General features: G+C 51.6%; 1 long non-coding RNA gene across 2 annotated transcripts; it reads left to right on the forward strand.

Annotated features, from left to right (window-relative positions):
* Positions 1 to 33,813: 33,813 nt before the first annotated feature.
* LOC144300933 (uncharacterized) lies at positions 33,814 to 55,988 on the forward strand. Of its 2 annotated transcripts, none has more exons than XR_013367672.1 (4): positions 33,814 to 34,118; positions 34,879 to 35,067; positions 54,251 to 55,379; positions 55,497 to 55,988. It is a non-coding gene; the product is annotated as an uncharacterized LOC144300933 (long non-coding RNA). The 2 variants fall into 2 exon arrangements; XR_013367673.1 differs by having other exon boundaries at positions 33,814 to 33,969.
* The last annotated feature ends 15,136 nt before the right edge of the window (positions 55,989 to 71,124 follow it).

Genomic DNA, 71,124 nt, shown 5'->3' on the forward strand with positions numbered 1-71,124 from the left:
GTCCATTACAGGGACACAAGATGGAAGAGCCTGGATCCTTCAATCACCACATGGAGGACAGCTGCTAGCTGGGAGGAATGTCTGCTCCTCAATGGAGTGTGGATGGGGCATAGTGTGGATTGTGCTTGAGCTACAATACATTCTGGCTTTCTTTGTTACCACAACCTAGCCTGCCCTCCCCTAAATTGGCCAAACTGGCCATGATCATGCTGTAGGTCAGTGGGAATCACCTGGGGTGATGGTGAGATCGCCAGGTCCTCCTCCCAGGGTCTGACTCGCTTGGTCTGTGGATGGAGGTGGATTTATTTATTTATTTATTTATTTATTTATTTATTTATTTATTTATTTTATAACAATTTTGTTGATTCTAGTTCAGGAGTACTGCTATCCGTCATCTTTTTCTTTAAAAGCAAGTGAAGACCGAATAGATTATGTTGGAATGAGACCATATACAGCCAGTAATTCAAAGTTCAGGTTTGGATACATCATTAAAATGGGACCTTTAAAACTGGAATTTATTTGCTTTTATACATTTTATACATCGCAATGCTCCTTTTCCTTGTAGAGAACATTTCTAAAGTTTTTTTCTGGAAATAGTATTACTAATGTAATGGGAACTAAAAAAACAAAACAGTCCAGAGAGGTTCGGAATGAACGGAAATTACCTCTGCTACATTCCCTCTCATCCCCAGTGCAGTCTTCCACGGGCAATCACTCTCAGCTTTTTGTTAATGTTATGTTTGCTTCATAGCTACCAACTGCATGTACTTAGTTTGTTTCCGGATCTAGCAACTTTCAATGCTGCTTATAAAATAATTGTTATGAAAGACGACTATTTGGCTAAATTTTCTCCCACCCCTCTTCTGTTTCCAAACTAGTTAATTCACTGTTTTAAGCTTTTCAACTGATGTATTTTTGAAAAACTAAACAGCTAATCAGCTTTTTTCTTTTTCCAATGAAAACATTTCTGGAGAACCCACTTGCCCTTCCCTCCACCACCCACCTGTTCCTGCACCTCTCTGTCCTCCCAATTCTCAATCCTGACAGCTGTCCTTCCTTTTATGTTATCAAGGTTATAGCTTTTACATTCTGATATGGATTCAGTTAGTCTTCAGTGAATTTTGTCTAAAAGTGGATTCCAAGATTTCAAAACCAATGAATACCATTTACATTGCTATGATTCTGGAAATAATGTTCACTGCAGAAATAAGTGCTCCGATAAAATTATATCTGCTTTCCTGAATGTCCAATTGGCCCTGAGTAGCTATGTAAAATAAAATGTTCCTGCCACTAAATTAAAATTGATTCTCCCCTTTTACCTTTGATAAATTCTCAACTTCCATCCAAGCTCTCTATTATATCATCTTACTCATAATTTGTGTGTGTTTCACAGAGACTTCCTCCCAAAGTTTTCTGTTCTTCGGCTCTAAACTATACTCTTCAATATCTAAACACATTGTGAAGCTGTCATTTTTGAATTTTACTTTATGCTATTCCGGGTCAAACTGTTGCTTTCTAGCCTCTCTACTTGGTTTATTTCTCTGTTACATCCTTAAATAACTCCTCAGAAATTTGCTTGGGAACTAAGCCTTTCATATTCTTACCTGTCTCTTATTCTGCCTTCATATTTGAGTGATAGTTTGACTGGGTATAGAATTGAATTGAAGGTTGAAAGTAGAACTTCAGAACTTGGAAGTCATTCTTCCATTAATTTCTAGCAAGCAATGTTGCTGTCGAGAAGTGTGGTATAAATAAGGTTCCTTGTCCTTTCTCAGCAACCTGTGTTGTTTTTTTCTCTGAGAGCCATTGATATCTTTAAAAAAGAAAGTGTCTAATTTCATGATGATGGTTTCTGTAAGTTATAAAAATGATTGTGCTTGACACACTTTTAATATTATGATGTGATTTCTTCAGTTTTGGAGAGCTGTCTTTCGTTATTGTTCCTTTCCTTTGTTTTCTACGTTCTTTCTTCTTGCAACTGTTATTAGTTGGAAATTAAACTAATTTTATATTATTCCTCTCTTTTGACTTATCATATTCTCTGTCAAATTTTTCTTTTTCTTGGCAAAAGATTCTCAATTTTACATTCCAGTCTGTTGCTTTAAAAATTAGTAAGTATATTATTTTTATTAACTTCCCAGAAATCCTTCTTGTCCTGTTTTCATTCTACCCTGTCCTTGCCTTGTGAATACAAGACCTTCTATCCCTCAGAGAATATTGATTAATATCTACATCTAATTTCTCTTATTTTACTGAAAATATGTATGTTTCTCTACAATCATGGTTTCTGTTTATCTTTTTTTTTTCTTAATTCTTTGTATTGCATTACAAGATTTCCTCTGGCTATTGTCTTTATTATATTGAATTGCAGAATTATCCATCTAGAAATTCTGGGTTGGCCCAGCATATTTTAGAGCAGGATGTAGCAAAGTTGACCAGGAGCTCATTGTTTGTTGACAGGCAAGCTCATTTTATATTAATTTGGTGAGAGGTCAGATATTGACAGGAAGAACACATGCCAGAATTGTAAGGGCTTATTTGGGGCCACTGATATCTGCACAATTGCCTAATTCTCTCCAGAATGTTCATTTCATTCTTTAGAGACACATCCTCAGGTGTTGGTAGATAGATGCCCGGCTGCTGGTTCTTCCACTCTTGGGGTAGGTGTTTGTCTGAAAATTAATCCTTTTGTTTTTCAGTCCCCAGGCCCCTCCATGCCTTTTACCATCCATGTTGTCTCAGTGCTTTGCTGGTACATCGATCCTTTTGCAGCTGATTTACTCTTTGTGCATTTTCTGAGCTTTGGCTTTTCTTCTGCTTTCCCAGTCACCACGTGATCTGCTTTTTGTCTTTCAGAAATTTCTTGAAATTTCTTATTTTCTGATGGCCTCCCTAAATGGCCTTTCATTTTTGGACATTAATAAACATTTTTAGTACCCTCTTAGGTAGGAAGAAAAATGCACATGCTGCCATTTTGAATTGAAAGCTCCCAGTTTTTCCTCTTTATTTTCTTTTTGTTTATGCAACATTTTCAGTGTTGTTGATTTCCAATTATTAATGAAAGCAAATCTAGACACACCATCATAAAACTGTGTGTTTATTGGGGAAGAATCTAGCTGGCAAGCTAAATTGGAGACCTAACACAATAAATCTCCCAAATGATAAATGCTAGTGTCGGATTTGAGCAAGAGTTTGAGCTGGGAACCTGGAGGTCAGTGCTTATGTGCAGAACACCGGTAGGGGGCAGAGGACGGATCCTGCTCTTTGTGGCTTATAGTCATCTCAATCTGAGAATTAGTACTTTTCTGGGAGATACATGGGTTCAGTATGTAGTGTCACATTGTGATTTAGATTATGACAAAGAATACAATTTCTGATGAATTTGTGTCTGAGGCCTTCAGGCCCAGCCCGTTCCCTGCCTGATACTTGTCATGTAGGGTATGGGGAAAAAGATGTCCTCATCTTTCACTAAGAAGGTTTGAGCTAGTCCAGGTAACAAACCTCTGTCATTTGTCCTGTGTCCTGAATCTGCTGTCCCTGACTGAAGCCTCATGCTCTTCTTATTTCTCATCCCTTCACATTCTAAAGTCATTATATCTGGTGTCTATAATCCTGGGAAGCCACCAACTGTGAATTGACCCAGTTGAACAGCCCAGAGAGAGGGTGGGAGTCTCTTAAGAATTTTCAAGTTTTCACTTAAGATTGGAAACTTTTGTTTCCTCCTGTTTTGATCATACACAAGGTAAACAGAGATGTATCTACACCCAATGGGAAGGAAGATGGTCCCTGCTTTTGACGAGCTGATTGTGTCAGGAGGCCTGATGCTCACCATTTCATGTTGGGTCATGTCAGCCCTTCAGCTGTCAGCTTCACACCTCCCTTCCTACATCTCCTCTGAGATCAAACCTTGTTGTGTGAATCACCATGGAGGTTCAGTTGATTAGTAGAAATGCAATATGCAGAACGGGTTTGTCATTGGGAGTCAATGAATGGCTTCAGGTGCCTCTCTGCATTCTGTCATATATGCTATGTCAGGTGATTGATAACTGGGCACATTGTCAAGATGCTGAGTATAATTTATTTCTTGCCATGATGGCAACACTGGGTGAAGAGTCTTTTTTTTTTGTAAGAGTCTTTTGTCATTTGAGGGATATGGCTTTGTTTTTTTGTTTGTTTGTTTGTTTGTTTTTTGGAATCTTATTGGGATAATAGTTTTATTTGTAAGATAATGAAAATCTCAGAGATAGGCACATCCTGAACTGTGAGGGTTGGATGGGAGGGTGTAGGATATCCACTCAGTGGATAAATATTTGATAACGGGTTAAAATTCTTTCAAAAGTTGTACATCCTTGTCATCTTTGAATTACATAATGAAAACAAATATGTACAAAATTTCATGCCTTACATTATTTGATAACTCAATTTGCTGGTTCAGCAAGAAAAAAATATAGAGACTTTATGCTAGTGGAATTAATTATGCCTAAGACAATCAATACTAGCCATGAGGAATGATTAAGCCTAGACTCACACTAAAAGACTCCCACTCTTTGAGTTACCTAGGAAAAATAGTGTGAAATTTGTTTTTAACACTGATAGTGTGTTTGTGTCTCAAAATACCATAGAATAATGAGTCCAAAAAAAAAAAAAAAAAAAAAAGAATAATGAGTCCACAAGTCCCTAAAGATTTTAAAATAAAAATAAATACATCCAAAGAAATATAAATGAAAATATCTGGAAATAAGTTGAAATCAGATCAGATGCCAACCAAATGGAATCCTAAGGACTGTTAGTTTTGGAAAATATGTTTATGGCAATAATTTCATGTTTCTAATGTAACTATTAACCAAGTCAACTGTGTGGAGCTGCGAGCCATTCCTAGAAGCGACTGGAGAATCTGGACAAAATTAAACCAAAGGCAGAGGACATTGGAAAGACAATGTCTCTACAGGTGGTGGAATGGAGGACAGGAGTGGCTGGGAATTGTGGTCACACATGCCTTGTGGAGTCGAGTTGGTATGGCAGCTTGGGTTGGGATCAGGCCATCTGCCTCATCATTTCTCTTCGGCATGAAATTCAGACAAAATGAGATAAGGCCCATAAGGAGGTAGGAGGCAGAGGTCTAAGGAAATGTGCTGTGAAATCAGATGTGGACAGCATCTGACGATGTGGACAGCACAACGTCGTTGCGGATCACAAAACTCACCCTAGGACCTTATGAGACTGGCCTTCACTCCTCTGTGATGTTAGGTTGAAAGGGAAATTAGCTACTCAAGAATGTGGCCCCTTTTGAGGGTCCTAATGGAGGGGCTGGACTTGAACATTGACCTCTAGTAGGGGAAAGTGGCTTTTGAACAAGAAATCTAACATCCCCTCGTTGGTCCCCTCTGTCACCTTTGTCCCTGACTCCAGTGGTATTGTTTCCAGTTGTCCTTGAGAGGGTGGGATGCAGTGCCATGCCACAGCAAGTCAGCCAGGAGAAACCCTATTGAAGAGAATAAAAGGGCCCCAGAGAAGTGAAAACTACTCCTGCCCATGGGACTCTCAGTGGAGAAGTGCCTGCCTCTGCTTGTAGGGAAGCATTTCCTTAGAGAAGAAAGAACTAAGCGCTTGTTAACAAACTAACACTACTTGACCCAGAGTTGGGGTGGGGTGGGGCGGGGGACAAAGAACCTCGAAACTAAAGGGCCTGTAGCCTGATATTAACATTAACTTAAAAGTGGCAGCCTCTGAAATTCAGTCTGCAGAGAAGCCTGTTGTCTAGTGATAAGAACAGACCATCATTTGATGGCCAACATGTATCTTCCCCATTGGGTTATTCATACTGGGCTCAAATTCTGTTAGGTGCTCCATCTCTCTGGCATGGCCATCAGCCAAATCCACTGTGCAGGGACCCGAGTTCACCCTGCCAGACCTGGTATTGCTCTTAAGCCAGAGATGCCTTCCTGCATTGGCTGCTAGATGCACGCATTTTTGCCCTTCATCCTCTTTTGGTTGTGATCCATTATCTACACCCGTCTTTATTCCCAATGACCTTGCCTCATTCCCTGTGATGCAGTAGACACCACCACTCTTTCCTGAGAATTGATTAGTATCTGAAATTTTAAAATATGACAGAAGGAGAAGAACTCTTCTGCACAAGCACACTAGACAACATATTAGCCTTGAAAGAATGAATTCGAGACATCTCAGTGGTGAGGACCTACATTGCTTGTCTAACTGCAACTTCCTATATATCCGAGACCTCTGGCAGCTGACAGTTGGGTCACTGCTCCCGTTAGTTCTGAACACTCGAGGCTAATACTGGTTGAGTTTTGCTCCATGGTGGGGTACGGCTTTGACCACCAAAGGTTCACAAATACAATTGAGGGTTAAGATGAGGAATATGAGTAGCACAATAGGCTGAATTGCAATGAAAGCGCTTGGCAGCCTGTCAAATGATGTGTGGGGCGAGGCACGATCTGGTGGCTCAGAGTTGGTGCTGTATTTTCAACAGAGGGCCCTTTTGTGTGCACTATGTGTGTTTTTGTGAAGACCCTCAAAACATATTGTGTTTCTAAGACTTAGACATGCCTCTGAATTGGAGTCTTGTTATTTGTGCTAAAGGGAAAGATCATTAGATGAATAGAAGCTCCCAAACCACTCTCAAGACTTTTTCATATATGACCTCATCTGATCATGGTGTCTTGCAGCAGATTTTGGTAAATTAGAATAAACTAGGATACACATCTGACTGAACGGATACTGAGTGCCTTCTGTGTGCCCAGTGCTGAGCTACGAGAGCAAATGAAAGAGAGCCTGCAATTCTCCGGAGGGTGAGTTGTTGGGGGAGATCCACGTGCAAGCCTGTATGGGGCGCTCCACGAAGCAGAGATGGGGTCAGGACTGCAGACCGGCTTCTCGTCGGAGAGCTATTTCCAAATCATCATAAATATCTTTGCTATGGAATAATATTTCAAACTAATAATTCAGAAGAACAAAGCCTTCTCAATTCCTTGTCTCTTACATATTCACATTTGAATAGTAAAAAAGTATTCAACAAAATTTTTACATAATTCTGCATTTTTATTTCATATGCCTGGCAGCACTTCTTTCTTTTAGCCATAATATTAAATCCCGTCCTTTTGGGGGAAATGCTCCCCATATGTCTTCCCTCCATCCCCCAACCTACCGCACTCATTCTATCTTTTGCTTTGAAGATGGGAATTGCCGTCTCCTTCCTGGACCACGGGGGTTGGTCTGGTTGCAGATTCACGGATGCCCGTGCTTGGAGTTGTGTCGTTGCTTCTAGATCGTTGATCTTCTCCCATTAGACTCCTTCAGAGTAAGCTCCTTCAGAGCAGAGACCTTCTCTGTCTTCTTCCTGCCCCGTCCCTTCTGCCTGGAATATGTCTGCTGTGTTGGGGGCGCTCAACCAACATTTGTTCGGGATACATGGGTGAGTTGACTTGCTGACTGAGTGAACGAATGGACATGTGGCCCAAAGTGGGAACCTCCCTAGGACTTTTCTGGTAGCCTCAGGATGAGAGGTCTGTCTTTGTATTCATTCTCAAGTTGCAGGGGGAATAGCACAGAACTTGTGGTGGCCGCACCCCCACATCCAAATGAGTTGGAGGGAAGAAGATGGCATGGGAGGAGAGAAGCTGTTCGGGGAGGTTGGCTGGTCTCTGCCTCCAGCTGCCCCCAGGTTCAGCAATAGCTCCTTTCTCACCAGTAACATGAGCCAGAAAGTTCCCCTTTTGGATAAATAGGCTTTTGTCACATGCAACCAAGGAAACCTGATAACCCAACCCATCGAGTCAGCAACTAAAAGAGTCTGCTTAAAGTGACACATACTCAGATTTTTCTTTTTATCTCTACTGTGAAGATAATATCCTTCTTTCTCTAAGGCTATTTATAAAAGACCAAATCACATCCTGTGGATGAAAATGCTCTGCAAACTCCAGTCATTTTATGCGTGTGGGTTACTGCTGTTTGCTCTGATACCTTAGAAACGTCGCTTAAGTTGAATCTGAACATAACTTCTCGTCTGTGAAACGAGCAGTCTTCTCTGGATGCTCTCCTGGCCTCAACCATTCCTTTCCACTGCTCCATGGTCTTGGGATCAGAGATGTATGGTGGCCTCCGTCCAGCCTTCCTTCTGACACGGGAATCATCATCTCATTAATTCTCTTCCTGCCTAAAAAAGCAATCTTCCTTGCCTCTCGCTTCCTCCCCCTCACCTCCACACTTTGCTTTTCTCCTTAGGACCCAGCTTCCTCGCGTTCCTTGCCCAGCTCCGGCTTCTTCCTTGCCCTGCCACACTGGAGTTTCCACCTCCGAAGCATCACCAGAACCCCAAAGATCTGCCAGTGGTCTGCTGACCATGACTGCCTGTGCACCTGAGTGTGTGTGCGTGTGCCTGAGTGTGCCTGAGTGGGGGGTGGCTGTGAGCCCATGGCCCTCGCTGCTGCCGGCTGCGTCATACCCGTTCTTGGAAGCCGAGCTGGGTTCCTGCAGCCCCCCACCCCATCCACCCCACCTACGGGCTTCCCCCCTGCAGCCTGCCACCTTGCCCTGGCTTGGGCACGCGCCTTCCCAGCCGGCTCTGCGTGGGCCCAGGTACGCCTGACGATTACGTGCTGTGTTCTACGCCTAGAACCATGTTTCTGAGGAGCAGTTCAAAACCAAAGGCTCTTTCCGTGTCTGTCCTGTCCTGTCCTGAGGTCTGGAAGACGTCCTGCATGTCCGGAAAGCCTAAGCGCTGGCAGCTGAGGTGTACAGTGAAACGTTTCCTTCTTCCCATCAAAATCTGAGAAATAGCCGGCCGGGCTGATCCCCTTCCCACGAGACCCACGCGAGGGCCTCGATGTTAATTGCCTGTAACCTGCCGTAGTCCCTCATTTTTTCCCTTTCTACGATAACTAATATGTAAACTATGATTGCACTTGGACGTTACTTTCACTTAGATTCTATTATTGAGGCCCGGCACGTGAGAGGGCCATAACCCGCTTCATTAGCAGACCACTCACGCCGGGTGTCGGACGGAGGTGCTTGTCCGTGTGAGTCACACCGGCAAATGTGACATATTGCTCGGCCGACGTTGACACGTGAGGATGAGAACAATGGTGAGCGTATAATTAAACAGAAAATCCAACCCTGGTGCAATGGAGAAAGTAGAAGTTCTGGACGATCATAATAGTAATCTTCCGATGTATGAAGCCCCCCGGCCCCATGGACCTGATACCATAGCGTGGGGGTTTGTGAAGGTACATGGCGCTGGGGGCGCACCTCCCTCCCATCGTTCCCAAGGGGTGTCTCTGCACATCCCCTTCGGCGCATCGCTGCCCTCCTCCCTGTGGACTCCAGTGGCAGCATTGCAAGGCCAAGGGTCACGCTGGACGTGGCTCATAAGGGTCAGGTGTGCTCAGAGCTCCCACCAGGGCACCGACAAGCCTTGGCAAGGAGCTGGCTTTCCTTGTTCTCCTATCACGTTTTGTACAGAGACGTCCCCCGAGCCGTGCCTGGCCCTGCGGAAATGGACAGACGGGACACGAACCCTGACGTGCCCTGTGCTGAGCACCCAGGGGCCCGGGGCCTGAGAATCCTGGTACCACAGATCCACAAACGGGTGCCGGAGGCTCTGTCTTCACCATGCAGAGGTCTGACCTTGAAGGAATGTGGAGGCCAAGCCTCCCCGGAGGGTCCCCAACCGAGCCCCAGCAGGCTCCTGGGTTGGGGGACAAGCCTGGGGGGCCCCTCCCACTTTGGCAGTGCTTTCGGCTGCTGCCCCCCCCCCCAGCCCGTGCTGGCATTCACCTCTTGGGCCTCATGTCCTCGAGCTGGGGGCCTATGGGGACACAGAGAGTGACCCTGCTGTCCTCATCTTGTGCGTGGGGGGCGTCTACCTGCTTCGGGTCTCCTGCGGAAGCTGGGGGGCTGTTGGGGGGATGTGGAGCTCACGGCCCGCGTCTGGCCCAGCCAGGGTCCGGGTATGGGGGGGCCCTCCCTCTTCTCTGACGTGGGCTCCTGCAACATGAGCTCCAACCCCGGGCCGCTGCAGCGTGGCCACCTTCCCCACCTTCCCCGCCGGCTGGGGACCCATGGGAGCCCGAGCTGCTGTCGGATTCCAGTGCGGAGGCTGAGACGGAGGGTGGGGACGCGGGTGGAAAGGGGCAGCCACTGCCACGCCCGAGGCCTTATTCCCCAAGGCCGGTGTCCCCCTCAGCCTCCCGGTCACTGGTCCCCGGGGCCACGGTCAGGACGCGTCTGTCTTGCCCTGAGCCGTCGAGCGTGGCAGGGTGCGCTGGGGAGACGCCGGCCCGATGCCGAGTCCTCGGCCCGGAGCTGGCCTGGCTGCTGACTGAAAGGACACTGGGTCCACGGCCCATGAAGTCCCGCTCCCTCTGGGTGAGCACCGCCGACTCGGAGCCACGGCAGGCCCTGAGCTCCCAGGGAGCACCTCCCTCGCGAAGCCCCTCGGGGTTGCTCCCCCCGTGGACGGTCAGCCCTGCGGCCCCAACGCCCCGGGCACTTATTACACACGATCTGCTGATTCCTTTCTCCTGAGCTACCTGGGGTCCCAGCGAGCATGGACGGTTCGTGCCTGACTCTCCCGTAGGGGCTCAGACAGACCTGGGGCCCTCACGCTTCTGAAGATCGAGGGCTGGTGGGCACGGAGGTGGGTCGCAGGCTCATGTCCCTGGATTCGAAGCGCCTCTCCAGCTGGTGAGACCCTTGCCCGCCCGCCCCCTCCCTCCTGTTTTACCCTCCTCAGGAGGGTGCCCCCAGGGCGGCTGCAGGCATGTCCTGGTGCCTCCTCGTGGAAGCACCCAGAATGCAGAAGGCTCCAGGGCTAGGGTAATAGGAGCTCGCCCACCTGTTTTCCTACCTGCCACGGCCTACAGGAAATGCTGCACCAGCTGCGTGGGGCACAGTAGTGCTCTTGACGTGAGTGGGCCAGGGTGGTTCCGGCCCGAGGGTGGCTCGGGTCCAGGGCAGTGTGCACAGTCCCGCACAGTCTGCACCCCCGGGGGCACGGCCGACACACTCCCTGCATGGGGTTGCCTGCCCTGGGTCCGCTGAGAAACCGCCGGGCTACAGCGCGACTCTCCTTTCTGGAAGGTTCTCCTTATAGCCCGCTGCGGAATCCAGAGGTGCTGCCGGGGGGCTTCCTCGGCCAGTTTGGAGGATGCCATGTCCTCCGGGAGGGGACGGCAGCAGGACCTGGGGACCATTGCCAGGCTCCGGGGACCCTCAGCCTCACCTGGCCCTTGTGGCTGTCGAATCTGAGTCTCAGGTCCTTGTCAACTCTCTTATCTTACAGACGGGGAAAGCGAGGCCCACACGACGTCCCTGGGGAGTACGGCCAGGCTTAGGTTCTGGATCGTCGGCAGCCCCCGCGGAGTGGGCTTGGCCCCTTCCTCTGTGTCTGCCGTCGGTGCGGGAGGCTGCGGACGGACAGACAGGTTGTCGCCCCCTTCAGCTGTGCGGCCTGAGCTCGGGGGCACCAGGTGTCCTCACCTGGGTCTTGGTTTCTCTTTCTCTGGGTTAGAGGAGAGTCAGACTATGGCTCTGTCACGGTCTTCACTGCTGTAACGTGGAAGGGCGCTTCAGCGTTTGGCACGCGTCTCCGATTGCTCAGTGTGGTCTGCGAGGGGGTGAGCCCCCACCTCACGTCCTGGGGCCGGGGCTCTGGGTGGGGTCTGGGGGTCGGCCGATGCCCACCCCTCCCTCCAGGCCCCTGAAGCTGCTCTCTGCGGCCACAAAGGGACCAGCCGGGCACCATAGGGCAGAAGGTGACACCAGCATGGCCTGGCCCCGGTTCTGTGCCGCCCCCTCCCACCCACACCCTGGAGGGATCTGGAGTCTTCTCTCTTCTCCTTCTCCTCCTCCCTCTCCCTCCTCCTTCTTTTTGCTTTTTTTTTTTTTTTTTTTTAAGATTTTATTTATGTATTCAGGAGAGAGAGAGAGAGAGAGAGACAGAGACAGAGAAACAGGCAGAGGGAGAAGCAGGCTCCATGCAGGGAGCCTGATGGGGGACTCGATCTCGGGACTTCAGGATTATGCACTGAGCCAAAGGCAGGCGCTAAACCGCTGAGCCACCCGGGGATCCCCTCTTTTTGTCTCTTTTGAAGCAGGGCCTGCTACTCGTGGGAAATGCCTTTGTTCGCCCGGTTTCCACCCAGGCCAGCCCTATGTGTGCCCTGCTGGGCCCAGGGCTGGGCCTTCAGAGGCAGCAGGGCGGCTCCTTTGGAGATGGTGAGGCAGCGGCAAGACAAGGATTCCTTCTGGAACCGTCTTGGTAGATCTGGGCAGGACTAGCACAAGCTGACCCGGTCTTCCCATCTCCCCACAAACTGAGGAAGTCAGCAGGTGGCCCACATGAGGGGATGCCGCCCGGGCCACGTGCTCAGTCACCGAGCCCGTGGAATATTCCTTTCCATCCGGGATGGGGCGCCCTCGCCCTCCTGGCTCACCTAGGTCCCGTGAATCAAATAGCAGCTCCCTTGCTTGTGGCATCCAGGCCTAACCCGAGCTCACTTGAACTTGGTGGGGAAATAAAATGCTTCATCCCATCAATACTCTTCAAGAGAGCTCTTCAAAGGTGTGATCAAAGGGTCAGTGGCCTGCCCACTGCTCGGGCCCTCGCACGTCTGGGGAAGGACCTCTCGGCTCCCGGCTTTGAACCCTGCGTCTCCCTCGCTCCCAGAGCCCCCGCACAGCAATAACTTATTACAATGGAGTGTTTTCAATTGTGCATAAGGGGGAGGGCATCCAAACAGGGGAGCCCGAAGCAGCATCTCTTAGAGAACAAACACATTGTGGAGCCGGTTTCTCTTGATTTGAGTTAAAAAAAAAAAAAAAAAAAGAGAGAGAGAGAGAGAGAGAGAGTCGAGGTTTGCATTTTTCTCCACAGAAGGGTGCAGGTGGACGGCCAAGACCCGTCCCCGGGGAGGTTAACTGGTGACCCTCCTCTCCCCCCTCCCCCCGAGCCTCTAACAGTAGAGCGGGCAAGAGGCAGCTGTGCCCCGGGGTGGGTGCCAGGCCTGGTGCTGAGTGCACCCCCGGGGTGTGAGTACAGGGCAGAGGGATGCGGGGTTCCACCCCCACACATCCCCGTAAAGGCAGGAAGGGGCCAGCACTGTGGGCGCACCACTCGCTGCACTGTGTCCGTGAGCACGTGTGGGGATCCGATCCACCTGCCAGGCATCTCCTCCTCCCGCGACCCTGGAGCTCCTTGAGATGGTCCACATGGGAGCCCTTCCTGGCCTGGTCCCGGCTGCCTTCCCCCCCTTTGTCATCTGTTCCGGGAAGCCGCTTGCTCGCTCTTCTGTACCGTTGAGGATTCGGGCACCATGGGTTCGAGGGGCAAGTCCTTCCCCCTCTGCAAGCTGTGCCCACCTCCCAGCAGCTCCCCGTGAGCCCTTCTGCCCCGTGGGTTAGGGAATCAAGCCCCATCAACACACCCTTAGCAGATAGTTTCCTACCCTCAACCTTGGCCATGAGCCATCTAGGTAAGGCCCATGCCTTGCTCCTCTTTGAGTCTCCAGGCCTAGAGGGGGGCAGAGGGTGGGGCTCAGGTGTGTTTGTTACGTAGTGGGTGCTCAGGTTCACTTAAGGGACACCCACTTTGCTTTTGGTGGGGGATTTGTGCCCCAGACACTTTGCTCTTGACAACGCTGCCACCGATGGCATGAGGCTGGGCAGGGCTTCCTAACAGGGCCGGCGTGGGGCAGCCGCTCAGAGCCAGGCTTACTAGGACCTGGAACCCACTGGCAGGACCTGCCCTAGCACCGAGCACTGGGGGAGGCCGTCCCCCCGGGTGCACCTCAGGAGGGGAGCGTGATTGCAGTCGGAGGGGCCCGACTCGTGCTCCACGCTACTGGTTACTCTGGCCAGGGTTTTCCTCTCGAGAAGCACACTACTTACTATCTTTTTTTCTCTGAAAAAGTGGGTAAGAGCTTGTTGTCCTGACACCGTTTTCCCCTTGGTCAAACCATGCAAACAAAACAAAACAAAACAAAACAAAACAAAACAAAAACAAAAAAAACCTAAACTCACAATGGAGCAACTTCCATTTCAGATCAGTTTCTCCTCCTCTAACATGGTCTATTTATTTTTATTGGTTTGTTTCTCATTAAATCCTTCAATTACTCTGCAGTGTAAAATGGTGAAATTATTGGCATGTGCCACCTTCATCATGTATCTGAGTTTGCTTATTACACTTGCAGAAAATGCCTGAATGGTATTTGGTTCTGTTGTGGATTGAGACAGAGTTAATAAATATTATTTGGTGGTTTTTTTTTTTTTTTTCCCTGAGAAGCACTGCTTTTCTTGATTGTTTTTTACAGTTGGATTGGGAATATTGATTTATTCACCACTGTTACAATAATTGTATACAAGGAACAAAAAATGCGGAGGTAACATTTCATCAGCTCCAGCAGATTAATTAGTTGTAGTAGATTAGGCACAGTGTTACGGGGAAGATTTGCATTTAGAGGGAGAGAAAGTTTCTTCTTCTTCTTTTTAATCTTAAAAAAGCCAAGAGAATTTAATAGAGATGTTTTACCATAAGCGGCTTCCCTCATTAGTCAATCAGTGTTTCTAGATGAACCTGAAGGACAAGCGCCAACAGTGCCCCCGCGCCTTCCAAAAGAAAATATTTGATGACATTGTTGGGGAAAAAGACTTATGCAAAATCAGGAGGCCATAGCGATGCCCCCGAAAGTAGAAATTAAGGAAATTATGAGAATCTGAAGATGCAAATGCTTGCAAAAAGTTCCTTCGATGCATTTCCTGAGGGCTCCTTACGCACGACACACCTGTGCTCCCTTTGTATTTTTATAACCAGAGCCCATGCGATGTGGTCCCCTTTTTGCATTTATTCTACCAAAATGTGGGACGGCTTGAAGATGAGAAGGGTCCCTTTCCTTCTGTTGCTCAGACAGGAAAACCTTTCTGTCCCTTCAACACAAATACCACAGTTTTCCCCAGGAAAACCAGACACGGCCCAGGAAAGGCTTCGTCCTCGTTGGCGGGTCCAGGACGATCCCCTGGCACAGGAGACGGAGCTTCCCAGGCTGGGCTGGGGTGTTGGGGGAGGCGGGACACCCCCTTCCTTTCCTCCTCTGAACAGAAGGCGCTGCCGCTCCCCGGGCGGCCCCAGGACCACTCAGCGGCACCTCCGCTTTGCTGTTTGGTGGGGTTTTGCCTTTCTCAGGGGCTTCGGTCATTGCAGGATGCGTGCGAAGTAAGAGCCTCTCTGATCTGAGATACGAAGGAAAGCCACAGAGGAGAGGGAAAAGCTCAGGGAAGGTGAGAAAGTTAAGAGCAGGGCTGGGGTAGGAGGCCGCGGGAGAAAACGCAAGGGGGCACCCAGACTGCGGGGTGGCAGGGAGGGGACGAACTGGACTTGGGGCCACGGTGGTGCTGCCAATGAGCCCTGAAGTCCCAGACTGGGGAGTAAGCGGCTGTGGTCCTGGGTCCCCATCGTGGGACACCCGTCCCCTGTGGCCTGTCGTGCAGACGTGCTGGCCGCGGGGGGAGGGCCAGGCTGCCCACTGTCCCTGCGTGGCACGGGGAGCCCGGGGGCTCGGCCCTGAGCCAGGACCCCCACGCCTCCCTTTCCTAGGTCAACGCTTGTGTCGCTGTGCGTACAGGCTCGTCAGGGAATTCGAGCCAGGGTGGGAAGCATGGGGCGGCTCTGGGACCCCGGAGGGGGCACAGATCAAACTGCCTTGGTCATTGGAAGGTGCCTTTCTAGGTACAAGGCTTCCCCAGGATCAACACCCAGACGCTTGGTGCCTTATGTCCTATGCTCAGGGCTTGTTTCTTCATTGTGCTTGTGTGTTAGTTTATTGGTTTCTATTTTTATTTAACCCCACAGGAAGCATGTTGTGAGGATACGATAAAACAAGATTTAGAGTTGGAGTGGCCAGAGGAATATGTTTGAAAGTTCTGTCTATGGTCATGGGGCCACTGGGTGGCTCAGTGGTTGAGCATCTGCTTCGGCCCAGGGTGTGACCCCAGGGTCCTGGGATCGAGTCCCACATCGGGCTCCCTGCATGGAGCCTGCTTCTCCCTCTGCCTGTGTCTCTGCCTCTTTCTCTGTGTCTCTCATGAATGAATCCATAAAATCTAAAAAAAAAAAAAAAAAAAAAAAAAAGAGAGAGAGAGAGAGAAAGGTCTGTCTTTAGTTGTAATATTAGTGGCCTTAACCCCAATTCTGGACTCCATATGAAGCCCCAGGCCACTGAACACATTTGTGTTAGAGCTGCCGTCTGATGGGTCCCCCAGAACCCCGAGGGCTCCTGCTCGGCAGTCCCAGCGTGGTCTCTGCTGTGATGAAAGTCATCAGGACAGGAAGTGGCCATCTCAGCACATTTAAGCCACTGCTGGACAAGGACACGTGGCCAATCACTGTGGAGCACATTTTGAAGTTACCTGTTGGAGGGGGAGACCTGGGATCCCCAGATCGGGCTGCTCCGGGTGGCAGGACTTCCACTTGGAACCAGTGGGTAATTCTAAAGTCTATTTCCAAGTTGTATAAACTTCCTCCAATTTTTATCTTAAAAAACCAAACTCAAGCCCACAGGAAACTTTAAAGAACAGAACAAAGCCCACTGTCCATCCTTCACCTGGGTCCACCGTGTTGCCACATTGCAGACGCACACGTGTGCTTTCTGAACCTCTTAAAGTGAGTTTTCACATCACTTCACCCCTGATTACCAGGGCATACCTCTCCTAAGAGAAAGGACCCTTGCTCTCAGATGTGATGCTCGACCTTACTCAAGAAACATAACATTGATATAATAGAGCTAATAGCCAGTCTTCTTTTATTTATTTATTTATTTATTTATTTATTTATTTATTTATTTATTTATTTTAGTCACACAGAGAGAGAGAGAGAGAGAGAGAGAGGCAGAGACACAGGCATGGGGAGAAGCAGGCTCCATGCAGGGAGCCCGATGTGGGATTTGATCCCGGGGCTCCAGGATTGTGCCCTGGACCAAAGGCAGGTGCTAAACCGCTGCGCCACCCAGGGATCCCTAAGATTTATTTATTTATTTATGCATGAGAGACACAGAGAGGGGCAGAGATACAGGCAGAGGGAGAAGCAGGCTCCATGCAGGGAGCCCGAGGCGGGACTCGATCCCAGGACCCCGGGGTCATGCCCTGAGCCAAAGGCAGACGTTGCACTGCTAAGCCCCCCCTAAACTCCAGCCTCACGCGGACTTCCCACATTGCCCCACTGTGATCTACAGGCAGCCCCATCTCAGATCTAATGAAGGATGGACTGGACAGAGTGAATTTGGTTGTTACTAATTCTTACAATTTTTAAAGAAATAAACATTTTGTTGCTTTGCTCATGAGTTACAACTAGCTAATGTTTCACCTGGGGTTTCCAGCCTGGTGAACAGTTAACGCTTCTGTAATATGGGTCTGTCCCTCATTTCTCCCATCTGAAACGAGTTTGGGGGAGCTTTATATCACAAGTGGGTTGGAATTCTTCTGCGGGCTTGTTCACGTGGGCCCCCAGGGAGAGAAGGGTCCGCTGCCATACAAACTTGGGCACGTGGTATATTAGGTTCCCGTCCTGGAGAGCAGCACGTTATCACACAGAAGGTGCTAGAAGGCGCCGCAGGAGAGAGTCGTTTAAGCTCTGTGCAGCTCGTCTCTCCACTCGTTCTGCAACAGGTCCCCTCGTTTGGCAGCCCCCCTGAATTAGAACTCAACACCGTGCAAAACCGAAGCCGGCTCAGAGCGCCTTCTCGCAGCTTTACCAGAGCGTTGCATGAGCAGTGCTGACACGTGTGACCTTCTCTGTCTTGCCTGAAGATTCCCAGGGATGGGATCCTGCGCATGGAAAGGGCTAACAGTGGGCCCTCCCAGGAAAGGTCTTATGCCAGGACTGTCCCTCTGGAGTGTGCGGTGCACCTGGCAGGCCTCGTGGTGGAGTCAAGTCATGCAGGGGGGCGTCATGGGACGGCGGAGCTGGGAGATGCAGCCAAAATCATCTGACCTTCGGCTCGATGCTAGTAAATGTTGCAGACTGGGTCTTGTACACGTGCCCGGAGGTTTTCACGATGACCGTGTGGAACAGGAAGCAAAACTCTGACAAATTCCACTGTGGAAGTAGCTCTTTCACCAGGTAGATGGTCCCAGCTCATTTCATTTCCTGATGTCAACTAGCATCCCTCCTCTTCTGTTCTATATTTACATATATCAAATATTTGGAAATTGCTAAAATACATGTAGGAATGTATCCTGCTTCATAATCCAGCTGGTCGACCAGACCTTCTATTGAGCGGTTGTCCAGAAGGGAAGCTTTGTGGACAAAGGGAGCGGAGACAGGATGTGTTAGACCCTTGGTTATTGTGGCCGCAGGTGGCAGCTGTAGGCGGGGGCAGGAGACACAGGCTTCGGCTCGAGGTGGCCAGCACTGCTTGCCACCATTGTGACCTTGGCTTCTTTGAGCCTCAGTTTCCTCAAGAAGAGAGGATACTATGATACCACCTGGGTGTGTTGCAAAGATGTAAATATACAGGCCAGCACGACCCACGCGATGCTCGGTACGTGGCTGTGGGGACCAGGCTGCTGGGCAGTGCAGGCCGGCGCAGGCTCCACAGGGTATGGAAGTGGTCATCTCCCCTCGGGGCTGTGTGTGTCCCTCTCCGTGTATCTAGGGGTCAGGCAAGTGGCGTAAGGGTCCTGCTGGCATTGTGATTCCATGAAATTCTGGGAGACCAGTCTGAGGACACTGTTGATGGTATGTGAGCTGGTCTTCCCGTGAGACGCTGACAGCGCGTCTGCGCACACAACCCTCCAGCGGCTGTTAAAAGAGTCTTACTCCAGCTCCCAACAGTCGAAGGGCTGGGGCCTGCCGGGGCCTGACGATAGCCCTTCCCTCTCCTGATGTATTTGGTTTCCATAAGAAGTTCTGAACTACTTCAGGACTTAGCATTTTTGCCTTCAGAGTTTCCTTCTGGACAACAGAACGAGGAATGCCTGATCATCTCCCCGGTTCTTTGGGAGGCAAATGAACCAGGGCTCTTTGCTGATGAGACAGGCCATCCACAGACCCCTCCACCTCTCTGCAGAACCAAATAAAATAATTCCAGGTCTCTCCATGCAGAGGAGAATGGCAACAGCTTCACGTGGGACCAGGTCTCTGGAAAGCATGCTGCTTTCCGCCTTTCTTCCAGGGTTGCATGAGCCTTCGGGTGGGGCTGGCTGTCGGGGCGAGGGACACTGCCCAGGCCATCCCCAGGCTGCCACCCAGCTCCCACTATTGGTCATCAATCTCTGCTCCCAGCTTTCTGGCTGAGCATCTTGACCTAGATCCTGGAGGGAGGTTCATGCATTAACTTCCCGGATGCAGGGCTCTGGGAGGTGCTGTTGTGATTGGGACGGTGTCTACACCCGTGTGGGTATTTCTGTCTGCCGTCATCCATGACATCGTGGCAGGAAGAGTAGGATCCTTGGACTTCCCAGACCAGGCCTGCCACTTGGTGGCCATATCCTTCGGATTTTTTACAGGCTTTGGCTCCAGGTGGCCAGCACTGGATTCTTTTCCCAGATCTCAGTCTTCTCATGAGCTAAATGGGAAGAAACCTGTTCTATAAAGGTATTATGGGGCTACATGAGCTCACATCTGTCTGTGAGGTTGCTGGCACTCACTTGCTGCTCGGTGCATACGTGCTCCCTCCCTGTGGCTCTGACCTCCCGGATGGGTGGGGTTTGGTGGAAGAAGGGACACCAGCCTTGTTGGAGGCTCCTCACTCTGGAGCTGAAGAGCCCAGCCAGGGTCCCTCGTCCTCTCACCAACATTGGCCCATGCGTTACAGACTCTGAGAAGCCAGCGTGTCCGCGTGGGCTCATCTCGTCTTCAGTTCATGGTAGAGGGAAGGCTGCGGTCTGAGTCCCTGGCTGTCACCCTGCTCCCCAGGATGGTTTGGGGCACCTCTTTGTCAGCGGGCAGCGGGTAGAAGGAAGAGCCAGGCCCTTCCCATCACTTCTCAGCTGGGCAGGGGATCGGGAGCCTGGGGGGGGGCGGTGTGGGCCGATGCGGGGCAGGACAGGACGGAGCGGGGACACAGCAGGTGGAGCTGTTCACCCGGGGGGCCCGGAGTGGGCAGGGCGGGAGCCGAACACAGAATCCAGCTGGGGCACAGCAGTCTTCAGAACTTGCTCCAAGGGGCCCAGTCCAGAAAGGGATTTAAATTCGGATTTCCTGCCAGGTTTCGAAGCGTCGGTTAATTTCCTTCTCTTTCTATTTAGCTCCAAATCCCGCGTCCTCGCTCGCGCACGGCATCTGTGGGCATGTTGAGATCCGGCCTCACGGAGGCGATCGATAATCTAATGGGGAACTTCCCAGCACATTTCTGATGAAGCAAAACCCATTTCTGACCGAGCCAGATGGGGACTGGAGGGACGAAGCTTACAGAATAAATCCTGGAAAGTAGCTCTGATGGAATCACATTCTGCCTCTAATTGATCTTCTGCTTTTTCAAGGAAAAGGAAATTAACATCCAGCGTGCGGTTTTCCTCAGAAAAACCCGATTCCCCGCTGCGGAGTCACAGGGCTCAGGTCCGTGGGCCCGGGGCCCCTGCTCAGCCTGCGGCGTCACCTTGACGTTTCCTAGAAACTAACTTTGCCGTCCACACCTGGGTACCTGCAGCGCCCGCCCGGAGGTGCCGGGGACCCACCCCCCCCACGTCCTCCCTGTGTCTCCTCTTCAGCTCTTACAGGGGACTCCACCCACATGCAGCCAGTGCGCCGGCTGGTGCACCAGGGTTACACAGCTGGCCGTGGGGTCGATTCAGAACTGGAATCCAGGGCGCCGACCAAACCCTTCCTGCCCTCCTCCATGTGTCAACACACAATGAGTTGTCTGCAAACACACACGTGTGCTGAAGGTGAGCTGTAGATTTTCTGATAGAAGTTACTGGAAGGGGTGGCGGGGTGTGGGGCGCTGGGTGGCTCAGAAGTTGAGCATCTGCCTTCAGCCCAGGGCGTGACCATGGGGTCCTGGGATCAAGTCCCACGTCGGGCTCCCTGCGTGGAGCCTGCTTCCCCCTTTGCCTGTGTCTCTGCCTCTCTCTGTGTCTCTCATGAATAAATAAATAAAATCCTAAAAAAAAAAAAAAAAGTGCCTGGACTGGCCATCTGGGGGCAAGTGTCTGCCTGTGTGTAGACACGTGCTCACTCCAGCTGTCTGGGTCCTGAGCGCCATATACCTGTTGACTAATCTCCGTTGTGGAGATGGATGTGCTGGGCCGCGGGAAGGGGTGCTGGGCCGAGAGTAGAAGCCCTGTGCCCCGTCTTCCAGATCCAGGCGGGACTTACGTGAGTGGCTCTGCTGGAAGGTCTGCGTCCTACAAGGAGAGGTCTGAGGACGTTCGCCTCACCCCCCGAGTGGTGACAGTTGGATGTGGCCCAGCCCTGAGTGCTGGCGGGAGAAGAGGCCGCCGTGCTTGCTAGCTCCTAACATTCGGGGCCTCACCACCTGGAGTCCAGGTCACACGGGCGTCCCCCTGTTCCTTCCAGGGGCCGCAGAGGGATTGTCATTGTGTCATTTTACAGAGGAGGAGGCGGCCCTGGGGTCAGACAGCCCAGCCCTGGGGACTCCAGATCCTTCCCTTCCTCACCTGTGAAATGGGGGTAACAGGGTCACCTTGCTTATAGGGCTGGTAGGACTAAATCAGTCCCGGGGTGGAGGCAGCAGCAGAGGCAGGTGGGCTGTTGTGCTTCTGTCTTTGGGATAGTGTGTAAGGCAGGTGGTAGAAAAGCCAGTGTCGGCCCACGTGCCACACCTCACGGCCCCGTGTTCCAGTGCAGACGCACGTCTGCAGCCCTGGAGACGGTGGGGAGGGTCTGGGAGGCGGCCACGGAGCCCACCCAGGTGTGCTGCCTCCTTCTCAGCCCCCGGGTCGGGGGAGATCCAGCGAGGTGCTGCTTCCGCTCCGGGCAGCAGTGTCGGGGGGGTGGCAGCGGGTCCGGGACTGAGGCGGGGGCCACGGGGTGCGCAGGTCAGCGCGGGCCTCTCGCTTCCCAGGACGCGGCCCTCTGGCTAACTCTGCCGTGGAAAGTGGGGCCGAGGGCAAGGCTCTCTTGTCAATGAGATGAGGAGTCACAGTCATCGGAGGAGAGGCCCGGCGGGGTGGAACCAGCCTGGCCACCTCTGGAAGCATCCGTAAGTTCAGACGCGGGCGGATGCTGAGCCGGGTCCCCGAGAGCCCAGCAGGGCTGTGTGGGGTGACCGCTCTGACGCGCGGCCCGCACCCCGTGGACGCATCTGTCTGTCTCCTGCGGGACTCAGGCTGCATTTGGCATCAGACTTTAGGGACACCGTGGAGTTTCTGTTTCCTGCGGTCGGGCACAAAGATGAGGCCCGCAGCGTAATTCCACGGGACGAAGGCGAAGGAAATAAAACATTGTGGAGGCCGGGGGGGGGGGTGGGCGGCACGGACACCTGCAGGTGCTGCACTTAGTGGCCGCAGAAAGGGTTTCAGAGCCCGGCCAGGAATCCCGGGCAGCTGCGCGCAGGAAAAGTGTGCGTTCAGCAGAACCCAGCCTCACCGCTGCGGAGTGGTTTTAAATGTCTTTTCCCTCATAACTAGATTATTCAGTACAATGTCATTTGCTGCCACTGACATTTTCTTTAAAGTCATAAAGGCCTACATAGTAATAAAAGAGCCCGGAATAAAATTAGGAATATCATGTATAAATTATCTTTAACCTTAGCTTCATTTGGACTGTGACTTTTTAGACCTGATCAATTTTCATGAAACTATCCACATAAAACTGTGAAAAAATGTTTGATCCCTGGCTCTCGTGCCGGCAGTGGCCACAAGGCTGGTGCCGCGCTTCTACTTAATGGTGCTGTTGGTACCGGTCTCTGCGGGCGGCTCGGGAAAGCGGGGGATAATTTTGAATTTAATGTAATTTCCCAGAGCATTGTTAGGGAAAACATCTCTGCCGATATGCATATTTTATACAAGTGCTGTGTAGTCAAGGACATTTAGCAACTTACTAAATTTTCTGGTTAGTTGGAAACGCTATTCGCTCACGTACCCGGGGCTTCGCGGGGGTAAGTGGGGCCCGGCGACCGTTGTCTCCGCTCCCCCCATCACACGACGGGCCACGGGGGCTTCCCTGCAGAGCCTCCAGCCTGGGCCCACGAGGTGGGTGGGGACGCACGAGCGGAGGCCACCAGTCTGTCCTGCTGTGTCGGGCATGGCCGGGGCTGGCCCGTCCGGACGTCCTCGGTGGATCTGGAGCCTCCCACGAGGACTCTTCGAGGCCGTATTTGTTTCTGCAGCAAAGTTGGCCACGGTGCTTCCTCGGCTCTCCTGAGAATACCAACTTGGAAAACCTCCAAGTGGGAGGGAAAATGTCCTGTGCCCATGGGGTCCCCAGCTCAGTGCTGGGAATTAGCTGTTTCCTAGATCCCCAGAGGGTGCGTTGGCCCTGCCAGGACTTTCCCAAGGCTCCAGAATGTCTGCAGAGCCTTGCTGAGCCCTCCTGGGGCCGCCTTCTGCTCCCCTCCGCACGTGGGGCTGCCCACGGTGATGGGGGACCAGGGTGGTGGCTCCCGCCCTCACGGCCTGCCGTCCGTGCGTGCCAGTGGCACCTGCCCCTGCCGACCCAACCCTCACCCGCCGGGGTCTTCACGCGGTGACTGGGGCCCGAGGAGTCTGAGGTCAGTAGGTACAAAGCAAATGGAATATTAGCCATTACTCCCCTCGTAATCTGAACATTACGTTTATAGACCTTTCATCCAGACGGTTCCCAGAGGGCATTTGCAAATTTAACAAACTGTGGCCGAGCCGTCCAGCCACCTCTCAGGTGAACGATCGTAATCGCTGAACCGTGCCGCCTCCCCGGCCCCTGCGCAAGATGCTGGAGCCCAAGTTCAAAGCGGGGACCTGCGGCGGCCCACGGAGCCCGGCACACGCCGCTGCTCCTTCCAAAGTCCTCAGCAGTGTCTGTGACTCTTCAGCCCCTTAGCCTGGTAGGGAACCACCGTCGCGATCACCTGTCACATGAAAGCAGAACGATGTCCGTCCCCTGCACCCAACTCCGCTGCATGTTCTCCCTCCCCGGGCGTGGATGCTCTTCTCTGCTCTCAAGTCTCTGGGGTAACGTCTCTGGGCTGATTGCAGGGGTACCCGGCCCCAGGAAAAGGCTGTGAGGTCCAGTGTTCCCTGTGGCTTCAGGGAACCCCGCCCACCGCTGTACACTCACTGGCTGTCAGGCGTGTTTGGTGTCCCTGAAAGACAGCGACTCTGGGACAAGGCTGCACGCCGTGAATGCCCAGGACGGGATGCTCGGGGGCTCGGGGGGCATGACACGGAACAGTTGGAGGACTGTCTTCACCCATCCACCCCCCACCCCCCGGGCTTGGATTATACGGGGCTGGGTGTCTCCCCCAGGATGCCCCACCGAATCAGTAGAACTCCAAGTGGATTTCCTCGGGGCGTTCTTCATCAAAGATGCCCCGGCGTAGGAGCCAGCGGCTGCATAGACCTCCCCTCGGGTCTCACTCCGATCTGCGGTGAGGGGCCGGGCCCCAGGCATCACCCGGCTCCTTCCAGAGGCAGAACCCCGCTGTGCCCTGGGGCCTCATGCTCTCTCTCTCTCTCTCTCTCTCTCTGTCTCACACACACACACACACACACGCACACGCACACCTGTCTCCACCCGAGGCTAGTGCAGAGGCTAATCGCTGGCCCAGGACTCTACAGGTAGGTGAGACGCCCCCTCTGGGCCAGGCCCCCGTCAAGGCTACAGCTGTTTCCTTGGTTTCCTTGCAGCATGCCACAGCCTGACCTGGCCCTGGGGAGCGCCTGGGACATGGGCCGGGGTGGAATGGCTGGGGCAGGTGGAGGCACGTTGTCGGGAATTGGCCCCCCCGGTACAGGCCCCACAGCCTGACGGGAGGTCAGCTGGGAGCTGGGAGCTGACCTCGCATCAGCTCGTATAATTATTTTGTCCAGGTCATTAGGGAGACTCTGACCTAAGGAGACGTGGTTTTCAAAGAGGTGCTGGGGTGGGGGGTGGCCTGGGGAGCAGTGGCCCTGGGTGCCTCACACAGCAGTCGGTCCCATGGAGCATGTGGGAAGGGGAGCCACCCGAAGCCATGGATGCCCACGACTCATACATCCTTCCAATGGAATCTTCTCGATTCCCCACCGGAAACTCCCGACTCTGGTGGATCATCTGTATGCGGAGCTACTGCACAGTGGCCGGACTGTGTGGGGGCTTCAAGTACACGTGCGAGAATCCAAGCAGGGCACCAGGCTTCCAAGCTTGGCGCCTGATCCCAGGACTGAGATCCAAGCCCTCAATTTCCTTACCCATAAAATGGGAATATGGTTTTTCCCTGGAGGGTGTGTGAGTCAGGACAGCACCGGCAACCGTGTCTGGGTCCCGGTCGCTTGGTACCCATGAGGACGTGTGCCGGACTCATAGCAAATTCTCCGTTTGCTGAACGAAGCTGACCTTTGCCACCCAGTCAGGACCAGTGTGCCCTGACCTGTCCTGGTGGGATGGGTGCAGGGATGGCTGAGGTGGCCTGAGGGATGCGACCCTTTCCTTGACGGGGCCGGCCCCCTTCCCCAGGGGGTTTGGGCTGGAGTTGACAGACATGCATAATAGAAGTCTGCAGAAGGCTCCGAGAGGAGGCTGGCCCCTCCCCCTAGGATGCAAGAAAATTGAAGCGTGCTGGGTGGTGGCTCACATTCTGGATTTAATTGTCCTTGAAATTGTTGCATCCTGGGGAGGCCTTTGCCTAGATTTGGGCTGTCCTTGAAAAGGGGACCCCACAACTCCACATCTCTGTGATTAATAAAAGATGCAGGCCCCTCCACGAGTCCCCCACGTGCCGCAGGACCGTCCAGCACGTCTGATGCTCTAGAGGAGGCCACTTCGAAGGGCGGAGCTGCCTTCCCTCGGCTCCGCATCTTTCTTCTCTCCCCGTTCAGCTGTGGGCCCTGCTCTCTGGGAGCCCAGAGGAGTCCCCAGTGGGCCAGCCTGGTCAGGTCAAGTCTGCCGTCTTGGCTTTCCTTCTGGGCCCCTGCTGTCTGGTAGCCTGCCTTCCTGCTTCTGGCTGCACCCTCCAGCCCTCATCCATAGCTACCCTGGGGCTGCCCTCCTCATCCCCTACTCTGAGTGGGTTCCAGCCACTGGGGCTCATCAGCCCTTGAAGGACGAATGGGCCTGAATTCTGTACAGGTCCTCATGGAGCTTGAGGTTGTGAATGTAGCAATGTCACCATCGTCATTGCTGGGGGAAGTTCTGGACTCAGATGCAGCCTAAGTCTCTTCTACTGATGACTCCCACACCAGGCTGGCTGTGGGAGTCACTGGTTCCATTCACAAGAGCCGGAGCTTCCACTCCTGCCGCAGAGCCCAGATCCCACATCTCCCCGGCAAGGCCTCTGTGGCCCGGGGTGTAGATTGGTCACTCTGTCTCCCCCTGCAGCTTTGATACAAACTGGAGGTTACTTAATCTCTTCTCTGTCCCTGGACTTTACCCCCACCCTCACCCAGAGGATGCAACTGCTCCTGCACCCATTCACTGGACTGTACGTGGCCATGAGGTACACCTTGCGTTTACAGAATGTGCTGTGAAATTGCCCTGTGGATTGTAGTGGCTGCACCTCAGAAACACCTGTGGCATTCTTTAAAAAATACAGATGTCGGGCAGCCCTGGTAGCTCAGCGGTTTAGCACCTTCAGCCCAGGGTGTGATCCTGGAGACCCAGGATCGAGTCCCACGTCGGGCTCCCTGCATGGAGCCTGCTTCTCCCTCTGCCTGTGTTTCTGCCTCTCTCTCTACCTGTGTCTTTCATGAATAAATAAATAAAATATTTTTTTAAAAATGCAGATGTCCTGGCCGTGTGCTCAAATTTAGGCTGCAACTTAGCGCTGTTTTGGAGAAGGTCATGCTAACTTAGTGCCAATAAAGTTCTGTTGTCTCACACCAACTACTCCTCTGTAGTAGGATCATTCCTTTCAGGGAGGAAAGACTGTTGTCTGAACAAATATGATGCTGTAGATTTCTCCCTGGTGCCAACATACTGAACACCAGTCACTGGCCAATGACTTTTTTTTTGGGAGACACCATGACATCATCAATGATGGGGTCAAATAAATAAAAGCCATGTTAATTTCAAGGTCCATTAAAACTCCAGTTTTTTTAAAAAAATCAATATTTTTTGAACATAAACGGGAAAAATTGGTAGGAGATGAAATTGTATTTTAAGCTTTTAAGTCTAGAATCAGCAAGGGATGAGAATATGGGCAAAAAAAAAAAAATCCTAAAACTCAACTCTTGAGTATTTGATAATTTCCCTCGGAAATGCTACGAACAAGAATAGGTTATTTAAGATAATAGTTTATTGAGGCAAACGATGTCGCAGCTGTTGGACTGTAATGGGAAATCAGCTTTTGCCAGTGGAGACGTGTGATGTCGTAGGAGCTGCGAGCGAATCAGGAGATGTTTGTCCATCAGTGTGCATCTGCTCTTCAGAGAAGAGGAACTGGACTTGTGTCCACTATCGTGCTCCGATTCGGCTACACTTCTCCAGTGGCCAAATGACACCTTCAGTGGATGACAAAATCAATGCTGGACCAGGAGAGAAAGAAAAAAAAAAAAAAAAAAGCCTGGCATCCTGCAGGATTTCCATCTATCTGGATGGAAACTATTGTAAAACTCTTCTGTGCTCTTTGAAAAACACTTTATTGCAACCTTTTGGTTGTTGGAGGTTTCCCTTGTGTGGCCATGGTACATCACCATGCACAGAGCGTGCCAGGTGTGGACTCCAATCCATGCTCTCTGGAAGCCCAGCCAACCCCCCAGGGGCCAAGTAAGGACTGAGTCAGGCTTGAGTGATATCTTGGGTTACTTGACAGAAAAAAAATGTTCCTTTTTCTTGACAGTTCACAACCCATAAGAGTTAAGACTTGCAACTCAAAACAACTCCTTAAAAGAAAAGCAAAACAAAACTATTTTGTGTTACCCAGCTTTCTGCTCCTTTTGGGAATGGAAACAAGGAGCATTTGTTCTAATAAAGCTAAAGCTGGTTTAGGTTTTTAATAATTTAAATGATTAATATTTATTCTTAATTATTTTTTAAAAAAATATTTATTTATTGTAGAGAGAGAGAGAAAGAGAGACAGAGAGAGCAGAGGTGGAGGGGCAGAGGAGAGGGAGAGAGAATCTCAAGCAGACTCCTCACTGAGCGTAGAGCCCAATGTGGGGCTCATCTCACAACCCTGAAATCATGACTTGACCTGAAACCAAGAGTCAGATGCTCAACCAGGTGCAGAACCACCCAGGCGCCCCTTAAAGTAAGTCTTCAGGTCTATCCCACCAGCAGCCACATTGCATTAATGGAAAGAAGAAATTGCAGAGCTGACCCAAGTGGACTTTGTCTTATTGGTCACGTATGGCGTCAGGCATGGCTTCCTGAACCCTAATCATGCTGAGGCACCAAAAGGTGTTCCTGGTGCCTGAGTTTGCAGACAAGTTCCAGGAGCCTCCTCCGCCCTCTGATAGGTGGCCTCTGCAGAAACTTGTCTGTTTTGTCCAAACCATCCTATCACTTCTGGGACTAGATCGCATCTTTGTTCGAAAAGGCTCTGTCCCATGCAGTTTGCGTCCAGAGGAATGAACCAGGTCCAACTTCATTTCCCACCAAACTGGGAGAAGGCATGGCCAGGCCTTTGGGGCACATTTTCCTTTCTTTGTTTTGGTAAAGACTTTTTTTTTTTTTTAAGATTTTATTTATTTATTTGACAGAGAGAGAGAGAGAGAGAGAGAGCGCACAAGCAGGGGGAGCAAGAGACAGAGAAGCAAGAGACAGAGAAGCAAGGAGCCCAATGAGGGGCTCAATCCCAGGACCCCGAGATCATGACCTGAGCCAAAGGCAGATGCTTAACCATTTGAGCCCCCCAAGGGCCCCAAGAGTTCCTCCTTCCACCTACTGTTGGAGAGTCCTCGTGTGACCTAATTGATTCAGGCTGAGTTGGCCCCTCCCAGCTACACTGGCAACGCTCATCTTTCTGCAGAAAGTGCCCCAACTGAGATGGGAATTCCTTCAGCGGCTTATTGGTGAGCGCCTGGCTTTTCTCCCCTCTCACAGCGATGCCACTTCCAGACCCGATCATTGCTGCCAGGAGATCTGGCCAAGGTGGGCTTGCTCGCTTCTTTGGCTCATGCCCATCTCCAGGTCCTCGTGCAGGTGCCCGGGTTTTCTCCTCCTCTGTCCCGGTGTCGCCGCCTCTCTGTAGGGCATCAGGGCCGGTCAGAACGCGAGACCTTTGGCTGGCCGCCCGCATGTCTTTTCAATCAGAAGTTCGGTTTTCTTTGGGATTTTGCATTTGTCATCAACAGTTTCAACAGCTGGTTGTCCAGGGCAAGGCTGGGCTGTGTCAGCTCCGGTGCCAGGAGTGGTTGGTGAGGACACACGAAAGACAGCGCTAATTGTTCCAATCCAATCCCCTGAACTCAGGAGGGAGAAGTCCTGCTTCCTTAGGTTTCCTTTAAGGCTTGCCTTAAACATTTCGCAGGGGGAGGAGGGACATTTTAGCAATGCTTAGATTCCAAAGAGCAGATGTTTTTGAACAATTCCCTCCAAATGGTAATCCTGAACTTTGATAATTAGGTGCAGATGATAAGATCGCGCACAAGAAACCAGTGTATTTTACTATCCTTGGATTTCAGTCCGATCGAATCCTTGCGTTTCTCTGCGCTCAGATTGCCTCTGAAGTCAGTGGGGCACCCCTGACAAAGGGGGGAGACTCGAAGATAAAAGGGAAAGGCTGATTTTCAAAGCCAATCCATGTCCACGTCCATGGGATGCAAACCAAAGTTTGGAGAGAAAAGAAGTGGTGTGTGTGGGCGTGGATGGGATTTTCTTAATCTGGGAAACTGGTTCAGGCCCATGAAACATTTCATCAAACGCTAATGCGAAACCGATGTGCTCATCAATATTTATGTCCTCCCAACTGGTTGGGGGCCCCGCAGCCCCCTCCCTTGTCTTACCAGTCCAGCCAAATAGTCCCGCAAAGGAAACAGTGGAACCAAAGAACGCAGTATGGCCTTCGAGTGCTTTCTTTCTATAAACACGCTTTCTATCTTTCTTGTAGCTGTTTATCTTTCACGACATATTTGCCTTCCCCCTCAACCACCCCAAAACTGGAAACACTTACCGAGTACTTACAAACCCCGTCCATGCCCTTCATCCCACCCCCAGTGGCTGAAGTTCATGAGAAGTGGGAAGAGAAGTAGCCACTGGGCTGCGTGGACCTTCTCTCCCTCAGCGTCACAGCAGCCCTGAGAAACGGGTGCAGTGATGATGGTCCTTCTCTTCTAGGCGAGGACCCTGAGCTTCCCAGAGCATCAGTACCTTCTACTAGCTGGCACACCCGGATCTGGACTTTTCTGGAGGACATCAGAGTCCTACCCACCCCCAGGCCTCCTGCAAGCTCACAGCAGGCCCGTGTTGGTCTCGCATGGCTCAGCCTGCCTGGAGACTGCAGGTGCACGTCCTCCTTCTCTCTTCCAGGCTAGGGGTGCTCAGGAGCACCTCATACCACCTAGTAATAAAACAGTTACCTGGGCATCTTCTCTGCTAGATCGTATGTCTCCAGTGGGCAGGATGAAGTTGGGTCTGAATGATACCTGGGCCTGGTAATCTTCCCAGGAGGCACCGGGGAAATGTTAGTTGAAAGAGGAGGGCGGAAGGGGCTGAGGAGGTGGGAGGCAGCCACGTGTCCCAGATCACCTGCTGCTCAGGTGCCCTGAGTGGGTGGAGACCCCATTGTGGAGGCTCCTTGCACCATAAAAGGGAGTCCCTGTCTCTGTGTTGTCCAGAGCATGTCCCCAGGAGGAACTGCTTCTTTAGAAGTCACCCCTTTGCCTTGTTTTACACCATGTCCATGATCTCAAAACTTCCAAGCTTGATTTTATAAACCTAGAGGGAGAAAGGAACCCAGCCAAACCTGAGGCTCATTACTCACAGAAACTAATTTTTAAATACACAATTCTAGCATAAATTTACATATAAAGAAGGATCTTGGTAGGGGGAAAAATCCTGTTATCATAACATTGTGGTTGGCATAGGAAACCACAGGAGGCGCGTATGCAGAAGTTATGGTTGCTCAGCAACCATAATTGCCCAGTTTAATGCCTAAGCGGATAGACTGATGGCTGGAGTAGCATGGGGAAGACCCCAGTCTTCCACCACTGGAGGCGGGAGGCGATCCCTCAGCCCTCCCAGACGTCAATGGGGAGGCTAATCATTGAGCGGATGGAAACGTGCCGGGGCCTTTGTGGTCCTGCACGGCCACGCGGCAGTTACCCGCGCCCACCGACGGAACGTTCCCATCCTGCCTCCCCTTGTCCTGGCAGCATCCTGAGCTCTGCAGAACCAGCGGCTCGTCTGCTTGCCCTGCTTCCTTGGGGCAGCAGGGCCGGGGCGAGGACTGGGCTGCAGCCCCCCGCGGGGTGAACCAGGACAGTCACAGCGGACGCCCTTGCAGGTCTCTGGCACAACATGAGTGGGTGGAGATCGGGGAATGCCCTTCACTCTCAACTGGCGATGAGCTCCGGGAGGAAGGGATCAAGGAAGCCAGCAGCTGGCACCAGGGGGATGAGTGAGGAAACCCGATAGCTATCCATGGCACGGCACCCCCAAATCTGCCCTTCCTCACTTCTCTTACCCTCCGAGCTCTTCGTCCAGCGGCCCTGGAGATGAAATCTGAGCAGCTTCAAGATTCCTAACTGTCAATTCCTGGAATAAGAACGCCCATTCCCACGGATTTTGTAAGCTCACCCTATGCTCTGGCATGAGAAGAATAATCTAGCCGGGAGGATGCCCTGAGGCCCGTTTAATCCTAGGTGGTGTGAGAAGCCCCCCGTGTGTCTCTGGGGGTTCCTGATCCCCCGTGTGCTGGAAGGGAGAGAGCAGGTGCGTCCCACATCTCCAGGCAGGCGGAGCCACCCAAGACCACCACGGGCCTGCCCTGCCACGACTAGCAGGAGACATGGGGTCAAGGGTAAAGCTCTGAAGTCTCCCCAGAAAAATTCAGCTGTGGGTCTGCCAGTGAGGACAGCTGCTGACCCCCTCAGAAGCCCAGTTTGCTCGTCTGCAGCAAGCGCTCCTGCTACACATCCAGCAGGTTCCGCAAAGGCTGTGACAGAGAGGAGAGAACAAGATGAAGGCTGTCGCTCCTGGTCTGCCTACGTGCGAACGGACGCCCGTCCCACACGTCGACCTCATTAAGCAAAGAACTCGATAAAATCTCGTTTTTTATTCCATCCTTGAATGCTGAAGGGTTTCCCCAAAAGGGGTGCCACGGATGACAGATGGCCTCATCGCGGCGAATATTAATCAGCGGCCTCACCGCTTGCCTGTCTCTTCTGCAGCCCGTGACCCGGTGTGTGGTCGAGTTTGCTGTGACACTTGGGGCCCCCACCTTGCTCTTTCCCATAGGACCCTACCCCGTGGGGTGGGATGGCAACCACGGGAGGCGCCTCCTTCTAGGAGCGCCGCCGAAGGGAAGAAACCAACCCAATGTGCGATTCCGTTGGCCATGGGCCGGAGGAGCCTTGCGGGCTTCTAAATGGGTCAAGGTGAACGTGGGGTCATGGGGGAAGCTGCCGCTCTTCCCGCCGCCCCCACCAGCCTTCAAACCAGTGTTGCTTTCGGGGGTGCTGGGGAGCTCTTTCGAAGATGTATTTCGGGAAAGGAAAGAGTGGAGCATTCCCGAAGAATAATTTCCACACTCGGGTATTTATTTGTCACGGGCAGACGCATTTACAAAATTCAACCCAGGTCATGATTGGGCTCCCCGTTAATCACGAGGAGGGAGGAGCCAAAGCAGATCCTTACAGAAGGCGCTTGGCTATTCCCAGGCTGAATGACCTGCTTCTTTTCTTGGTTTCGCTGGAGCACCCTTCCTAAGTTCATGAGAGAGAGCTATCACGTTGTAGTATGAAGTGGATGTTTTCCTACTTATAGAACAACGTGAAATTCTAAAATCAAGAGTGAATAAAAAATAAATAAATAAATAAATAAATAAATAAATAAATAAAATCAAGAGTGAAAGGGAATCAATTAAAAGTGAATAGATTCGAAATAACTCACCCACCTGTGCCTTTCCCCTATTCAGAGACAACGCCTGTAAATAATCTGATCCTTGTCTGGCTATCTTTTTATTTTATTTTATTTTAATTTTTTAAAAGATTTTATTAATTTATTCATGAGAGACCACACAGAGAGAGGCAGAGACACAGGCAGAGGGAGAAGCAGGCTCCATGCAGGGAGCCTGACGTGGGACTCGAACCCGGGACTCCGGGATCATGCCCTGGGCCGAAGGCAGGTGCTCAACTGCTGAGCCACCCAGGCGTCCCTCCAGCTACCTTTTTAATAGCGCAATGCAAAAATGTGGTTTTCTTTTTCACTTCACAGGAAGTAAATTTTTCTGGTGGCCTTGCCTGCGCGTGGGGCCGTAAGTACGCCATCAGAGGACCGAGCGGGGGCCCGGTCCGTTTATCAGCGCTTCTCCCCGGTGGCGGCCGAGAAGGCCTTGGGTGCTCCAGCTTGGAAGCGAGCACACGGCCGCGGCGCGGACCCGGGATCTTCCACTGGAATCCTTCCCACGACCAGAGTGATAAGTATTATCTAAATCGCATGTGCTTAGCTCATCGGACACAGTACTTTCCTTCTTTTATGCCCAAGAAACTTAGTATTCAGCTCAAGCTGAAGTCCACTTATCAGCAGCGCTGCTCTGTCACCCAATGGAGTGGTTACATTTATTATGAAAACATTGTTCAACTTTATCACAAGGTAAAATTCATGTACATTCTGCCCAGAGGGTGCCGGCAGGAGAGCGTGCGGTTTCCCCTATCAGGGCTGTCTCGCTATGGAGGATCTTATTTTGATAACTGAGCGTTTTGAGCATCGTCTCTGGCCCCGTGAGTTGGAGTTTCTCAAACTCCTTCTTGGAATGAGGTGGGATACAAGCAAACAGACGCACGAGTGGCCTTACAAACACCTCCGCGGCAGTCGGACGAGGGACACCCCCACCCCGACCCCACGGCCTCCCATACACCTGGGTTCTTGGGTGAGACAACTCAAAGCGTAGCCTGTGCGCTTCAATCAGTAAATCTTACCGTGGTGGGTGGCGGTGTTCACATCCCATACGGCCCTTTCAAATCTGCACGCGTGACGGGGACAGACATGACCCCGAAGGCCACACTGCTCCCCTTTTCGCTTAAGAAGGACACGCAGTGCGAGGCCCACTTGCTTTCCCTGAATTTCCTGAGACCTGGATGCATGATGTTCGGGTCGCTCCACCTTCACAGGCTGCGCTCAGGACAAGTGGCACCTTTTCTGCTCTTCTCTGTCCCCTTTCTGATGATTCTCCTTCTCCTCTGGTTGGTTTCTGGGGCTCGCCATCTCTGTTCTCCATGCTCTTCCATACCCAGCCCGTGGCTGCTGGCATGAGCTCTATCAGCCCCCTCTCTGGGGAGGAGGGCGGCCTGTCTTTTGGCTCAGGCTGTCTGTGAGGTGTTCATGTCCTCCTCAGCCTTTTTGGTGTAAATTAGAATCCTGGGGTTTCCAACCTGCAAGGCCCTTAGAGACCAGCCCGGAACTTCTGCTTTTTTTTTTTTTTTTTTTTTTTAAGAAGAGAAAATTGTCAGCCTATTGATTCGTTCATAAACATTTACTGAGCATGCACCATGCGCTAAGGCTATTTCCAAAATCTATTTGGATAAACTAAATAAAACCATTCATGGGGTGGGAGCTGGGGGGTTATATCTATTTGCTGAGGTCAGTTCAGGAGCCTATTCATAAATATCTACCTTCCTTTATTTTCACAGACAATATCTGCGTCCGTAAAGATTCATCCAGGGCGCTGCCCAGCCCCTAAAATGATGCTCTCTCGTTCTTTCTGCTTGGGGATCTGCTCCTGACTGCCTTAATCTCCAAGGCCAGCTGCCTCGAGAAATAACATCACATTTCCCCACGGACCTCACTTCCCCTCCGTATAAGTCACACTGGGGCAAGAGGTGAGTCATTTAAATACATTTTCTCCTTCCTGGGTTTTTAAGTTTTCATGTTGCTTTTGCAAAATGCAACAAGGGCCGGGAGGTAGATATAAAGTGTGCAGGTTGCATCGAATCCAAATACGTCCAGAAGCTATGGTTCAAAGCAAAGACTATCTGGACTGGGAGAGAAAATAAAGGGAAACGTATGAGATAATGCTCGAGACAGATCGTCAATAGCATGGGGAAAGGCCACTTCACTTGCTCAGCTGGGCTGTTTTGAGCAGAATTTTGATTAAAGAAGACATTCCGGGCAGGGCTGGCGTGGACAGGCCGTCTGAGCAACAATTGCTCAAAATGAATAAATGTGAACCACAGTGCGTGAGAGCGGGAATGAAGTGGGCCTGTCAGAGGAAGGGCAAGCCGTGTTTTCTCCCTGTTAGTGCCGATTGCGGGTTTTTGTGGACCAACATACAAACCACACGTTATCAATAGAGCTCATAAATCTGAGGGAAAAACAGAGAGCTTCTGACCAATTACACGGCATGGGAAAGAGGAAGGGCCAGGAACCAGGCTGCCTCCCTTCCCCAGGGCAGGCTGATGGCCAAGGCCCTCACCGGGCCGGCTCTCTGAGCACCAGACCCCAGGCGTGGGTGCCTGCGAGGAAGCCGGTCCCCCTCAGGCCCCTGCTACGGCCCCTACACCCCAGACCCCAGGCAACCGAAGAATTTCAATGGAGAGATGCTTGTCAATATTTGAGTTACCATCATATGGAAAATTCTAGACGTTTTGGGTCCCTGTTCAGGTCCTGATGAGGATCTCAGCTGTCCTTTGCCCCCCCGCCCGACTCCGGGGAGCGGATGCGGCAGCAGCGCAGGGTCGGGAGCAGGCACCCCGAGGTAGGCTTACCCATGGGTAGGGCTGCGTCACCCCCGCTAGCCTCTCCCATCGACCCCGGAGCCCCTCTGACGGCCCCTGCCCCCAGGTGTTGCCCTTGCTCCCCGCATCTTACCCAGGAAAGGGGATTTTTCAAGGATCATCCAGAGACTGAGAAATGCCCAGGCTCGAGGGGCGCCTGTGCGACGGCCCGTTCAGCCTCGGCCACGGCTTCGGGCCGATTGGCGGCTTTCACGCGGGAGCAGCACGGGTGAGAGAGGCCGCGCGTGGCGGGGAAGGGGTGGGCGGCTCCTGATCCGGGGGGGGGGCAGGGGCAGCTCAGGTGGCGGCGGCCGGCCTTCCTGGGTGACGGCCCATCCTGGGGGGCAGCTCGGCTGCATGGCTGGGCCGTGGTCGCGGGTGGGAGCCGGGCGGCACAGGGAAAGCCTTGCCTGTTCTGGGCCCTTGAGCTGGGCCAGGTCCCGTCTCCGCCCAGGCGGGTCCCCATCCTTCTTTCCTCGCTCCGATTCCTGGGACACTTACCTGCTGTCCGTTCCTCTCCCTCTGGCCTTGCCGGGTGGCAGTTAGGGAATGCGGGGCTGATTCACGCTCCAGGGGCATCCAGGGGTCTCTGAGCTGGCCGCTCCGGGACGCCCTGGTCTGTACCCACCTGGGGTCTGAGAGATGCCTGGATGCGGCTCTGAGCACCTTGGAAACGGCGCCGCTAGGGCCGGCTGGGCTCTGAAGACGTTGGCATTTAGGAGGGAGAGGAAGGGAGGTTTCCCTTCATTTCCGCCTACAATGCTCTTGCTCCTGTGTCCACTCCTTGGTCCTCTCCCTTGGACCAAGAACCCAGCTTCACCTTTCAGGGCCGGCATCAACCTTGCTGCTGCAAGCTTTCCCTTGGGGTGACCAAAGGGTTGTGGTGTGTGGCTAAAAACGAGTCCGAGGACTGTGGGAGAGATGCAGTCTCCTGGCTTTGGGCGCCCGCACCATGCACGCATGAGCCCCTGTTGACTGCAGTGGTCCCCTGGGTCCCTTTTATGGGTTCTTTCCACCCCCCACCCCCCACCCCCAGCATCCCTCTCCTGGGAACACGTACCTCTGCTAATGAACTGTGACACAGGCTGGCCGGAAACCCTGGGGCACCACTGGAGATATTCCCCCAAAGCGCAGTCTGGGATCCTCTGCACTGCTGTGCCCAGGCAACAGACTGACCCCAAAGGGGTTTCGGGGAAGGAAGGCAAGAGGCAGCCAGTTCTGGGGCTGGGAAGGGAAATTAGGACAATTTATTATTTCCCTGTTGCACTGAGTAAATAGACTTTAAGATAAATTATTGGTGCCCGAAGCCTGCTTGATGCAAAACCCTTAAGTAAAAGCAGACTTTAATGAACATATGCTGGCCTGCCCCCATTCTCACTTCAAGTCTGCTATTAACTTTCTATGCACTCGGGAACCTTTGGCTCATGGCCTAAATAATAGAAGAATAATTAGAATAATTACTGGAGAAGGCCAGGTCAAATATCCAAGGATCTTCCCTTAACTATTTGGTTATCTTTCCTTTTTTTTTTTAAGTAGATTTTTTTTTTTTTAGATTAACCAAACACTGCTACTTTGTATCTAGAATATTTATTTTATATAAAAAGAAACCATGGCCTTGTATGGTGAGAGCCACTCACAAAAAAAAAAAAAAAAAAAAAAAAAAAAAGAATGTTCCAGTATGGATGAGTTTTTAATCCCAGTTTTTGGCTTATTTTTCTAAGTCAGGCTTCCACAGGGTAACTGGAAGGTACAGCTCACCGAATACAAGGCTCCTGAGTAGCTCACAAGGGCGTGGGGACTTCGGTCAGTGTTTTTGTCCTTCCCTTAGCTGTTTTCACAGGGGGAAGGCAAGAATAACTCCGACTCAGATGGAAGGCCCCTCGCTGAGCTGGATGTCCTCGCAGTGAGGCCCCCAGGTTGCGGCGGGCGGGGGAGGGAGGATCACGCCATCGCAGCCGCGCTGGGCCCCATGCACCCGGCTTCAGCTTCGGGCGGTGGGGTCTCGCTCGCTTGCTCACTCCCCTGCACACGTACAGCTTCACGGCCCGGCACAGCCACAGCCCCTAATGTCCACGGTCAGCCTCTCTCCCATCTCACGGTGGCCGCACAGCCAGCAGCCAGGTCTTGGTGGGAGTCAGGGCTCCAATCCCAGGTCCCTGGGGCCTTGTTGGGTCTCGTGCCCTGTGCACAGACGGCAGTCACTGCTTGGCGACTCTTTCCTCATCTGTAAAATGGGGACAGTAAGGTAATAACACCACCTGCCTCATGCGGAGCTTCGGGGTTACAGCTGATGTGCTTATAGGGGAGCCTGATGAGGTAAGAAGGGTGGGTTCAGGGGAGCCGATTGTTTTGAAACCATCTTTGGGTATGAGAATCACTAAACAAACAAACAAACAAACAAACAAACAAACAAACAAATAAAAACCAAGTTGGAAAAAGCCTTTGTGCCGCAGCTGAATGAGACCCATCATCATCTCATGCCTTCTCCATGTTAATGACATGTGCCCAGGCTCTGTTCCTGCCCTAGTTTTTTTTTTTTTTTTTTTTTTTTAGATTTTATTTATTTATTCATGAGAGACATATACAGAGAGGCAGAGACACAGGCAGAGGGAGAAGCTGGCTCCATGCAGGGAGTCCGATGCAGGACTTGATCCCAGAACCCCGGATCACACCCTGAGCCGAATCCTGCCTCTGTTTAAGGTCTGGGTATGACTCTGTGGGCAGTAGATGTGCAGGGTATGGGGAGAAGAAGTTGCTGGGATGCCTGGGGGCTCAGTGGTTGAGCATGTCCCTTCAGCCCAGGGCGTGATCCTGGAGACCTGGGATCGAGTCCCGCATTGGCCTCTCTGCCTGGAGCCTGCTTCTCCCTCTGCCTGTGCCTCTGCCTCTCTCTCTCTCTCTCTGTGTCTCTCATGAATAAATAAATAAAATCTTTAAAAAAAATAAAAAGAAGTTGCCAATGCTTCTGCTTCTTCAGAGACTTATTTATTTGAAAAAGAGGGAGAGAGAGAGCAGACGCGCAGGGGCAGGGGCAGAGGGAGAGAGGGAATCTCAAGCAGACCCCCGGCTGAGTGCAGAGCTGAGCTGATGCAGAGCTCGATCCCAGGACCCTGAGATCATGACCTGAGCTGCAACCGAGAGTCAGATGCTTAACTGACTGAGCCACCCGGGTGTCTCACTTCTTTAAAACATAAAATAGGGCAGCCCGGGTGGCTCAGCAGTTTGGCGCTGCCTTCAGCCCAGGGCGTGATCCTGGAGACCCAGGATGGAGTCCCACATTGGGCTCCCCGCAGGGAGCCTGCTTCTCCCTCTGCCTGTGTCTCTGCCTCTCTCTCATGAATAAATAAATCAAATCTTAAAAAAAAAAAAAAAAAAACATAAAATAAGGTAGACCAATTGAAAACAGCTATTTGAAGAGCGAGGCTGAGTGACATCCAGTACCTTGTACCCTGGGAAGATGCGTCCGACTGTGCCCGCCCTCCGGGAGCTGGGCCCTGGGTGGCAGGCGGAAACTGGGTGAGGATCGTGCCAGGCACACCCGCGTGGCAGGTGTTCAGGGCGGAGGGTTGCAGGGCCTAGTGGGAATGGAGGGTTACAGGATAGAGCGTGCTTTCTGCGCCTCCCTGCCTGCCACTGCGTTCGCCAGGTTCCTGTCCGTGCAGCCTTCGGTGGAGGGTCACCCTGCGGCTGTGAGGGCTCCCAGGGGTCCTGTCGATGCCCAGGATTTGGGAGGACAGCCGTCCCGGCGGGTAGAGGTGGCCCAGGATGGCGATTCCAGCACTGATGCCGAAGTGCCGTGGGGCCGGGTGATGGCGAACCCAGCCCGGGTCAGGGCAGCCAGGCAGCGGCCGGCGTGCACATGCACCACGAAATATTCCTTCTCCTCACCTTCGATAATGAACACTATGCATCGATAACGCGATGCTTCAAACCTGAAGCTGCTATAAACTTGACGGACTCCTCCTATGTCTCAGTTGAGTTTCTTTTCACCCTAAAAGCACGAAGGCCTCTGCTGCGGAACGTGTCCCAGGAAGACGAGGGCCCGCTGGGCTGAGCTGGGGCTGGGTGGGGGGCACCTGGGCGGCTCACGGTGCTGGTTTCTGGGATCGTGTGGCTCGGCTGGTGCGCGCGGGAGCTGCCCACCTGCCTCCCCGCCGCTGCAGGCGCCCGCACCCTCTCGTGTCCCTAAGACACGGGTTCGTTTCCAAGGTTAATAAAACTAGGGGGGTTTGAGCCTGAAATCTTCACGTGCAGCTCTCTTCTCCCCGCGTACAAGCGGCAGCCCCAAATTCCTTTTCAAGGCCTGCTTACTCATGCAGATGGCACTCGAACTCCAGAATCGTGGCATGTAAGCCGCCCCACACCTCCCGCATTCGAGAGATTCCTAAATGAGAACTTATTATCAACCTGTCATTCTTCCGTAATTATCCACAGCCAGGACGCTTTTCGGTTGTTTCCATATCATTTGGAGTGACACCGAGTAGATATTACCCTTGTCTGTGTATCGCGCGCAGCAAGCTTTGCAGGGAGCCCTCATCCATTTGCATTTCGAAAGAGGCAGAGGCCTGACAGAGATTTTTTTGAGCTATTATGAAGCACTTATTAGTAGAAACTGAACCATCCCCGCACACTCCCCCCCACATCATCTCCTTCCTCATAATGATTATTTCTACAAATTCTCTGCACCTTCCAAAAATTCTAGGGCGCACTGTCTGCAAAGATCACCTGCCAGGGAAAGCATCATTCATTTGGGTTAATGCAGCTCCAAGTCGGCACGGTTCCCCTCTTCGTGTTTTCCGGAGACGGCGGAGGGATGACCTAGGGGGAAAGTCAGTCCCACGTTGCTCAGATGTACACCCTCGTGCGCGCGTGTGCGAGCATGTGATACACACATAAAATGGGAGATGCCGAGTGTGTCTGTGCGTGCACAGGTGTGTGTACCTGTACAGGGGCGCGTTTTAGATGCTGAACCGGGGGTGGGTGTTGGCGGGCGCTGCTGCTCATTATGTGTTTAAATTTGCCTTCCAAAGAAATTTTTTTTTTTTTTTTTACTAAAAAAAGCAGAGAAAATGTAGTTTGGAATGTCTTCAGCTTCTCTGTATTGAAACCCTTGCTTTATCAGTAGTCATTTTCACACTGTTTTAAAAATACCTGAGTGTCAACCCCTCGCTCTCCCAACAGGGGCACGCCGTGCACCCCCGTGTGTGCTGTCTCTCGTCTGTCTTTAGGTTCTGCTTGTTTAGCTTTTCTGCCTCTACCGGTTTCTCCCGACTTCCTGCTCCCCGTGTGGGGACATGGTGGCCTCTGAGCTCACCTGGGCGGGACGCTGCCACCTGCTGCCACGGCCTCGCCCCTGGGGGTCAGCCCTTCTCTTTGGAGTGGCCCAGCCTGGCCTGGCTCCAGCCCCACTGAGGCTCAGGGAGGGTGGGGAGGCGTCCCGATTTCCCCTTTGAGATGGGCCTGTCCCCGGTCTGCACCCCGCAGCGCTCTCCCTGCACCCTGGAGCAGGCCCAGGCTGCGGGGCCTCTGCGATCGCCCCCCAGGGCCCTCTGCTCACATGTGTCCCACTGCACTGTGTGTCGGCACAGCCACCTCTTGGGGAGGTCCCTGGGCCTCTTTCCTGTCTGTCCACTTGCCAGAGGGACAGCACTGCAGGCGGAGGCTGTTCTGGAAAGCGTAGTCCCCGGGAGGTCACCTTCCTCCGGCCCCAGCGGGGCAGGTGTGGCTTGCCAGTGGGGCACACGCGCACACTCCCCGCTGGATAAAAGGAGCTGGAGCGGGCCTCGTTCGGATGTGCAGAGCGAAGCCCTGGGGAATGTCTCCTGGAACGTGGAATTAAATTTGAGTATCATCATTATTATCAATTATTATTTATTGCGTGCCCACCGGCGGCCCTAGCATGCTGCAGGTTTAATGTTTCAATAAGACCTTATTTGTACAGTTTCCCACCAGGGTCCTGGATTTCAGTCCTGGCCCAAATCACCTTCCATGTGATGCTTTAATGATTTTTAAGATTCTCGGATTAAACCTTTCTTGTCTCTCGTTTTATACATCTCCTGCCAGCGCCAAGATGATCTTTTTAGCTTTTTCTGTAATGTGGAAATTTTTCTGGTCTTTCTTTCTCTTTCTTTCTTTCTTTCTTTCTTTCTTTCTTTCTTTCTTTCTTTCTTTCTTTCTTTCTTTCTTCCTTCCTTCCTTCCTTCCTTCCTTCCTTCCTTCCTTCCTTCCTTCCTTCTTTCTTTCTTTCTTTCTTTCTTTCTTTCTTTCTTTCTTTCTTCTTTTTCTTTTCTTTCTTTCTTATCCCCCCCACTCTTCTGTTTTTCCTTTTGTCCTTTCCACTCCCGGGGCTGGCGGGTACGAATGGGAGTCGTGCTCACACTCCAGGTGAACCTTCTGGCCGAGAACGTGCGTGCATTCCTCTTCTCTGGCTGCCTGCCTGTGACACGCGTGCTGGGCGGCGTGCGTTCCTGCACAGAATCCCATGGCATTTCCCCCATGTACCCCACGGAGGAGCGTTCGGCTGTGGCCCGGAGCCCGAGTTGGGGACACACCTCGGAGGCGGCGGGGAGAGCGAGAGCTTGCAGGAAGCCAGCCCCGGGGCCTTGCCGCCTGCCCGGAGAAGCTCTGAGTTGTCCTGTGCCTCTGGCTTGCCTCTCTGGGGCCTGGGGCCTGCTTTGTGATACCGCGTGCAAAATTCCAAATTCAATTTAAGCAAATCAGGCCTAACGTGAATCAATAACCATTTCTGCGTTCATTATGGAGTTCGCAGGCACAGCTTTACGAACCCTTATTGTTTAAGGGGAGCCTAAGCGCCTCCCTCCGAGCATCGGGAAATGAGGATGTGTTCCACGGCAGGACCCCAAATGCACATATTTATTAGAGTTTAGCAGCAGATTAATGCGAGAATACATTTTTAGACACAGTTTCTTTATCACTTAAAAAAAAAATTTAAAAAAAAAAAGTAGCCTGCCATGGGAAAGGAAGTGTGAAGCTACAGCAGCACCTTCCGTATCTGTCTTTGGAAACTTCGTCTAAATCAACCAAAGACAAGCTGACTGCAAATTACGCTCGGCAGCAATGGGGTGAGGTCGGAGGAGCCCCGTTCCGGGGGCCGTTTATCAAACACCGCAAACTGACATCCGCTTCTTCAGATCTGAGAGATCACAGGATGTGAGCAAGAAGAACGGTGGTGGCATCAAACAAGCACCCCCCCACCCCCGCCCGCATCACTTTTTTTGGAATGAAATGCGGAAGAGGGGCCCCATCTCCGCACTCGCCCTATCATCCCCCTAAACTACAGCTGCCCTTGGGAGCGGTACACTCAGGCTTCAGAGAAAAAGAATTAGTGTTTCATTTTCCAAGACTGTCACACCCCACCTTAATGAGCACTTAAAAGAGATGAATGTGCTGGGAATGAAAAGATTTATTTGAGATATTTAAATAATCTCTCTCAGCTATAACTAAGCTGACACACTGGGCTCTCACAACGACATTTCCCCCCTTATTTTTGAAAATACCCGCTAGAAGTTTGTTGCTTTGCCCTGCTTTTGTGGCGAGCACGCTCGGCATTGGCGCGTGGAGGGGAAGAGGCGGAAAAATCGCGCAGATCCAGACACCTCACCCCTCTGCGCCAAACGCGCCGACCAAGACCTTTAATTACATTTCCGGATGCGAGCAGCTACATAAATATCTCGTTAATTTTTTTTTTTTAAATGAGTAGTACAACAGATCCCCGACACTTTACAGCACACTAAAAATCCTTGTGAGGGTGACAGCGCCGTCCGTTACAATCAGCCATGAAGTACATTACAAAGGTAATGTGGTTTTAAGAAGGAACTACTGCAGAATGTATATTTTCATTATCAAAAACGTTAAGCCATTTATCCTGAGGAGTCAGAATAATCATTAATGGCTGGGAATTTATGGTGCCAGATCTTAAACTAATGTGAATGATTCCAGGTGTTACTAATGGCTTCAGTGAAATGTGCCAGGATCTAAGACTTCTACTAAATCTGAGGTAATAGTCAGATGCTTAATCTCGACAGATGAGCAGCAATTTAACTGACACATTGATTGGATTCTGGAGGCTTAAATGACACCCATTGTGAAGGTGCACGGTCAAACGGCAGTCCGGAGGGCGACTTGGAAGTCACTCTCCTCGGCGGCGGCGCCCCCCGCGCCCCAGGCCTGCGGACGCCACCCGGGACCTACTCATGTGGGATTTGCAGGGTGCGCTTTACTTTTTTGTGACACCAGTGATAACCACGTCCGAGCGTCCTGGGCCAGCTCTTAACCCTTCTCTCCCCCGCGGTCTGCAAAGCGCCCTGGGCCGCTGGCCTGACGACGAGGTGGGAGCTAGGCCCAGCGGAGCCCACCCCGCGCCTCTGGGTGCAGCCTGCCGAGCGGGCTTTGTCCGTCGCCCGGGCCACCCCCTGCTGGATGCTGCTGCCGGGGGGCAGGGGGGTTTGGGAGGGGTGGCTCGCTGAGTGGAACTCAGGGGCCCACCGTCTGATTCCGGGTCCCCTTCATAGTCATCACCCACGGCCTGGGACCCTGGTGCCGCCTGCACCCGCCGCCCTCCGAGCCCCTGTGTGTCCCTCGCGCTCATTAACAGTGACCGTTGGCGCTGCGGGACCCGCTGCCCTGAATACGGAGCATGCGTGCTGGGCCTTCCTGACTGCTGTCAACATCCTTTGAAAGCACATAAAAATAAATTATCCATAGGTTTACCTGTCGGGAAGATAGATTCGGTGCATCCGACTGTTGCAGGCATTTCAAGTGACAGGGGTGCCTATCATGTTCCCGTAATAGGGTCAAACAGCTGGACGGGGATTTAACACTCAGCAAGGCCAGAAGGGCCCAGCACTTGTAGGGGAGGATGAATGGAGTGATAGGAGGCAGCGGGACCTGTTTATTACAGCGTTTTTCTGCTTCGCTGCAGACCTGTAATGATTGCCGCGGAGCCCGATTGACGGCTGCCCTCTCCCTTCCAGCGCTTTGAGGAGACTGGGTGACGGCAGCCAAGTCTGCCTGCTGACCTATCGCTCTGGCCCATCAAGAGTTCAATTTACTTCTCCTGACAAGCATCCAGGAGTCGGAGTGCGTTGCATTTGATTGGTCCATGTAGGTTAAATAAAAATTGGTTTAATGAATATTTCAAAATGTCTTGTCAGGATCAGGTACTTTAATTAAGGGACACGCATCCTGCATGGCGTGTGGGCCCCCTTCCCCACAATACCCTTCAGGGGGGTCTATGGGGCCTTCAGCTTCAGAGGAGAAGGGGAAGCTACATGGGCGAGTCGATGCTGGTTTGGGGCAGGAAAAGCTCCTACGGTGTCTGTAAAGAGGAGGAGGGCACATGCGGGCCGGGAGGCACAGCCCGGCGTAGACAATGAAGCGCCGGGTGAGCAAAGGCCCAGCCCGGGGTGCGTGGGGCTGACGTGGGGGTAGGGGGGTGGCCTCCTTCTCACGCGTGCTCTGGCCAAGTCACATTTCGGGGCGTCCCACCTTGCTCCCAGGGGAATCCCGAGTCGCGGCATGCCCCATTGGCCCTCCACAAACCCCCAACACGGCAGGAGTCTGGCTCCACCTGGATTCCTCCTGTCTGCTCCTTCCCTCCCCGAAGTAGAGGTTGCAGGATGGTGCATATTTATTCCTGGACCTTCAGGTTATCAGCTGTGGCTCTGTTCCATTTGGTTCCGTGACAGCGTAGTAGCAACAGAGGATCCGCCCCAGAGCCCAGCTGTGAGCTTGCAGAAGGAGGCCGGGCCCCCCAGTGACAAGAAGCCCACCAGTAGGCATTGCTGGTGACGGAGGAAAAGGAGGGAGGCAGGCCGGCAGGTTCCTGCTCAGAGCGCTGACATCTCCACGGCGGGGCCTGGCCTCAGTTTCCTTACCTGGTGAATGGCTCCCCAGGAACCACGAGCTAAGCCGGGACAGGTGTCACTGAATCAGAAGCGGAACGGAATAAGACCTCCAAGCACCTGGCCCCCCTAAATCCCAAGGGGAGGTGATCAAGGGTCCCACCTCAAAGTCACCCATGCTGTAGATTGGACTGTTCTCCTTTTCTCTGCTTTGGAAGGCGGTGAGGTGCACCTCGAAGCTCTGGGTAGCGAGTCTGGTGCATCTGAAGCTAAGGACAAGACTGGCACCAAGCCCTCAGGGCATAGGCAGGAAGGGGGACTCGACACTAGCAGGGGAGTGATGCTGCCTGGGCAGCAAAGAGCGCCCCTTGTATTTTCAAGTATTGGAGCAGTAAACCCCTGCTCGTGCGTCATGCAAGTGCTTCTTTCTACCTCTGCCGCCCTCTGCTTTTGCTACCCGAGTCCGATTCCCATGGAATGTTTGTTGCCACCACATGAGAAACACCCTAATGCTTTTCCACTGGGGGGAAGAGCCCAGTGGCTGCTGGGAGACCCTCTTCTCACCTTGAGGCGCACCACGGGGAATCACGTCCCTTCCCGTGTTCCCTCCCAGGCCCTGCAGAGCATCGGGGCTTTGGAGGTACCAGATGTGGGATGTGCCCCAGATGGCAGATCCCTTGTACCTGTGGAAGTAGGATGGCCCCACGTTGGTGGCCTTTGTCAGCTTTCAAAGGTGACGGATCCTTTGAACCAGTGGTTCAGATTTTGTTTGGATGTACAAGTCATATTCTCCAGCCACTATTATATTGTAGGGAGGGGGCAGGGGAGGCAAGCGTCTGTAGTCTGTAGGGTGTTGGATAAGTGTGACGTGGTGAATGCACAGAACGGTGGCCCGAGCTGGGGACGGGAGAAAAGGACAGACTCCCAAGGGGCAAGACGATCAAAATATTTAAAATGTACCACACTTGACACAATAAATACGAAACGGACCGCAGTCTACGAGGCAACACCATTTATATAAGTTACAAGCATACTCATGAGCAAAACAACGCCCCAGGGTAGGTACCCACATCAGGGGCATAGAGAAAGTACACTGGATGCACCCTCTGGGTCGGGGCAGGGCAGGAAAAGGAGGGAGGAATGTTCCATTAAGATGAAATGAGGGGACGGCTGTGTGGTTCAGCGCTTGAGCATCTGCCTTCAGCTCAGGGTGTGATCCCAGGGTCTTGGGATCGAGTTCCATGTCCAGCTCCCGGCATGGAGCCTGCTTCTCCCTCTGCCTGTGTCTCTGCCTCTCTCTCTCTCTCTGTCTCTCATAAATAAATAAATAAAATCTTAAAAAAAAAAAAAAACAACGAAATAAAATGAAATAAGGACAAGGTCTTGCATGAGCGACGGTGGTGCTGCGCCACGCGCTGAGACGTGCTGAGCTCCGTTCCACCATCTCGGGAACAAAACAGAGACAGGTGCGTGGATGCACGGGTGGAGGTTCCCACCCGCGATGTGATCGGCATCGGCAGCACGCAGCGCAGAGATTAGTCAGGCCAGGGCTCTGTGGGCCTTGCTGTGGCCGAGGCGTCCCGGCACGCTTTTCAGCACCTGGTGGGCGTCCCGTCACTGTTTTCAAATGAACCGTGGTCTAATTACCCGCGTACAATTTCTGCCTCGCTTTTTATTATCATAAAAAATTAAATATATCTGGTAAAAAAAAATCCACCCAACTTTCGAATGTTGTGCAAGGATGTACGGTGGGCAGGAGACACCCGCCCCCACCGCACCCCACTCCCAGGCCCCCGAGATAACGCCGCGCATTTCTGTGCGTGCACGCCGTGCAGGATGACATCATCCTAATCATAGCTCCATATTGATTGTAATGATGATGATAATCCTTTACGTGTGGGCATGCAGTGTGTAATTGATGGAGAATGCTCCCCTGACGCCGCTGTGGGGAGGACAGAGGCTGCTCTTCAGTTTTATAACCAAGGACGCTGAGACTCAGAGAGAGACGGGGCTTCCCGCGTCCCTGAGCGTGAGGCACAGTCCCCAGCACGATTCCGGCCTAGAGCAGGGCCCGGGATGGCACCCTTTGCAGGTCCCCCCAGGTGTGAGTGCACTCAGGCCATCAGGATGCACTCACTCCATGGTGCCGGCTTCCGTCCTCTCTCCCTGACCCTCCCTCCGCACCCCCGGGGCCTCAGTTTACCCATCTTTAACATAAATTGACCAGAAAAGGCACCGCCTATGTCTGCCATCCTGCGGTTGGGGTGCTGGGTGCTGGGTGTCATGCCAGCATTGCGAGGGCTCCGGGTTTCACTGCGAATGCCGAGCTCAGTTTTCCGGAGGCCTGGCTGGGTATTCCAGGTGCAGTTTGCTTGAAAAGGGAAGACAGGAAATGAACTTCAAACGCCTGGTGTTTCAAGGTGACAGCTCCAGGTGAGAGTCTGGGGTCTTCGAGGCCAGTTGCCTCCAAGTCCCTCATTGTCCAACAGCACGAGCCAAACTACTGCGTTCGGGTTCTCACACACCCATGTATGCAAGGTACATATAACAAATTTAACAATTTTTTTTTTTGTAAATTACATAAAATTTGTTAAAAGGGAAGATGTCATGAAGCATTCTTTCTACCCAAACAAAAACAGAGGGGCATGAGGAAACTTCTGGAAGTGATGCATAGGTCTGTTCCTTGATCGTAGCAATGGTTTAAGGGTGTGTGCGTATACATTCAAACGCATCAAATTGCATACATTAAATTTGTGCAGTTTCTTGTATATCAGTTAGACTTCAACAAAGATGTAAAAAAAAAAAAAAAACACCTCCTTTGGGTCTAAGGGACACAGGCACCAAATGATAACACTTCCAATAGCCAAAGCAATCAATAAATGAAGTGTTTGGAAATTGTAACCAAAGTATAACATAAATGTCCACGACTCCATAGTAATTCAAATAACTGATGGAATAAATAAATGGCAGCACAGACACATCTCCAGCATTAATTCAAAATAATTTATGTAGCTACTCCGTCCTCAAGGAGATGGAACATGTGCTCCTAAACCTCGGGGTGCCCATAGCATCCCCCAAAGAGGACGGCGGGCCAGAGGAGAAGGCTGGCAGCCAGCTGTCCCCACAGACGGACCTCAGTCCATGATCAAGTCAACATCGACAGTGACAGGTCACATGGACAGAACGGGCCTTCGATCTGCGGTGACAAAAACCTTCTCTTCGTGATCTTCCACCTAAAAATGCACAACCCCAAGGACCACGAGGGAAACATCCAATCTCAGCGGAGGAACGGCTTAAACATACCTGACTAGGACCCCTCATGAGTCTCCAGAAAACAGGGAAAGTCTGAGAAACCATCCTGGCCAGGAGTTGGCCCTCAGGAGAGGAGACCGCGTGGGCCCCTGGATGGAGTGCTGGGACAGGAGAGAAATCTAAGGAGATTCGAATACGGTATGGACTTCATTTAATGGTAACATAGCTACGTTGGCTCTTGAATTGTAACAAATGCACCAGCCAGTATAGGATGTTGGTAAAAGGGAAACTGGGTGGGTGGGTGGGGTGGGGGCATATGTACCCTCTGAACCATTTGCACAATTTTTCCTTGGATCTACAGCTACTTCACAATTAGTTTGTTTTTAAAAATGAATGACATTTAGAGCTGTGCACATAGAGGCTCTGATGGTTTCTTTCCCGCCCCCCGCCCCCGGCCATCACCATGACTTACGGATTGTCTCTTGTCTCGCGTGCCCTGCACCCCATGCAGCAATTTGGAGGCCACTTCTCCATGCAGTTGGGAAAACGAGTTGCTCTGACGGCACGTGCGAGGGTGGGAGGGGGCCTAAAGATCTTGGTGGCGGGTTCCTTACCCGGCCCAGTGGGTCTTCCCTTGGTTTTCTCCGGTTCTACTCAGAACCTCGCTGGCCGAGCCCTGTCTCCCGGCCAAAGCAGCTTAGTTCAGAGATGAAAACTGAAAGGTGCCCTTCGTTGTAAAGGAGAAGATTACTTCCTTTTGTTGTTGTCGTTGTGGTTTATTAAAGACAAGGAATCCGGTATCACCAGTATGTGTTCATTTCTAGGGCCACCCTCATGAAACACCACCATAGACATTTACCGTCTCCCGGTGCTGGGGGCCAGAGGTCTGAAATCGGGCTGTCGGGGGGCAGGGGGGTTCATCTTCCAAAAACCTTTCCTCTATCTGGTGTCATCTGATGGTCCTCGGCTTGTAGACGCACCTCCGTCTCTGTCAGCACACGGCCCTGTGTCCGTGTCTTCACGTGGCACCTCCTCTGGCATCTCTCTTCCTCTTCCTAGGACTGGCCATCGAGGGCTGAGGCCCACCCTGATCACCTCCTCTCAACCATACGGCATGTGTTCCCAGATAAGGTCACCTTCACAGGAACTGGAGTTTGGACCCCAACCTACCATTTTGGGAGGCACATGCCATCGGTGACATGGGGTGTGTGCACCAACTCACGATCGCAGTTACCCTGTGAGGTCAGACACGGCCCCTTCCACTGCTGGTGCACGCCAGCCCGCCCACTCTTTCCTCCTCATGAGGGTGCAAACTCACGTTTCATACATTTAGACAGCTGTCCGCCCGCATTGCCTCGCAGGACGCGGTGCAGGGAACCAGTTCTGCGTGGACAGCAGGGGTCCGGCCTTCTTCTCCTCCAGCCCCAAGCCAGGATCTGCTGGCTCTGCTTGGCATTCAAGGCCTTCTCCTCCGTGTGGTGCTGGGGCTCTGACCAGCCACTCCCCACCTACTGTCTCAACGAATATCTGTGATCACAACACCAAAGGAGAGTCAAAAAAAAAAAAAAAAAAGAAAGAAAGAAAAAAAGAAAAAGAGAAAAATAGAAGACAAAAAAAGACCCATTCTCTATCAAACTGAAATATGTAATAATAATTAATGCTTCCACTTAAATTACAGTCTTTGTTTTCAATCAGAAGAGACCTACACCTAAACTGGAGCATTTTAACACCGGATAGTATAATTCGTCCCTGCAGCCTCCATAATTACACTCTGAGTGGCCAAGCAGTATCCTACCACTTTCGTGTACTACACTTTGCTGAATATCAGCATTTTCTCATGATTTTACTATCATAGACACTGCTGCGAGGAATGACCACGGACAGAGGTGTTCTTAAAAATAACTACTTCTTAGGGCGCTTGGGTGGCTCAGTTGATTGAGTAGCCGAGTCTTGGTTTCAGCTGGAGTCGTGATCTCGAGGTCCCGGGATCGAGTCCCGTGTCCGGCTCCTTGCTCAGTGCTGAGTCTGCTTCTCCCTCTCCCCCCGCTTGCTCTCTCTCTCTTTCTCTCTTTCTCATATAAATAAGTAAATCTTAAAAATATATGTATATTTCTTTAGGATAAATGTACAGGTTTGGAATTCTTCCTGCATCAAAAGATACCACAATTTTGTGACTATGGATCTTATCACAGAATGTTCCAGAGAAGCGTGTGCCTGACTCACAGTGCTGTAGACCTGGGGAAGTGAGTTGATCCTGCCTCCTGCTCAGCAGCATCAGAGCCCACAGTTTCTTGCTGCCAATTGCATAAAAATGATCTAAAACGACACTGCTCAGCTTTCACCCTATTCCTTCCTTCCTTCCTTCCTTCCTTCCTTCCTTCCTTCCTTCCTTCCTTCCTTCCTTCTTCTTTCTTTCTTTCTTTCTTTCTTTCTTTCTTTCTTTCTTTCTTTCTTTCTTTCTTTCTTTCTTTCTTTCTTTCTTTCCTTTCTCTCTCTTTTTTTTTTTTTTTAATTTATGATAGTCACAGAGAGAGAGAAAGAGGCAGAGACAGAGGCAGAGGGAGAAGCAGGCTCCCTGCCTGATGTGGGACTCGATCCTGGGTCTCTAAGGTCACGCCCTGGGCTAAACCGCTGAGCCACCCTGGCTGTCCCCTCACCCTATTTCTTGATGTGATACCCTCACGTGGGACCATAAACTCAAAGGGGGGGGGGTCCGCTTTGGCCGCCAGAAGTGTTCGTGAGCGAGCGAGTGGCAGACGAGAGGGAGTAAATGAGCGGAGGTCTAGTCCTGCTCGCAGCAGGTGTAGCGGGCACCCTGCACGAAACAGGCCAAGGGCCCCGTGGGGCGGCCGACGCAGAAACAGAGCATCCGTGCTGTTCTCGCCGGGTCGCCGGGCCCTGGGGGGCAGGTGCCCTCACTCCACTGAGGTCAGCTCTCTTTTTGCCATTTCACGGGTGAGAAGAGGGAGCCCCGGTCACGGAGCCGGCCTGGGACGGGGCATCCCTGGGGGCTCCTGGGGCCCAGGGCCTGGCCAATAACCCAGGAGCAGCGGGGACCCCCGCGGAGGGGACCCGGTACCTGTTGGAGGCCGTCTGTGACCAGGCGCTGATGCGCTGCGCGGGCTTCTCTGTGCCGGGTGCCCGGTGACCCCCGGGGACCTTGTGACGGCCCGGGTGACAGGGAGGAAGGGGCGGGAGCAGGGGTGTTTTTCTCATTAGTTGGTTGCCTACACCGCAAACGTGGCTAATTGCTGATTTTAATGGGGTTGATTTGGCAGCAATGATTTTGCAATTTTCTCTTTTCTCCGGGCTGTCACCTGGGCCCGCACACCTGGGAGGGACGGCGGGTGGCAGGTCCCCCAGGGTCCTCTGGGTTCCCCCGGCCCTGACTCTTCAGATCCCCAGGGACTGAGCAGCCCTGAGAGCGACGCGGGGAGCCGCTCTCCTCCTGTGACACCGGGTCCCCCGTCTCTGGTGACACGGCCGGCGTGAGTCCTCCGGTTCCAGGCCCAGCATCTTAGCATGAGGCATTAATCAACGTCCCTGACATCCTCGTGGGAACAGACTGGAAGCAGGGAGCGACTGCAGGGCATCGGGCCGCGGGGAGACGCTGGACACCTCATCACTGGACATACTAAATATTTTCATATTTATTTTAATGTTACAGAAAGGGTTACTCAATGAGATCTGAGGATGTGGGTCGGGGGTCTGGCCCCGGGGTCCAGGAGTCGGGGGACGTTGTTCTGGAACAGCACCTGAGGTGGGAGGGAGGAGCGTCTTCGCTGCAGTGAACAGGGTGACTTTGGCTACGGGTCCGTGGAGGCAGGAGTGTGGCCAAGGGGCACGGCCGCCTCCACGGATCCGCTCGGGCTCAGCACAGATCGCCTTGGCTTCCCGTCGGCCACTCTTCCTCTTCAGGCTCCATCCGGTGCCGCTGGGGGTCCGAGGAGGCCTGGACCCGGGGGCTTACCTGGGCCCCCCTGTGTCCTCAGAATCCCAAGGCTCCAGGGCCTCTGCTGCAGATGCTGGCGTGGGCCTCTCGGGCCCCCACCTGTGAGGCGGCACCCTGAGGTCCTTCCCAGGCTAGGGAGGACTCCGTGGGCCTTGGGTAGGTCCTCCTGGGCTTTCCTCGCCTTGAAAAGAAATGCAGGCTGGACGGTGCCGCGCTGCTCATCAGGGAGGATGTTGGCCTGTTGGAGCAGGTGCCAAGTGGACTGTTAGGGACAACTCACTGGGTGCTTCCCTCCCATCTGAGGAAAGTTTTATGTCATCCGATGGCACAAAAGGAAGAGTCTGAGAGTGGAATCACCCTGGTTAACTGTCCAGAATGTTCTAGGATGGGGCAAGTGGTGCTGGTGGGAACTGCACTGGGGCAGGTGGACCATCGCTGCCCATGAGGGTGTGCTGACCACCCTATAGCCCTGGTCCCCTTCTCCAGCCCTCAGAGCAGTGCCTACTGGGTGTCCCCTAAGTGGGCCAGACAGGGCGTCTCTTTGACTGGACTGTGTCGCTCCAGTGGGATCACGTCCCTCCGGCAGGGCTGTGCGTCTACAGTGGGATCATGTCTGTCCAATGGGGCCATGTCCCAGCAGCCCCTGAGGAAGGGGGCAGGGCAGAGGCCTTCCTTCCTGCTTGGGCCATAGCCCGTTGACCTCCAGCAGACAAGTTATGTGGCACTGCACTGCTTTGCCCGTCACCCTGGCATGGCCCGAGCTCTTCTGCTTGCAGAACCACCTGCTGGGACACTTCTACTAGGTCCAGTCGGGCTTGCTCCCTCTGGGCCTCTGCGGGGTGTCTGCAGGCTGACTTTCACCCATCCTGTGCCTGCCTCTCCCGTGGCTTTCAAAAGGGCACACGTTGACCTCCGTTCTGCAAGTGCGCTCTCCTGGCTCGTACGGGGCCCTGCTTCTGTCATCGATCATAACAGCCGGTGCTGTCAGATGAGCCAGAGCTGCTCTGACGAAATCAGGAATAAAGTGGTAAGAACAGAAGCGAACCACCAGAGACCCTCTCTGTAATACGGCTGCACTGGCGAGAGTATTATGTGCCTTAGAGGCTCAGTTTTTTGTTTCCACTGGGCTTCCCATTAATGGGCCAACCACATTCTAATGCCTTTGCATCTTGTCCCCTGGGCTCCGGAGTGGAAGATGACACAGTTGTCCTCTGTCCTCCAGAATGCACGGGAGACTCAGCAGACAGCAGCCAGAGGCCTGGGATGCAGAACGAGAGCTGCATCTCCTGCTCCATCCTGTGCGGCAGGAGCCCTCAGGTCCGGGCGACCCCGACGGGCCTTGTGCGAGCCTCCTGGAGCCCCCTCCCCGTCCCCCGGAAGCCTGTTGTCTCCTTACAAAGCCTGTAAACCACTGGTAATTGAATCCAATTAGAAGGAGACTGTCTAACTTTAAACAAATGGCAAACCAATGGAGCGTCCTCTGGTGAGCTACAAACTTTATGCCTTGGCACTTCCGAGCGTTGTCGGGCCGAGCACATGCCCAACTTAGAGCCAAATACACTAATGCCGAGAATTAGTTTAAAAGCACATGAGAGACTGGGAAAAAGAGACCGGTTTTTAGATCTCAATAATTTAAAGGCCCAGTTTGCTCTATTGGAATATAGACTGACTGGATCACCTTCGCTCTTCATAATTAAAATCTTCCGGGAGTTCTAATTTATGGGATATTAATTCCTCTTTGCCAAACCTGATATTGTTTGTCCTTCCTTTGCCCCAGTTTTTGTTTTGTTTTGTTTTGTTTTGTTTTTTGTTTTGTTTTTTAAATCTCTCCATGGAGATGGTAAATGTTTTTAATAAAAAGTTGATAATCCACTTTCCCCATACTTTAAAAGGAACCCAAGTTAAACCTTATGATCATATTACTTGATGTGTTCCATTTGGGGATTTTTACTTTCTTGCAGCCTGAACCACAGAAGTGAGGACAATTTCTGAAATATAAGAAAAGGGCATCACACACCCGTTTGAGCAAACACTGTGTGGCGGGCGGAGGCTGATAGATGACCCTACTGTCCACGGAGCTAATCAGATGCATCCTTGGACCAGGGGCCAGTGTTCTGGGCATGGGGAGCATAGAACCATTGCCCAGGCTTCTGTATGAGCCCCGCTGTCCTGAAAACAGCAGTTTCTGTGTAAACCGTGTGTATTTTATGTCCTTCAAGGAGTAAATGATTACATCAGTGTGGTACATCCATACAAGGGAACTATTACTCAGAAATTAAAAAGGAACAAACGTAGCTGCTTGGATGAGTCTTCAATGAATTATGCTGAGCGCATAAAAGCCAATCGTAAAGGTTAGATATTCTATGATTCTATTTATACAACATTTATTTTATTTTATTTTATTTTTTGGTTACTGTTCAATTGATTTAGAGGCATGTTGCTATTTATGGTATGTGTTATGTCAACAGCTCTCATGTGCTGTTCTTGAAATGACGAACAAATTCGCTGCTGCTTGTTTCCCGGCTCCACACACCGCTTTCCAGTGACTTGCAGAGAGTTGGTTCTGCTCTCAGCACACGCGGTTCAGAGTCGGTGGACGGTCAAGGCCGGCGCCCCACGTACTCCCGGGGGCCTTGGAGTGGGTGGGGGGCCTGAGCTCGGCAGATGGAGCCTGCAGCACCCATCTGAGGAGCAAGGAGAGTTCTGGAAAGTCTGGCAAAGGATCGGCGGGCCATCTTCCTCGGTCCTGGACAGAGCCTCGGACCCCACCTCCAGTACCTACCGGGGCTACTCCACAGACGAGCCAAGTATTAAAGGAGATGGAGTCAGACCAAGTTGCTAGAGCAGCAGAGCAGGCCATCTCGGAGCTACTAGGGGGACCCCTCAACCCCTCTTGGAACATCTCTGCTTAGGGCCAATTTTTGTCCTTTTTTAGAAATGAAAGTAAAAATAAACTGAACTCAGGCATTGAATGAAGCTCCTGTGAGATTCTCTATGTGAATGTCCTTTTTTCTTTTAGTTTTTAGTTTTAAAATATTTTATTTATTTATTCATGAGAGAGAGAGAGAGAGAGGCAGAGACACAGGCAGAGGGAGAAGCAGGCTCCATGCAGGGAGCCCGATGGAGACTCGATCCCCAGATCCCGGGATCACACCCTGGGCCGAAGGCAGACGCTCAACCGCTGAGCCACCCAGGGATCCCTGTGAATGTCCTTTAAACGTTTCCACAAACCTGAGTATTTTTTATTCCCGGAGGCCAGGGCACAGCCCGGTCAGGCTGGGTGAGGTTGTCCAGGCCGAGGGCTGAGGGCGAGGTTGTGAGCTCTCAAAGCTCCCATCCTTTGGGAGTGGCATGGAGGGGGAGCCTCAGTCTCTGCTCAGATGACAGCACCTTATTCCAAGATCGGGCACCCCCGGAGTGCGGAGAGAAGGTGCCGCAGGCAGGCGTGCATGCCCACCTGGGTTTGGGAGGAGGTGGGGAGGCCATGCTGCTGGGGCGTCATGGGGAGCCACGGGCTTGGACAGGCTTGCTTGAGAGGGTGGGTGCAAAAGGGGTGACAGGGCTGGATCCTGAGGAAGCTTGGCCTGCATGCGGCTTCCTGGACGCAGGTGACAAGGTGCTGGGGCCAGAAGCCAACACACAGAGCCCCAGCTGGGAAACCAGCCACCCGAGATCCGAACCCAGCTCTGCTGTTTTCTCCAGGTCAAGGGAAGCTTGCTTCCTCCCACCCCCTCGCTACTGAGAAGGGGGCATTGTATCAGGGTTCCCGAAACACATCTGTGGGGCTTTAGGCACTCCGTGGACCTCTTCCAAGGGCCACGGGAGCAAGGAGGGAGGGGACCCCATTTGCCAACCGAGTCACTTGGGATTTGGGTATGTTTCATTTGCTCAGCCCTGTTCTCCGTAGGGCTTTGAACAAAGTGATTGTGTGGCCAACCAAAGTTTGAAACTACAGTGAAGAGATGATATTTGAGGGAGACTTTGATTCTCATCTCCTGCAAAGACAATGTCTTTTAAAAAGGCGATGTAGGTCGTAAGGACCGGGTACTCTCTACAAACCACCTACCTCTTTTCCGTTTCTGATCGCTGACCAGAGCTTGCGCCGCTGGAACCCCTTCTCATATTTATCCACTTCCCTTCCTCAGGAACTATCTGTCTCATAACTCACACGGTGGGATCCCTGCCTGGGACAGAAGAAACTCCAAGAGATGTAAATTAAGGAGAATGAATAGTGAACGCAACACATGGATGCATATGCTTGCAAGGTTTGGAATTGGCCGGGAGCCTCCACTTTTTTTTAAACTGTCCACCTGAAAAGAATTTTCTCTGATGACAAATGTGGCACATGTCAGCTCCCGGAGCAAGGCGAAGGGAGAGCGGTGCAGCATCACAGCCTGCCCTCTTCCTGCCCTCAGGGCCTCCAGTCTGTGGGCTCAGCCCCCCGCTCTGCTCAGCTACTTGGGAGACTCATTTGCAGAGCACACGTATTTGGGTCAGCCCCGCGGGTTTCTGCACAAAGACACTCCCTTCTTCAGCACAGCCCACCTCCACCCGGGGGGCTGAACCAGAGCTGGGGAGGGGGGCACTCTGCAGAGAGCAGCGGGGCCATAGTGACCCACCAGGGAGCTGGGGTCTGCTTCTTCTACCGACAGGCTCAGACTTGCTCTTACCTAGGAGCTATTTCCATCTGACCTGACTTTCAAAATGGGATGGACTAATGGTCATCATTCATTTTCGAAATTGCAGGCCTTCCCTATTAATTCAAAGTAGCCTTGCCTGCCTGGGGTGGGGCAGGGGGGCACCCAGTGAATGTTTGTGCACTGAGTCCATGGATGAATGGATGCGTGTGGGAAAACACCTGCCTCCTTGACCCCAAGATAGTTTCTTAAGATCAAGACACCCTAGCGACGGTCCAGTCCGGCGACTATGGGCCTGGCGTTTGAGGCAGGGGCTATCTTGTAACGCCCATGCTCCCTGCAACCTGTAGGACCTTGGGCAGCCTCTGCTGCCTCTACTTAAATGTCCTTCCCTCTGGGATCTCTGTGGGAAGGAAAAGAGTGGGGTCATCTAAGACACCCAGCGTGGCGCCCAGGAGATGCTCAAGGCTTACTTACAACAGTGATAATTCTTGCTATCACTCTGTGTTCTTTAAAAGGTCACTTTGTTTCTTTGATGCGAGTCTTCCTAGCTCTTCCCAGCATCAAGAATTTCCATTTGTGTCGAAAACCTTTGAGCAACCCATGCCTCAAAGCAGGACCCTTGCAGCCCGGGCTTAGTGATTATCTAGTAGCTGGTAATAATTGGTCACAGACATCCATCCTAGGGGGTTGATTAACTGGGAATCAGCTGAGCATTTTGTATTTCTTTACTGTAAGGCTTTTTGGAGGTAATTCCATCCATCATTAGAAAGGCAAATTTGGCCGTCCCCCAAGAACCTCTGCCAAAACCATCGTTTCCATCAGGAGACTTTGCGTGAGGCTGCACTGCTGTCTCCGGGGGGGTGGGACGAAGCCCCTCTGTAGGTCTCAACTTGAGGCGAGGACCCACTCGCACGCGTGCATGTGTGTGTGCGGGTGTGAATGCGCGTGATCTCGGGTCTTCACAACAGTCGAGGTGCCTTTTTTGTAATGTGCCTTTTTCGTCCCTGTGTTTAGAAGCACAGTTCAGTTGTATTCCAGAAACTTCTTCCTTCTGAGCGGGAGACCCCTGTTGGAGAAGAGGGAAATGCTCTCACTGCTAGGCTGTGCTCCTCACGGGGATGCCTTTCTCCCCAGGAAACCCCAGACTCTTTCTCTTTAAAACACCCACTTTTCTCCTGATGCCTGGGTCTGTGTCTTTAAGACAATAATTGCTGAATTGAAATTTGAGACTGTTATCTTAATAACCAATTACTCAAATAACTTTGAAATTGGCTTAAATTGGCTCGTCATGCTACATTTACCTGAATCTTTTTATGGGAAAGTTAGGAACAAGAAAAAAAAAAATCTTGGCGGTCTCATTTGTTTGGTATTGCTGAAGGGCCTTATTTGCAACAAGCAAGTGGCGCTGGGTCGCCTTGGGCAGGACCCCTGCTTCCTACATGGGAGTCGGCCCCGGTGGGTTCCTCTTGGAGCTCTGTCCACCCCACGCCACGGCCCCTGTGTGTTCTCGTGGCCCCCTCTAAGCCAGGACACAGTTAACTGTGAGAGAGTGGATATTTACGGGTGTCCTACTCATTAAATACATTTTCTGCTTCTTTGCAAAAGATTTAAATTTTGTGGATTTTTTTTTCCTTTTGGAAAGTAATAGACGGGGTTATGTAGCTTTAATTTTCTCCCTTCCAACGGTTATGAAACCTTAAAGGTGAGAGTCACAATCTTTAAACTAAAGGAATTCACCATTTATTAGTGGCTTGAACAGAGGAGGACGAGTGGCTGGGAGCAGTGTACTTGGATTTTATATATAGCTATAAACCCAGTAATAGAATATTACATCTTTTTCTCTAATATAGTCTTATATGCCCTCATTTTTCTCATAGTCTAAACTAAAGTAATGGGAGTTCATAATGCTCTGCACGATCATACTGCCTTTTTCTGCACTGTTAAAAATCTTGCCTCTGCAAACATGTTACTGATTATAAGTAATTCTGTGACAAGGCAAGGCGAAAGGGAATGAGAAAAAAATCAGGCACCAACCTTCTGAACAGCCCAAGGACCAACCCTCTTTGAATGATTCCCCTGACCAACCCCCCCTTGATACCTGAAGTCCCCCCTTTTATACCTGAAGTCCTCCCCCCCTTGATACCTGAAGCTCGATGGAAATTTAGAGCCACCCCCCCTCCCCCAGTCACAGATGAGCTTGTCCCCAACCTGGGTCTGAGGTTTTAACTTTGCCTCTTCCACCCTGACTAAAGAGAGGTTGGGATATTCACAACTGAAGTCACAACATAAATGTGCTTTTATTGGAAGGCACTGGAAGAAAGGAAGGAAAAGAACAAGGTTGATTTCCAGGCTTGATGTGCATCTCCAAGTGTGATAAAACCAATGACTCTCTCGACATGTCGCTGTCCTCGGGGGAAGGAGCTCTCAGAGCAGTGGGGTGCAGCAGGGAGCCGAGAATCGGGACATCCTGTGGCCCGGGAGCTCAGGGCTGGGTTCCTGTGACTTTATTTATTTATTTATTTATTTATTTATTTATTTATTTATTTATTTTTATTTTAAAGATTTTATTTATTTGTTCATGAGAGACACAGAGAGAGAGGCAGAGACACAGGCAGAGGGAGAAGCAGGCTCCCTGTGGGGAGCCCGATGTGGGACTCGATCCCGGGTCTCCAGGATCACACTCCAGGCTGCAGGCCGCGCTAAACTGCTGGGCCACCACTTTAGAAGCCACTAGCCGGATGCACCAGGTAGCAGGCCCGGGGATTTCTGGCTGCTGGTGTCCTCGTTGGGGACACAAGTGGCTACACGAAGACCTTTTGTCTAGTGTCCCCGCTGAGAGCTGTGGGACAAATGTTGGAAGGGGAGGCTGTGGGCAGAGCTGTGACCCTGAAATGGAGGCCCGTTACCTGAGTGATCCTGCTGAGGCGCTCGACTGCCTGGACTTAGTTTCTTACCTCTGTGGCAAAAAAAAAAAAAAAAAAAAAAAAAAAAAGATGACGTTTCCCACCTCCCCTTGTGTGTTTGGGAGGATGAAATGAGAAAAGTATGAAATGGAGTTTGAAAATTGTAAAGCGCTCTATATGAACATGAAATATTAGAGCCTTCATGATGCAACAAGATTTTCAACCTCATAATTTACCCCGAACTCCGGGAGGAAGTCACCTTGTCATAAAAACATCTTGGAATGGTGATCCATTATTTTCCTATACCGGGAGAAAATTCTGAGAGGTTTCCAAAAGAACGAGATTATAAAACTGTAAAAGAATCTAAGTTCAAAAGCCCTTGGAAACTGCTGGACTGAGCCTTCATAATTTAAACAATTCTGCCAAAGTTTTTCTTTCTCATGGAATAAAAATGTTTTTTTGACAAACCAGATAATGTGTCATAAAAAGCTCAGGCGGGATCCAGAAAGCACGGAGCCGAGCCTTGTCCCACTTTGGCTGTTCCCTTTTGGACGCCGGGCCGGGTTTCCAGGATGCTGGGGGCCGCGGGGAGTGCGTGCGAGTGAGCCAGGCCTCTTCCCGGCCTTCCCTGAAGCCTTCCTCGTTTCCCCTGCTCTCCCTCCTCAGCTCCCCTCCCGCCGCTTCCTCTTCTCCAGCTGATGTCACAGTTGTCCCAGGACCTCATCCAGAAGGGGCTTTCCTGCTCCCTCGGCAGCCCCGTCTCTTCCTGCGCAGAGCCTGGCTGGCCCGTGCCACCTGCACACCCACCTCTTGGTGGCCTTGGCCACCGGACGGTCAGGGTTGAGAGCTGGGGAGGAACGCAGCTTAGGGTTCTGGAGACTAACGGGATACAGGAGAACAAGAGCCTTCTCTAGGTTGTAATTATTGTGGCAATGCCGCAGTGACTGTAGATTTGCAAGAGAACACATTTTTTTTTTCCCTTGGAATCATTTTAATATAAGAAACAGGTTTCCAATTTAATCTATAATCCAAAAGGAGAAACCGAAGATGCTGTATGATGCCATGGAGGACACTTCCAAAGGATTTAGGCAAACACAGTATTTAGTTTAAATATATTGTAATTTTTTTTTTCCTATCCACAGGACAATGATTTGAACTGCGTGCTTGTACTTATTAAAGTACAAACCTTTTGTAGTTTTTGCCCTGGATTCGACTAGGGAAAGTCAATTAAGAGCCACGAAAGCCTCCAAGGTCGGTTGTAAGAACCCCGAGTGGCCGCCGAAAACTCTGCTGGAAAAGTGATATTATATCAAGAGGGATTTTCAAGGGGGAAACGACCGGAGATGAGTCACATTTGATGGCTGGGAAGAGATAAGTAAGCTTATCTGGCTTCCCGATGTGTAGAGATGGAGCTGGCCCCACAGCCCACAAGCAGCAGAGCGGGCCTTGGGAAGCCCAGAGCCAGCGTGGCTTCCAGGACCAGGACCAGGCCCAGCAGGTGGCAGTGCCAGCGGCCGACCCTCCACAGCCCCACAGGGAGGCTCGTCTGAAGGCTGGGAGCTGAAGGGGTGCTGGGGGGGAGGCAGCACAGTCTCTTGCACCCGTACCTGTGGTCCGCCGATCCCAGAGAGTTCCTGCTGGTTTTAAGAATGCGGGTTCCGAAGAAAAATAACCCTGCAGTTTTATTTGTGTCCATCCCACAAACCTGAGCTGCAAGAATGATTAGGAACTTACAGCAGCCCCCCTGGCATTCTGAAAGTTTGCACATGTCACAAGGATAGCGTTCGTCTAGATACTATTCCCTTTGGGTACTTCGGTCCCCCCGTGTCATTTTATGTCACATGGTATCGCTTCTCTTGGTCTCACTCACACTCGTGTTGTACGATTGTGTTGTAGTCTAATCATCTTGAAGGAGTGAATCAACGGTTCAAGCATCCCACTGAAATCCCAAACTTTGTGATTAAAAAAACACTCTTCAGAACCTCAGCTTCCAAGCTGAAGGAAGCAGGAGAGGATTCCAGCGGCAGTTCTGCTGGAGCGCTTGTACCTCCGGCCACAAAAGTAACAGCAAAGGAAGAGGGATGTGCCCCCGCCACCGTTTGCTCCTACGTGGCTTTGCCGCACGCTGCGTGGTCCAAAAGGCAGCCTGTGTGAAAAGGATGCTTCCAGAACGCATGCACAGGAGCGGTGACCCTGCTCTCCAGGTGGTTGGAGCCACCTCGAGCAGAATATGCAAGAGACGTGTGCATGGCCGGCACGATGTTCAAGACTGTTTATCCTGGCAAATCGATGCTACTGGAGAGGAGATTTTTAATTTGGCCAGTATTTATTTGGTAAATCGTGATCGAGTTGAAAAGCATGCTCTGGGGTGAGACTTCTGAACACCTTGCCCCTGATGCCAATTCAGACCCCGCTTCGTCACGAGAGGTGGCGACAGTCTGCACTCACCCAAGGGGCGAGTCACTGGTGCCACGTGCACGCACTCATGCTTCGAGGGGAGACCACACAAAGTGAAGCTTTTTCACACGAAATACTCTGAAGGGTGAGGGTAAAGGGCTATAGGATGAGATCACAGCATGCCTGCGTGAACTTGACAATGCCTGCAGAGCCATTTGGAGAAGCAGGATCCAGGAGCATGTGTCAGCAAAATATTAGGTTTCTTGAATCGCCTGAACCTGGCCTTCTAAACCAGGCAAAAGAAATGGTTCTATGGTATCAAGAATCATCCAAAACTACATCCAAATCCGAAACAGAGTATAGTTTGTGAGTTTTTTTTTTTTCCAGAGCCAAATGCTACCAAATAATAGATTAAGAATCCGTTCACTATTATCTCCCAAACTGAAAGATAACTTCACCTTCCAACCGTGGAGTAAAACAGCCACATCGAAGGAAACTAACTGGCAAAGCAACTCTGGTCTTGAGTGAGAAATCTCTTCAAAAATTCTGGGCCACATTCAGACCAAATGTCCAGACCCCCAAATCTGATAATCACAATAATACATGGTGTACAATTAGGATATTCTAACTTGGCAGTTCTGGGGTTGGGGGGAACAAAAGAGAGTGAGAAATATCCTGCTTTAGGCTTACACTCTCCACGCTGAGTGAGGAGTGTCTTCATAAAGGATTACGGACGCGAGGATTACTCTTACTGATCCAAAACAATTATTTTAACTGTTAATGTCTTTAAATGCTGTGTTCAAATGAATGGATCAGAACAGAGATTGGAAGGTGGGAAATGATGAAGAAAGAGAGGAAGCTGCCAGACGCATCTTGTACCATGTGGTTAAATCTAAATGAGTGATGGGGGATTGTCTGGAGACGCATGAGCTTCTTGAAACAGAAGAGACATAGTGCAAAGAAAATTCTAATAATAATCTCGAAATAAAGTAATAAATTACCCAGCAAACCTAGGAGCCAGTGGGAGCTGTGAAAGGGGGAAATAAGTCTTTCCCAGGGCCTCATCTGGGGAGGAGAGGGTAGAGGAAGCAATCGAAGGGTCACAGAAGAAATGGAGGAATAGAATATCTTTGGGGGAAGGATGTAGAATTTGTTTTCACATCGTTTTAGAGAAATATTTGTCTGGCGATGGTTTCCAAAGAAGGGGAGGATTCTCAGCCAGTCTCAGCAGGAAGCAGAGGGCATACTCAAAAGGGGAACTTTGAGAAATGTCCGATAAGGGACAAGCAGGGATATTGCGGTGCCCCAGGGAGCGGTAACTCCCAAGCAGCAACCGGGTCCGGACGTGAGGGACGAGGGAACCAGGTTAGCAGGACACAGAGCCAAACACGGACCTGGGAGAACAGAGTCTCCAACGTATGGAGGGAGCTTCCTGGCCGGAGCTGAGGTCTTTCCTCAAAGGACTCAAACTGCCTTTGGGCAGCTGCAGGTGGAAAGTGTGGAGCCCATGCGCTGAGGATACACACTCTCCTCTCCGATTTCCAGTTTCCAGCCATTGCCCTCCTTGCCCAGAGCTCACCAGGAGCCCCGGAGCAAAGAAGTGGGGTGCAGCTGTGGTCCAGCCAGCTCAGCCCCCGGACGCAGGGCACAGGGATGGAGACAGGCTGGGGGCAAGTGCAAGATGCCCGGCACAGAAGGTGACCAGTAGTGAGATACAAATGCAGAGCAATGTCCAAATTATCAGCTGGAGCAGGGATGGCCAGTAACTTGATCAAAGCAGCACAAATAAAGGAAGAAAAAGAAACAACAATGTAAATGTGCATTTGCACATGCTTATATACATGCATATATATGGGTATGTATATATGTCTTGAAACGGAAGAAATAGTGCAAAGGAAATTCCAGTAATAATCTCGAAATAAAGTAATAATGTATTTCTATAAATATACATTTATTTACATATGCAATAAATCCAAGTCATGCTACAGAAGATGCCAATAAATGGAATTCTCTCCCCTGAATGTACGAAAAGCCCTGTCTTACGGGGTCAGCCCGCTGCCGCCGAGCCTCCGCTTTGGTGCTTCTGTCTCCCCCAGCCTGTGGTCTTCTCAAGAGTGCTTTCACTTTTTGCCAAAACTATCACAGAGCCCCGCACACGGCTGTTTTGAAGGTGCATTTGGATGAAATGCCCATCTCCTTGCAGCTCCGGCTGCAGAGAGGAGCCCCCCGACCTCCGGTCATCAGCGCAGAGAACTCGGGTACCCCCCCCACACACACACACACATTTTACGAATTCTGGCACTTTTCCAAAGAGAATCCTCTCGAGACCGGTGTTTCTATATGGTCAGGAAGGAAGTAGATGAACAAGAGTTTGCAACAGAGTTTGCTCGACTATGAGGCTTTCCTGGAATCTGACGCATTACAAATCCTGTGAGAAGAAACAAAATTCCTTTTCTTTGTAAGTAATGCGGTTCGCTCACCACCCCTCACGCATTGATTAGTAGCTAAATTACCCGGCCAGTTTTAAGCTAATTCAGTCCCAGTGGTTTAAAGGAGCTCCTTAGGGGAGTTCACGGGGCCCTGGAGAAGAAGGGTCAATCTCCCCGAGGCTGCCCTCCCGTCCTCCGTCCTCCTCTCCCCTCCACTCAGGGTCTGCAGGGGGGTGTGATGCAGAGGATTCGCGGCCGTCACCACCACCCAGAGGCCCGTGTGGCCTGCGGAACACCATGGCCGTCCCCGTGACTCGCCTGAGTCTGCTGGTGTGGCCTCACTTGGCTCCTGCTGGTGCTGAGCAGGTCCTGGCCCCAGGGCTTGCCCTGCTTTGTCCCAGAACAGGAGCCCTTTCTGCAACAGACTGATCCTTATTTATTCCCCCCAGTTCATATGTGGAGACTCCATCCCCAGTGGGTTGGCATGAGTAGTTGAGATCCTTGGGAGGCGATACGGTCGTGAGGGTGGAGGTCTCATGAATGGGATTAGTGCCCTTATCAAAGAGAAAGGCTCCAGTGACTTCCACCACGTAAGGACACAGTGAGAGGACAGGTGCCCGTGAACCCGGAAGGGGTCCTCACCACACACCAAATCTGCCGGCATCTAGACCTTGGACTTTCCAGCTCTAGAACCGTGAGACATGCATTTCTGTTTGATAAGCCACCCAGTCTGTGCTATTTTTGCTCTAGTAGCCTAAACCAAGCAAGATCCCTCCCTCCAGTGAGGCCCCTGAGCTTCTCAGTGATTAAGACAGAGACGTTCCCGAGGCGCTTTTGCTGCCTCGTCTCCCGTCTGACCCTCAGGACTGGCAAGAGGCAAGGTTTCCTTCTGCTCTCCTTTTGATGCATCGCCTCCCATCGGAGATGGGCGACACCGACAGGTGCAGGTGGCCACCGCCCTCCACTCAGGCGCAGTCCCTCACGCTCAGTTTGGATAGGCTGCTAGGGGGTAGTGGAAAGCTCCGGTGGACACCCTGACCCCACGGTTGTCCTGCGGGCAGAGCTCTTGCCTGGAGGCCTCATCCTCACCTGCATGCCCGGACCTGGAAATGACCAGCTCTGCTTCTCCACCGCCCCCCGCCCCCATGACAGATTGCAATGACCACCAGGCAGGAGGGTACACTAGGCAACAAGGACAAAAGACATAAAAGAAACAGATGTGACTAGTTGCCATCTGCCCTCTTACAGCTGGGTTTGGAGGCACGTGGCCTCCCCTGACATCGCTTTCTGCCTCGCCCAGTAACGGTTTGCGGGCAGGTGTTGGGCGTATCCCCGTCGGCGAGTGGAGGCTGGGGGCCGGGCTGAGGCTGTCCTGGGTTAATTCCACCACCCTCACTTTCCGGGCCCCGAGTTCCTGGGAGCAGTGCCTCGGAGGTTGACTTGAAACTGGGGGTAAATAGCTTTCATATTGCGGCAGAGAGCTCAGGATGCACGACTGCGGACGCCGAGCAACACGTTCTCTAAACAAGGGCTGCCTGCATTCTGCTGCAGGGATTCGGGACGCAGACAGTTGAAAATTTCAAATGGTGATATTCTAGGGAAAAAAAAAAACAAAAAGAACTCAACAACAATAAGGATACTTGCTGTGTGTTAATTTGTAAGCAATGAACACAAGATTCTGTTGTCGGTTTAAAAAAAAAAAAAAACCAGGGTGAAGGTTTGCGGTGGAAGGAGGGGGTTTCTATCTCCAAAACTCAGAGTGGTGGCTAATAAGGAGGGGGGACGTGGCATGTGGTGAATGTCAAGCAGCTCCCACTTGCCATGGGCTTTGATCTGTGCCGTGGCTTCGGTTTTGTTTTCTTTGTAAGCAAAAGGCCTCTACTCCCTGGTCCTCTGCAGTACCCTCCGTTGCTGCAAGAGGCATAATTGGCTCTTCACAGCACTGTCAGCATCATAGACATTAGCATTAAGTGACACAACATGGTATAAATAATGCCGATGCCCGTGTCCACAGCAGATTAGCTCTATTAACCTTTGCGTTGAGCTAGAAGCGCGGGCACGATGTGTCCAACACAGTCAGTGATGTTCCCTTTCACGGACGCAGACTCAAAGCACCTGTGTTTAATTTTTATCCAGAGCACCGTTTTCATTTCTGAGCTGCAAAACTTCCGTGCTCCTGGCCCCTACGATGTCAAAAATGCACAGTGGCAGATTGGCATATTGAGCTATTAATAATTTGCTATATGTGTTACAGATGTTGCATAAATGAGTGGTGTTCTATCACTATTTCTTGACATTGGGGCCCTTGGGGTGGCAGGCTAAGACCCAGATCTGTCTACAACCTGCCTGTTCTGGAAAGAAAGGGGAAAAAAAAGTGGCCCCTTTGAGCAGAATCACATTCCAGTTCGCAGAGCCAATTTTTCAGATGTTCTCTCTATCCTGTTCCTTGTTCCTCCACTCAGACCTCATCTGGCCACGATGAAAAATGATGTGATGCAATTTTTTATTCCGTGCTTGACACTCCTAGGGAAGGCAATGTGGTTCATTGATTCCAAACTCCAAAAAGGTCAAAAATGGGGAACACAATTTTTGGAAACAGCCCAGGAAAAACTTTCAAGCCCCGGAAAACAAAACTGCTAATTGTTAGCTCTTCTGCTGCTATTAAGCTTCAGAGGAGCTCCGGGCCTGTTTCACGCGTATGTACTTTTGCATTAAAACATTATTGAGCCACCAGGTGAAATGTATATTAAGTGCCCAGCTGAAAGTGGACACTAGGTTTAAATGTTGACAGCAGACAGCTGTAGGATTTCTTAAACTTAATTCAAATAATGAAATCAGTAGGTTATGCTATAGTTTCAAGTTTCCCCAAACAAATTTATATGAAAAATGATATTAATTTATCTGAGATTACTTCAGCCAAGAAATAGATTTTTCTCTGTCACTTCTGAAGGGTAAGGAGGAAAAAAAAAATCAGAACTATTACAAAACATGTAGCTTGGATAGTTGAGGGCTCTAATAAACAAAATGTGCCTTTTCAATTTAGATTAATCATGATCGCCCTGTTTACCCATTCTGTGGCCACGACGATTTTTGAAATGCTAATAAATTAGATCTCTTTTTATCCTCCAAGTTGGGAGAATGGTTCTTTCCAAACAAAATATATGTGTGGGCAGCGTGCCCAAGCTTTTCTTCCTCTCTCTCTGGCTTTTTTTTTTTTTTTTTTTTGTGCACACTTTTTAAAAATGCCACACAGCAGTGAGCCCTCTATTGAATCATTGCAGTATGGCTAAACCTGAAGGTTAGCAGTCCAAGTCTAAGCCAAATGGTGCCAGATAAAATTCCAACTTAGACACGGTTCCAATTCACACTGCTTTCAGCCTGTAACCTTCCCCGAACAGTGCAGCCAAAAGATTTAATAGTGTCACCAGTAGGGCACGCATAAATAGCAACTTTTATTGGTCACTATTTTGGAAATGTCAAGAGGGCTACAATATGGTTCTGGTTTGCGTTCAGCATTCACTTTACACACCTCTCTGGATGTTGGAAAACGTCATTTCACCGTGACAGAGTATAATGCCCTGTGAAAAATTTTCACTCCTGTGACTTCTGATGTGGGGTTTGGCAAAGCATTTCCCGGTAGTGTCCACTAATCCACACCCACTTGTGATTGGCACACGGGCAGACCTCCTGGCCCGGTTCCAGCAGGACGCACCGGGGCCCCGGGGCTCACAGTCCAGGTGGAGAGACGAGGGCTGTCCTGGGAGAGGTCAGTGCCATCTGTCAGACCAGGGTGCTGGGGTCAAAGCAGATCAGAACGTCTGAAACATTGGACCCATCTGGGCTCTATCCGAGGGAGGGGGTGGCAGGCTGCAGAGGGAGCAAGGGCAACCCCGGGCGAGACGTGGGGAGGAGTGGGGGCTCTGGGCAACGCGTCCATGAAGAATTACAGGCGGTTTCTCACAGGGAGTCCTGAGTCCTTAGGATGTGTATTCTGCTTGCAGGAAAAAGAAGGTGCCATCACTCGGAAACTTTATTTCTGGGGCCCTGTTTCGATCCTATTCTCTACTGTTTGCAGAAATGCTGTGATTCTCTCCCTATTCTGAGATGAAGGAGGGTCCAGGAATGCAAGGATCGTGCACAGGGTACATTCGCTTGTTGACGCCCCATTTCCTGGTTGGGGTGTTCAGGGCCGGGCTCCCCGTGGATGGAGCCGTGGGCCCGGCCTCTCTGAGAGTCATCGGCGGGGCCTCGGGGTCTCCGAGGGAGAGGGGCCTGCTGAGTCCAGGCAGAGGCCAGAGTTTTTATCTGGACAAAGGATCTCACTACAGTGTTGGAAGTGTTCCTCGTTTGAAAATTTCTGTTCCCACTGCTGCCCATTGAGGACCTGCTTGGTCACGCTCTCTGTGGGAATGCTCTCGAACCTCAGGACCTGTGCCCACGAGTCGGGTCCCTGACAGTTCCATTTGTGCCACCCAGCTGGCCGGGGGCCCCTGAGCTCCTCTGGTGCCTCCCTCCGAGGGCTCAGCCAACCTGGGTCCCCAGGCCTGCTGCAAACAGCCCTGGCTCCTAAGCATCAGGTTAGCTGGGCTTGCTCGAGGAGGATGCAGGCTGGAAAAACCCTCCCCCCCCCATGCCTGGATGGAAACAATCCCCCAAAGACAACCTCAAATATAAAACCGATCTAGAGGGAAGGCCTGTCTTGTTTAAGGAAACTTGAGAGCTTTTTCCTATTGCAAAGCCAGCCTGGTTCCTTCTCCCTCATTTATTGGTGACTTTAACAAATGTTTTAAACCAAATTTAGAACAGCTGGTTTTCCAGAAATGCTGGAACATAAAGAGATTGCTTCTTTTGGTGCCATACCCAAATAAACAGGAGTTTAAACCAGAAGATCTGAAGTCTGGCCTCCGGTGGCTCTGGTTAGTGAAAAATTGGCCTTTGTTCAGGAGAGATGACGTGACCTTGCCAGGTTGAGCCATCTCACGTGCATAATGCAATGAATGCGACTGAGTTAGTAGATGCCATGTCTCTAAGACCTGGATGATCCTCCTAAACCGTGCACACGGACCCAGGCTTTAAAATGACACCAGTGGAAAGTCTGACAAGGGAAGTCTCTCACACAAAGGGGCCGGCGGGGGGGGGGGGGGGGGGGGGGGGGGAGGGGGGCTTGCACTCTCTTTATCACATGCAAAATCCAAAACCTCTGACTTTGTACAAGGTGTCATTTTGGGCTTTGTGTCTGTATTGTTGTCGTTGTCGTTGTTCTAATCTGTGCCTGGAATACAAGTTCTTTTTCAGTCTTTCATGTCCTATGATCCTTTCTTTCTTCCTCGTCAGAAAATACAGTTTGAATTTGCTTCCAGAATTCAAACAAACAAAAGCTTCCCCGATCCTGAACGTTTTCACTCCAGAGGTGAGCTCCTGTGGCTGAGGAGACGCCCCCCCTTCCTCAGTGCCAGGGAGGGAGGAACTCCTCATGGCTTCTGTTTTTTATTACAGTAAAAAAAGCCAGCCTGCAATTGCAAGAGGCAAAGGATCCCCCCCCCCCGATATGATTTCTGATGGTATAATTCTGGTTTCTATTCCCCTAGCAGCACTTACTTGTTAATATGCCAGATATCAGGGAGCAGGGTCACGGGAAACATGTTTATTAACAATATGAAACTCGGTGCAAGGACCCAGGGCCAACGCTGTGCCGGTCAGGAAGACCCAGGCTCTAAACGAAGCCAC

This window comes from Canis aureus, chromosome 29, assembly GCF_053574225.1.
Source record: "Canis aureus isolate CA01 chromosome 29, VMU_Caureus_v.1.0, whole genome shotgun sequence".
Classification (NCBI taxonomy): Eukaryota; Metazoa; Chordata; class Mammalia; order Carnivora; family Canidae; genus Canis; species Canis aureus.